Source organism: Lycium barbarum, chromosome 7 (assembly GCF_019175385.1).
Source record: "Lycium barbarum isolate Lr01 chromosome 7, ASM1917538v2, whole genome shotgun sequence".
Lineage (NCBI taxonomy): Eukaryota > Viridiplantae > Streptophyta > Magnoliopsida > Solanales > Solanaceae > Lycium > Lycium barbarum.
The window spans coordinates 102,522,853-102,594,941 of record NC_083343.1 but is presented as its reverse complement, the minus strand read 5'-3'; the positions used below and the strand labels follow the sequence as shown (position 1 = coordinate 102,594,941).

Below are 72,089 nucleotides of genomic sequence, written 5' to 3'. Positions count from 1 at the left end.
CTATTTCAGAGAACCAGTTTGGATTCATGCTAGGGCGCTCGACTAAAGAAGCCATTCATATTGTAAGGAGATTGGTGGAGCAGTATAGGGAGGGGAAGAGGGACTTGCACATAGTATTCATTGACCTAGAAAAGGCCTACGACAAAGTGCCAAGAGAGGTCCTATGGAGATGCTTTGAGGCTAAAGGTGTACCTGTGGTGTACATTAGAGCGATAAAGGATATGTATGATGGAGCTAAGACCAGGATAAGGACGGTAGGAGGAGACTCGGAGCACTTCCCTGTTATGATGGGGTTGCATCAGGGATCAGTTCTTAGCCCATTTCTATTCGCCCTGGTGATGGATGAATTGGCGCGAAAAATACAAGATGAGGGGCCTTGGTGTATGTTATTCACGGATGACATAGTCCTGATTGATGAGACTCGCAACGGAGTTAACGAAAAGCTAGACGGCTGGAGACAGATGTTGGAGTCTAAAGGATTTAAATTGAGTAGGACCAAGACAGAATACTTGGAGTGCAGGTTCAGTGGCCTACCGCGTGAGGCTGACGAGGAAGTGAGGCTTGGTACCCAGGCCATTCAGAAGAAAGGAAGTTTCAAGTATCTTGGGTCTATTATACAGGGAGATGGGGATATTGATGATGATGTTTCACATCGTATTGGTGCAGGTTGGATGAAATGGAGGCTCGCCTCCGGAGTGCTGTGTGATAGGAAAGTTCCACCAAAACTTAAAGGCAAGTTCGATAAAGTGGTGGTTAGACCGACTTTATTGTACGGGGCGAAGTGTTGGTCAGTCAAGAAATTTCACGTTCAGAAGATGAAAGTCACGGAAATGCGAATGCTGCGGTGGATATGTGGGCACACTAGGAGGGATAGAATTAGGAATGAAGATATCTGAGACAAGGTGGGAGTGGCATCGGTGGAGGACAAGATGCGGGAAGCGAGGCTGAGATGGTTTGGGCATGTGAAGAGGAGAGACACAGATGCTCCAGTGTGGAGGTGTGAGAGGTTGGCTATGGACGGTTTCAGGAGAGGTAAAGGGAGGCCGAAAAAGTATTGGAGAGAGGTGATTAGACAGGATATGGCACAGTTTCAGCTCACCGAGGACATGACCTTAGATAGGAGGTTGTGGAGGACTCAGATTAGGATAGAAGGCTAGGTGGCTTATCCTTTCACCATAGTAGTTGTAGTTCTGCTCATTTTTTTATTGTCATTTGATTTTTGCATTTGATTGCTGCTTATATTTGTTGGGCCTTTGTACTTTGGTTATCTTATTTATCTATAGTAGTTAATTCTCTTTTCTTTCCAGACTGTTCTACCATGACTTTCTCACTTTTGTTATTCCTTGTTTTCATATTATTTTCGATATGCTTGGTCCTATCTGACCTTTTGTCTTGTTTTTCCTCTCTTGTTCTCCTCTCTTGAGCCGAGGGTCTTTCGGAAACAGTCGCCCTACCTTTCAAGGTGGGGGTTAGGTCTACGTACACTCTACCCTCCCCAGACCCCGCATGGTGGGATTATACTGGCTTGTTGTTGTTATTGTAGCCTTGTAGTTTGATCTTTAAAAAAAAAAAAACACCTAGCTGATTGCTAGTGGTGTTTTATTCCAAAATCAAAGTATTTACACAGATAGGAAAAAAGAAGAACAAAGCAAACAAACTAAAAAGAAAAGAAACTACTCTAAGTTAAAGACACTGAAAATAGGATCAGAGTGCTGCAAACTGGAGGCATGCTGCAAGTTCTCTTGTTTTGGGATAATAACACTATCAGACACCTCAAAGCTCTCACCAGGTGCTATGTTATCAGACCCCACGAAAATTCAAACAAGAGTAAAGCTGCATAGGAAATTTGCTGCTGTCCATAATCCTGTGTAGACAAGTTGAATCCATTTCACTACCTATATTGATCATAACAGGGCTGAGGTATACTCCTAATCCAAACCTGCTAGAAGAATGAGCGGTAGAACTGCTAATACCACTATCTAGCTAGGCCAGTCTTAGTAGTTACTAGACATATTACAATCTGATGATGAGTAGTGATCTTGAACTAAAGTGCAAAAATCCTTCTTCAATCTGGTTCCCTTTCCTTGTATGTTTTGAATCTGAAATTAGGCATTATAGATTTATCCATATTTAGGAATCTCTTCCCCGTAGGTGTGTGTTCCTGAAGTTATTAACTTGTAATGTACCTGCACAATTGAACACACTGTTAGCTAAAAAATTTGCTACTGTATTTCCCTCCCTCAGAACATGGACAAACTGGACTTGTCCTCTCTTTCTCCACTATTTAATCTTTTGCACCTCCATACTCACTTTCCAAGAAGTTTCCCAGTCTCCTTGAATGATGTTTACCATAGCTAAAGAGTCAGTTTCCATGATCACAGGTAACACTTGATTATTAACACAATATTGTAGACCAATATGAATTGCAACTACTTCTGCACATATATTTGTTGTGTTAGCTATTCTTCTAGCAGCTGCATAAAACAAATCACCTCTTTCATATCTAATGCAAGAAGAAGTTAACCTTTGGCCTGGATTACCCCTTGATGCACCATCAGTATTACACTTATGCCACCCTGCACTTGGATATCTCTGTTGTACCATTTGACCTCCTACTCTAGGATTAAGTCCTTCTAATAACTGTACCATCTGAGGCCAATTATGTGGGACATTCTTCAACCATGGATATAGACTACTTATCAAGTTATGAATGTTCTGATTAATGCAGTGAATGACTTTACTCTTACTCATCTGTGCTCCATTCATGAGTGCATTTCTTGTCTTCCACAACTGTCAGCAGATAAATGATTGCATTGCTTCAAAAACTAGTTTCAACTTGACTGCACACTTTGTATTCCACCATTTTACTACTTCTTGATGTAACTATATTAGAGGGTCTATGATACCTGCTGTTGTTGTATAGTATTGCCATACTTCTGCTGCACAATTACCAGTCAAGAAAAGATGTTGGAATGTCTTCTCTGACTGTGAATTTAGACAGCATCTCCATCTTGATACAATGGAAATATCCATCCTTTTGAGTACATCATCCACTGGGAGTTTATCTTTCCACATCCTCCATAAAAAGAATGAAATTTTAAAAGGCACACCTTTATTCCATATTCTTTGATAGCTTAATGACTCTTGCTCCTGTTGTCTCGTTAAGTTCTATGCACTACTCACTGTCAATTTGCCAGACTTAGTTAAAATCCACCATGGTATATCTGCATCTGTTGATTGCCCCATTATGCTCAGTTTATATTTAACATGATCCACCACCAGTTCTGGTAACACTGCATTCTTTTTTTGGAATTCCCAACCCTCTGAGTTCATGAGTTCAGCCACCTCTTCTATACTGTGATCTGGAGTTGAGAATTCCCTGACATGACCCAATCTATTCCAGTTATCTTCCCAGACATCATATGAACACATTTCTAGGTTCCCACCAAATTAAGTGATCCATTTGATCCCTAGCTTCCAACATCTTTTTTCATACCTATGAACCTCTCTTCCATTGTACCCTTGTTGGTTTCAGCTTCTTACAATATTTGTTCCACAGAAAGGTAGACCATAAAGAATTTGAGGTCCTAAATCTCCATCATAGCTTAGCAAAAAAAGCTTTAGAAATATCAAACAAGGACCAAAATCCTAGTCCACCTTCAGCTTTAGGCATGCAGATCTTCTTCCATGACACCCACTGTTTGCTTTTATCCTCTTCATTATTACTCCAAAAACACCTTGTAAAGATCCTATGGAGCTCATTTAAAGCGCATTTAGTAGGTACTACAGCAGATAGCACATAGACTGGTACACTTTGTAGAACATTCCCTATCAACATAGCTTTACCACCAAATGACAGCAATTTGCCCTTCCAACTCTGCAATTTATCCTTCACTTTCTTTATGAGATCTTGGTAGTAGACTTTCTTCTTTCTGGCATGAAAAATGGGACATCCTAAATACTTGAAAGGGAATTGTCCCTTTGTGAAACCTGTCACCTGCTGCACATCCTACATCACTCTATCTGCCACCTTATGATACATGTAGAAGGAACTTTTTTCAGTATTGATCAGTTGACCAGATATTGCTTCATAATCTTTGAGAATGTCCATGATCATTTGTAAAGAATTTCTCTCAGTAGATGCAAATATTATGGTATCATCTACATATGCTAGATGATTAACGTTGGCACTCCATTTAGGCAAGCCATACCCCACATACAAACTGTTGTCATACAATGAGTTTAATGCCCTTGATATTACTTCTGATGTCAAAATAAACAAAGCTGGTGACAAAGGGTCACCTTTTTTGACATCCCTTGTAGAATGAAAGAAACTTGTAGCTTTGCTATTAAACAAAATTGAATACCAGTTGTTTGCTATCAGTCTCCACATTCTATCAATGGGTATTCCTGAAAATCCCATCTGATTTAGGACTTTTGTCAAAAAATCAAAAAACTCCAGGAAACTCTATCATATGCCTTTGCCACATCTAGCTTTAAGATCACATTAACAGGTTTACCCCTCTTCCTAATATCTGTGACAATATCTTGTGTGAGCAACACATTTTCAATTATACTCCTACCCTTCACAAAACCAGCCGGATGAGGAGAGATTAGAGTAGAAAGGACCTTCTCTAACCTGTCATGCATAACTCTAGATAAGACTTTATTGATAAAGTTACTCAGACTTATTGGTCTTAAATCTGAGTAACTTTGAACCATCTCTTTCTTAGAGATCAGCACTACATTAGTATGAGTGATTGACTTTGGAAGAGTATCACCTTGGAAAAATGCAACTACCATCCTAAGCACATCTGCTTCTACAATAGACCAACAAACTTGATAGAAAAAACTTGAGAAGCCATCTAGTCCACTGGCACTAGAACCACTGAGGTTGAACACAGCTGCTTTCACTTCCTTATTTGAAGGAACCTTACATAATATTTCATTACTCTTCTGATCCAGCATACATGGAATATGTTGTAGAACATCCTTATTTGTATGTCTCATATCCTCCTGAGTAAACTGCTTTTCACAGAACTTTACTGTTGTATTTGCCATTTCCTTTTCATTGTCTAACCAGTTACCATCAAGATCTTGACTCCTCTGAATTTGTAGCCTTTTCCTCCTACCTTTGACCAGATTATGAAACAATCTGGTGTTTCTATCACCCTCCATAAACCAGTCAATCCCAGACTTTTGTCTCCAATATTCCTCCTCAAAGTGTAAGTACTTTTTGTGTTCAGCTTGGGATTGTTGAAGCACACTTCTATTCACACTTTTATTCCCACTACTAGGACATTATTCAAACAAGTTTTCCTCAATTCTAACAATTTCCTCTCTAATGATCAGTTGCTTGAAGATATCCCCATAACTAGATCTACTCCATTGAGATAGCATTCCTTTCATATGCTTCAACTTCAACTTGAAACTGATAAAACGATCTTCGTGCATCTAGGTAGGCCAATTCTGCTCAACTGTGCCCAAGAAAGACTCATGTTCCACCTAATACTTGAGAAATTTGAAAGGTCTGCGTTGATTCTAAGTAGCTTGCCCATAAGAACGTAATAATGGAGCATGGTTAGAACCAATTCTAGCCAAATGCTCCATCTCCAAATGTGTAAACCAGTTTTGTAACTCTGCATTCACCAACATCCTATCTAATCTTTCAAAAATACAGTCATTAGAGGCTCTACCATTCCATCAAGTGAAAGGGCTGCCTTTGAACTGAATTTTCTCCAATTCACAAGAGTTGATACAAAAAACAAAATCTTCAATATCTTGAGCAAGAACAGGTATCCCTCCTATTTTTTCTTCATCATTCAACACCACATTGAAGTCTCCTCCTTTCATCCAAGTAAGTGACATACCATCTGCAAAACTATAAATGATATCCCATAGATGCAGTCTCTCCACCTCACTACATTTGGCCTAAACTAAAGTAGTAACCAAACTTTTACCAGTATCATTAAAGACCAACTTTAGAGAAATTTTTTGCTCACTATCTGAAAGAACCTTCACCTCTATATTATCTGTTACAAAAAACTAGATCTTTCATTACAATGAACTTCAGCCAAATTCATTCTCAGTCTTCTCCTGTAATACTGCAAGTGTCTAACATGCTGGAATGGTTCCATAAGTGCCACTAGGAAGAACCTACGATGTCGATGAAGCATTTGAACTCTTTGAAAAGCTTTTTGTATCCTCAGTGACCTGATATTCCAAATCAATGACTTTATCATCATTTACAATAGGCTTTAACTGTAGATCTCTTTGGCACCACCCTGGTAGGCTGTTGCTTTTCTGTTGGTACAGTCTTGCCACTCTTCTTCTGACGCTTATTAGTGACTAATTTTCCAGAAACACCAACTGATTTTTGATTTCCCTTTCCAGTGCTGCCTTGTTCCTCCTCATTGACTACTGTTTCCTTTTCCACTTCCTTCTTTGAAAAATCTGCAATCTCCGCATCAAGAACAGGCTCATGACCTGGATCTTCTCCATTTTTAATTTCATTATCATCAATGTTTTCCTTCAATAGATTACTGTGACCATTAACAAGTTTGTGTGAAACAAAGTCACGTAAATTCCTCATAGGAGAACTCTTTTTTATTGAAGACACCTTCCCACCACTTTGACTAGATTCAACCCCTTCTGTAGACTCCACCTACTGACTATCTATAGATTTTGAAGGATACCATTGTACGGATGAATCAACCTTCTCCTGTGACTGATCTGTATCTAGCTTCTGTTGAGTAGAAACCTCTATATCAGCATCTTGATCCACCAAATCACTCTCCTTCTAGATAACCTCCTCAGACAAGTCCCTTTCTTCAACTTCACCATCCTCTAGTTCATTTTCCACTCTATTACCCTATTTAGAAGGGGATAAAACTTTTCCACCTTCAGATGAATCTGTATTTCCCAGCATATCCATCATAACTTTATCTTTTTCATGAGAACTCACATGTCAGTATTACAAGCACTTACTATAACTTAATCACCACAGTCCTGAACATCAACTGTGTTGTCTTCAATAACCCTCTCCTCTACTTTCTCCATCAGATCATCAGCTTTTACACCATTTTCTGCGGTTTCTCTTTCAGTCATATCTTTTTCATTGAACAGAACAACAAATTTGTTTTGCATAGCAACTACAGATTCCAATCTTTCCTTATCAGTATCATTGGTCTTCATTGGAATTTTCTCCTATGTTACTACTCTATTATCTTTGAATGGATTAAATTTAATAGCATTCCCAAACACCTTTCCCCTTGTTAAATATTTATCATGCTTAACCTTATTCCATGCACTCCCATTAGTCTTCAGGATAACCTCTCCATTTAGCTGTTCTTTTACTTTGTCATTCTCACCAATGTGACTACTTCTTAATTCAGGATGCAATATTCTACAACCTTCCTCATTATGCCCTTGTAATTTACACCTTTTACAGTACTTAGGCAAAACATCATATTGAATCTTAACATCCACATCCCTAATCTTCTTATTCTCCTTGTCTACAATCTCCATAGTTACAGAATCAGAGAGTTCCTCCACTAAGTCTACTAGAACCTTAACCCTAGCACAACTAGGTCTTATTTTATTAATAGTAGCCATGTCCAATTGTAGAGGTTTACCTACATCAGATGCCAATGAGAACAAAGACTCCCTAACAAAGAAGGTAGGTAATAGATATGGGAATGAAATCCAAGCCATAGCTTTCGTAGTTTCTTCTTCAACTTTAAAAGATGGATCATAAATCAAAGGCCTCATTGGATAATAATATCCATCCTTGGAATGAATGTTATGAACACCTTTAGATGTCATAGTGATAAAATCTTCCAGTCTCTCCAATTGCATCTAAATATGACGATTCCTAAACAAATCAATCCTGCAATCTCCTTTAATTCCACTTTGTTTAGGAATTTGAACTCTCAATTCTTCAAGTTCAGGCCAGCCATGAGAGAACTTTCCCACCACTGCATAATCAAGTTCTTCAATGGAATTCATACGTAATACTTCATCCTCTATCCAAGTAACCACTTTCTTTCCATCTTTTGTCACTACAGGCTTGATCTCTATGGGTTGAACATCAACTTTGGACGTGTGCATGGACAAATCCAGCGGCTGCATGTTAACAAAATTGGTGTATGTTAGGGTTTTACTTGTGTTCTCTACTATAGAAGGATTTGTCGTGGATAAGGGATTTAATGGAGGAAATTGAGATAAAGAAGCAATATCATGACTAACCACCAATGGTGGCTGATCGCTGGCCACCATCATGACACTAGGGTTTACTCTATTTTAGGGTTTTGCATGGAGAGAGAAGAGAGAGATTTTTCTGTCATCATGCTTAAAGAGTGCTGAAATATTAAGTGAAAGTGCTACCTTGTATTTTGATCATCATTTTAGCTAATAATTTTATAATATAGGTGCACTTTTGTATGTATACAAAAAAAAAAAACACTTTCTTTCTTTCTATTTTTTCTAACTAATGAGTTTCAGCACTTCACTTGCAAAAGTTTTATCTTATTCAATTTATATCATGTTTTCCCAAAGCAAGTTCATCCAAGATCAAATATAGCTTTCTTCCTCCGTTGATTTCATGATTATAACATTGGTTTCTTCTGGATCCTAGCAAATCTGGGATTACTTTATGGTGAAGTAAGGTGACAGGAAGCTTTTATGAAGGCGACTTAAGTACAATTCCTCATCTATGACCAACTACAAGCTCATATGAGAAATTAAGGTTGAGTATATATTGAAAGAATGGACTCGTTGTAGTCATTCGAAGATCAAATGGAGGTATGTGAAGGTTCTTCCTTTTTCTTTCTTTTGGCATGATTCCCTTATCTAATTGTAGAGATCGCAATCGGGTTACCATGACCCTATTCTAGTAGCTCTCCCTTGTCGGGAATGAGTTGTAGTTAGTCATGTTTAACTATACAGTTGAGATGATAGCAAGTTTGATAGTTGAATGTAAGTAGTTATATCATCGCCTACGGGGCTATTCAGGTACAGATTGCCTTCGAGGATATAAATATACAGTTGCTTGCGAGATTATACATATACAGCTGTGCCTTTGGGGCTATGCATATACAGTTGCCTACGGGACTATTGGCCATACAGATGCCTTCGGGGCTATACAAACGAGCGCTTGCGTTCGGGGCTATGATGTTTGCCTTCCAGGCTATATAGGTGCGCGCTTGCCTTCAGGGCTATGATTATACATGCAGAATGGCTTCGGGGCTACATTGAGTGCCTACGGAGCTAATAATGCATGTCTAGAAGCCTTATACGAAGTTAAGTAGTTTGATGTCGTGTTATAGTCATTAGATGTCAGAGGCAGGAAAGCACAACCTGATTCTTTATTGACTCTTCAGTTCATGTTCAGTTATCTTATATTTTATTTCAGTATTAGTTTCAGTCGCCTTACATACTTGGTACATTATTTCGTACTGACGTCCCTTTGCCTGAGGACGCTGTGTTCATGCCTGCAGGTTTAGATAGGCAGCTGGAGAGACCTCCTCAGTAGATTGTCGAGTACCATGTAGTGTGGTAAGCTCCATGTCATTCGGAGTTACCCAATCCAGTGTTTGTGTATATACAACTTATGGGTAGGTCGGGGCCTTGTCCCGACGGCATGTCAGTTGTACAGTTTTAGTTATCCTAGAGGCTTCATAGACGTCTGTGGTCAGGTTCAGTTGTGTACAGGTTTTACTTTCAGTTATACACAGAGCATCATACATTTCATGTTTACAGATTGTTGGAATTTACTGTATAGTTCATGTAACAGATTATCGGACTTTACTATGTCTTGTGCACCCGTTATAGGATTATAGTAGTTGTATGTAGAATGTAGTCTGTCACAGTCGAGACTAGGGCGTGAGAATTTATTTCATTTCCATTATATTTGCATGCTGGAAGGTTTGGTTTTAGTAGTAACAGATTACATCAATAAAATTAAATCCTATTTCGGAATATACAACTAAAATTGAATAGAATATGATTTTATTTTTATGGTTATTAATACATATAAGATGAAGTCGAAGAAATTTTAGTTTTGCTTTACCTTTTTATTTTTAGTAGTACTCCTTAAAACCTTTTTTATTTTAAGCTCAAACCCACAAAAGCTAGTGGTACTTTATTAATAAAAAGGCAATCTGTACAATCAAACACAAAAGAAAGGGAAAAAGAAAAGACAGAAAGTGAAACTAATGCTAAGATTACAAAAAATCCTAATAACACTATAAGTGAAAAACTACTTTCCAAGGGCCTTGACTTGTATCCATTTTTCACACCTTCAAGTCTCACAAGTGACATGGATCAAAGTCTCTTGAAGAATGCTTCAGGCATTCTTGGTTATGATAATTTCCTTATGCAGTGTCTATTAGAATCTGCAATCACCTAGCATGTATATAAATAAACGAGATCATATGAACCACTGATAATAATGCATCATGTAGAATGTGAAGTAGTGCACTTGTAAGACAGAATCTGATCATGTGCATCCTCAATAAGCATTCCTCTAGCCTTGTATTTGCTGTTGTATTCAGTAACAAACAATGTGACCTTCCCACCAAACATAGCAGTGCCTTCAGTAGATTGAACAATCAAGTTAATACCATACACTGAATGCAAAGCTATGTTCAATTTTATCCTTTCCTAACACTGAAGGTATATTGTTTGCCTTGTGTCACACCCCGAGAGGGGCATGACGGGCACTGACCTATAGGCTGGATACCACTCGGCATAACAGTTACCATGATTATCATATAATATGACTCGAAGGACACCTGCACGCAGAAAAGGCCTAAATACATAAATATGTAATAATCCAACATATATATATATATATATATATATACACACACACACACACACACATAAGCGAGCCAACAAGGCCACTACATCATCATGAGTGACATAAAGCCGGCAAGGCTATCAAGAGAATATCAAAACCCAAAACAAGGCCGACAAGGGCAGACATAACATCTATATACCTCACTGTGTCTATGAGCCTCTAAGAGTGTATATATATATATATATATATATATATATACATGACATACTGGACAGGACATGCCCCTGTTGTATCCATAAGATACATATACATAATATATGAACATAGCATATACCAAAAGAGCAAGTGCGGGGGAGTGGTACTTGCTGACGCCGCTGAGCCGTCAATCCTATTGAAGAGGTCCTCCGCTCTGTCTGTCAGAACCTGCAGCACGCAACGTCCTGTAGGATGGGACGTTAGTAAGGATAAAAGTACTGAGTATGTAAGGCAGGAAACAATAACATAAGTGAGATAGAAATATAAAAAGATAAAAGTAACCTGAGCCATCTGAGAGCGTACAATATGCAATGCATGAGTTTAATCATATACAAGTATATACATATAGTAGTATCATCATCGTGTCATCATCATATCATCATCATCCCACGTCCGAGATATCATCATTACATGCCCACTGCAGTGGTGTGCACCCGGCCGACTATAAGGCGGCGCGGTGTAGTAATATATATATATATATATATATATATATATATGTAATGCATGAGGAGTCAATGAACTGACATTGGGCCCTTCAGAGTGATATAAGGTCAGTAACCTATGAATGAATTATGGAATTCATATTGAATCCAAAGAAATAACTTAATGATGATAAAAATGACAATATTTCAAGAATCAATCAAATAATTAAGGCATTAAGATTTGAAATACAAAGCATAGGAATGGAGTGAATTGTTATGGAACGCTCGTGTTCATGTTCTAGTTGAATTTGTGCCAAAGAAAGAGGGAAACAAACACCTTACATACCTTACTTGTCGAGCTGTTACCTTGAACGAATCCTTATTCCGATGCTCGCTCCTTCCCCTAGCCTATATTGAAAGATATTCTCTTGGTTATAACCTATCATGTTTGTATATCAAAGTATATGAGTTGCTTATCAAAGGGTAATTCCTATTACGGAAATTTTGGTAGCATTTCCTGTGTTTCTACTACGTTTCCAAGTTCATACAATATCCAACAACAACAACAAAACTAGTTCAACTTGATACAACTTCAATTCAACTCTAACATAACACCCACACTAGTATATATATATAATCCTTCTCTTCCAATTCTGCCTAATACGAGCTAATCCGCCATTCTAACATGAATTAATCTCAATGCACCATGAAAGAAAGAAGTGTATTTACAAGCTTCTCGAGTGTGATTTCGCCTCAATTCTAATGGATTTTCAAGCTAGATGGAGGAAGGGCTTAGAAGAGGTGTTTGGAGGTGAACTTAGGTCTGGAATAGTGTGGAAAATGATATAAAATGAAAGGGAACCGACTTAAATAAAAATAGAAAGATTCCACCGCCTTACTTCGACGGTTCCATCAATGTACAAAGACGGTTCCGCCGATGTGCATCGACGGCTCCGTCGATTTTCGACGGCTCATAACTTCCTCTAAACTTCTCCAACTTGCAATCTGTCTGTTGCATTGGAAAGAAGACTCGCTGAACTTCAATTTGCATAGGTTATGCATTCCATAACTCCTCGTATTCTAGGAGATATGCCTCTCTAAGTTTGACCCAAAAATTCTATCCGGAATTCTGCCAAGTTTTTCCAAAATTTCAACAAATTTAATTCCTTCGATTCGCTTGATCCCGGAACCTTTAGACACTTGCTTAGCACTTGTTAAAGGCCTTGCTTAATCTTATAAGAGTTCCATGACCGCTCGAAGCTCACGTTGATTTACTTACGACGCAAACGACACGAAAATTTTTCGCGGTGTAACACCTTGCCTTTGAACTGAACCTAAAGTTAGAAGTTAGATCTTTTTCCAGATTGATTAGCCTTCTTTCAAAAGTTACATTATATAAGCTATCTTTTATTTCAATATTTACAGTTTTTTACCTACATATACGAAAAGAAATGTTTCACCGCACGAACAAAGGGATAGCTAACCAGATTAATTGCGGGTAATTTTATTTAGATCAATACAATCTATAATAAATGATAACTAACCAGTTATACTAAATTAAACTGCACTAATATATTTGGCTTATATTGTGCACAAACTGGTCACTTAAAATGTAATCGCGTGTAAATTCTATTTAATAGTATTGATTAATATAATCTACATTAGATTATAACTACCCAATTATAATAAATTAAGTTACAATGATGATGTACTATATTTGACGTATCCCGTGCACAAACTTAACAGGTCACTTAAATTGTAATTGCATGTTTATTTAATATTATTGATTAATATAATCTATAATAAATGATAACAAACCGATTATAATAAATTAAATTAGATGTACGATATTTGATGTATCTTGTACACAAACAGGTCGCTTAAAATGTAATTGCCGGTAATTTTATTTAATAGTATTGACTAACTTCATCTAAAAAGGTGATATATAACTAGTTATAATAAACTACATTACACGAGTAATGTATTATATTTGACTAACTAATCCTTTCGTCTTATTTTATGTGATCGTATAATTTATTTTCTCTTCCCCACGAGTATATCATGGTGAGCCTAAGTTACGACAACGTCAGATGAAAGTGAGTAAGGATATTAAGAAAAGGAATTCCCCAAGGATCTAAAACTGCACTCCCATTTAGGGGCCAAATACCTTATGTACCTTAAGTGCCAAGAAAATGAGAAGAAATCCGAAAAAGATCGAAAAAGAACATAACCTCCAATATGATACACAAAAAAAAATCATGTCGAGGTCCTAATTGTACGGCTTGGGTATGATATCATTCTAGTGTGAATTCATGTAGAACAGCGCGCTACCATACAAATATGATATATAGGATAAATATAAGGCCCAATTGATTGTGCACAAGGAAGATAGACTTTTGAAAATTATGGTTTAAAATAAGTCACAGATATTTATGTGGCGATAAATCATCTTAATAAACGTAAAATGAAGTTTAAAGTTAATTTGTTCTTCAATATATAAAGGTATCATATTTATTGGAACGACTAAAAAGCAAATAATGTAACCTAAAATGGAGCAGAGTGAGCAATACCGCATGCTTTAACTTGTGAATGGATAACAGGGTCCAAAAATGTATTGTGTCTTCCTTTGTTTCACATAACCAAATTTCATAATGATACCTTCAATATAAAGATATTGCTTATAACATCACCACCATCATCTTCTTGGAATGGATCTTTCCTTTTCTTGAAATTATTACAGTAATGACCAACTTACCAAAAATGACTAGTAAGTTTGACATGAATCTCAGTAATTCCTATCTAACATAACTGGACAAAAGCACCATGAAAACCAAGAATAACAAACAACAGTACGCGTCAAGTAGAGGTTGTTATATAAATCCTCACCGTCCATATCGCTTCATTTAAGCCAATAACAAAGGTAAATAAATGGAGGGGGTATTTAGAGGTCAGCTTAACAAAACTGAAAAGATGACAGCATAATTTCATTTGCAGTGGAAGAATCAGGCTCGCTACTAGTAAATTCAGTTGGTATCACATCTATCAGAAATCCAGGCTGTTTTGGCTGTGGTAGTGTACTCTCTCTATTTAACATCAGAATCACAGCTGACATATTTGGTCTGTCTTCTGGACTATGCTGGACACATAACAAACCGACATGAATGCACCTCAATGTCTCCAATATAGAGCACGAGTCCTCAAACGAAGAATCAACTAAGGTGATGATGTGAATGATGGAAGCATCGATTCTTCTTTTGGCTTACTATCTCTAACAACAGTAAGCCGAATCTGAAGACTTCAGATTCTACTGAAAATAGACCATAGGGCACATATCCTGGAGCCATATAGCCACTGCAAATTTTCAGCTAATAAAATTATATGACGAGATGAATATGTACTGATATAATTTGTGGCCTGTTTAAACTTACACTGATCTTCTTGAAAGGTTCTTGCCAAACCAAAGTTTGAAATCTTTGGGTTCTGCCCAGCATCAAGCAACACATTACTTGCTTTGAGATCTCTGTGAATAATTCTCAATGTTGAATCCTGGTGATGGTAGAGAAGACCACATGCGGTGATCTGGAAGAACTTTGACCAGCCCAATTATGTCCACCTTGTTTGATCACAGTTAAGTTAGTCCAATTCTCTAACAGAAAATCTCATTCGGTCTAAAGGGATAGACAAAATTAAGGAACAAGAATAGGTTAAAGTCAGAAGAATATTTAAATTTCCAGCAATGATACAAACCAAAAACAAAAGATTCCAAGCTCCCATTAGCCATGTATTCATAGATCAACATCTTCTCTTCACTATCAATGCAACTTCCGACAAGCTTTACAAGATTTCAGTGCTGATTTTTGAGTTCATTCAATCCTTGTCTAGATCATTTGGAAAACGATTTCCTGTCCATCTACTCAGTCCCATTCCTGAGAATCTTGGTGGCTTAAAAATGATGACGAAAACACAAACTGAGGCAACCATCTTAGGTTATTTTTACTCCCTCAAGTTCACTGGTGCTCAGCTAGAAATAGTCACCAAAGGATAGACACATTGACGTCATTCAGTGTATTCCTACAACACCAGACTCGACGTCTCAATCAATGCTCTTACTAGTAAAATCCCTGCGAAAATTGGCCTTTTAAGTGGAATCCCATTGCTGAATCTCTCACATGACAATCTTACTGGGGTGATGCCAAAGCTATTGGCGAGATGATTTCACTCGAGCTGTTGGATCTCAACTTCAACCAATTAACTGGGAAAATTCCAGTGACATTGACACTGTTAGATTTTTTTATTTTATTTTTAGAGGAAGTATTCCAAGCAATCCACTTTTTGACATTCTGTATCAAGATGTTGCTAATATATTGGGAACAAACACTTATGTGGTGCTCCTGATGGCATGAACTGCAGCAACCATGGTCCCTCTATCACCGAAACAGCAGACAACAGACATGATCAAGAAAATGTCCTTTTTGTTGGAGTTATATTCTTGGGCTTTGTAGCAGGAAATTTCTGCTGTATTTCTGCTGTTATATTGGAGGAACAGGTACTGGAGGGGAGTAGACAGCGTAGCTGGGGGAATGGAAAAGCTTTTCTAGATGATTGTAGAATGTAGATTTGTAGTATCCTTATTTATTTGGGTAACTATTTTATTGCCCATATTTACTTATTTCCTACTCCCTTTTATTATTCTTGTACTCTTATAGTTTGGTACGCGGGATAAGGTGGATATTCCGGAATTAAATTTGGAATAAAATTTATACCTTATTTGGTAGAAAGCATAAATTTATCTCAACCAAACAATGTATAAGATTTATCCCAAACTTAATCTTAGATAACCCATCTTATTTATCCGATCAAGCTTCGTATTATTTTATCGCACATCCCAGTTGAGATAAATTAGTCCAGAGATTATAATTTTAGGACTATAATACTGGGATAACTTAGTTTGCGTACCAAACGACTTGAAAATTCTCAAGACTCCTACACAACTAAAAATATTTATGACGATCTCTCTTTTTTTTTTTTTAATAAAAAAAAATTAGGGCGTCTCTATGAAGTTTGGCCTGAGGCCTTCAATCTTGTTGAGATGGCCCTAAATAGAACTTGCAATGACAACAATCTTTGTGACCAATTTTACTAAATAGAGCAGCCATCATTTGATTTTTCTTTTTCTTTATTGGATTTAGTTAAAGCAAAAGTAGTTGAAATGAACCTATTTTCTGCTACATGAACATAATAACTGAGTACCAGAAAAGGAAAGAAAGACATATCTGTGGTACGGAATACTACTTCGATTTCCCAGAAGATTAGAAAAAAAAAAAGAGTATATACCTATTCACCCGTAGTTCCCAATCTCAATGCATATGCCAACGCACTGCTCATAACCGTGGCGTCTAGGAAAAGTGTCAGACTCGAACAGTGTCTTACCTTCATAGTGCGCCGAGATTTGAACCCCACGTCTTAGCATTATGGTGCATTGATAGTCGTACCCAATGTCTTACTCTTATGGAGCATCGGGCTAGAATTTAACATTTTATCCTCATGCACGGATCATCATCATCATCAAAGTATGCATTATGAACTGCAACTACATGCTCATGCTCAGTGTAGGAAAAACACTTATAACCATGCATCATCATAAACTTAATATCATAGTCATGCTATCAATAATAGTAGCAAAGTATATCTGTTCATTGCTGCAGTAATATAGAGGGTCCATATTTACTGCAATTGATCTCATCAGGAGCACCATATAAGTATGTTCCCACTAGGGATCAAGTAGCTCAGTTGGTTGGCTACCTGAACTTTCACCTTGTTGGTGAGGGTTCGAATTCTCACATTGTAATTCCCTCCCCATTTCTCCTTCCCCTACTCCCTATGTAATAAAAATATTTTTTTTTAAAAAAAAAAAAAAAATATATATATATATATATATATATATAAGTATGTTCCCAGTATATTTTATTACATCTTGATACAAAGTGTCAAAATGTGGATTTCTTGGAATATTTCCACTCAAATTGTTACTGTATAAGACAAGTTGAGATGCTGCAGAAAATCCAACAATGTCTATGTCACTGGAATTTCACCTGTGAAATGGTTGTAGCTGAGATCCAACGACGAGAGTGAAATCGTCTCGCCGATAGTCTTTGGGATCACTCCAAAAGGATTGTTATGTGAGAGAATCAGCAAGGGGGTCCACTTAAAAGGCCAATTGTCTCAGGAATTTTACCATTGCTCGAGATGTCGAATCCAGTGTTGTAGGAATACACTAACTCAAGCCTATGTGTTTGTCCTTTGGTGACTATTTCTAGCTGAGCACCAATGTACTTGAGAAGTAAACATAACCTAAGATGGTTGCCTCATTTTGTCTTTTCGACATCATTTTCAACCCCTCAAGATTCTCAGGAATGGGACCGGACAGATTTGTTCCTGGACAAACCGATTTATTGTAGATTTTCCAACTTCATTAGCCCTTCCGGCCCGGATATTTTCCGGGATACGTTCATTGGAAGTGTTCACTGCAAGCACGAGGATACGGAGGCTGTGTAGCTCACCGATGAATTTTGGTATCCTTCAGATCTATTGCCGGCCAATTTCAAAATCTCCAAATCTTGAAAGTTTTTTATCACTCTTGGAAAAGATCCTTCGAACTCATTCCCGTTCAGGTCCAGATTACGAAGGCTTGTAACACGTTCAAGTATTTTTGGAACACTTCCAGTGAGCTTGTTTCGTCCAAGATTAAGTAAATGAGAGACTTACAGTTCCCCAATTTATGTCGAATGGTGCTTGACATGCTGTTATTAAAATTTGAAAACTGATGCAAATCCATCACAAGATTTCATCAATTAAGCATTACTCTTGCAAACTTTCATTTTTACGTTGTTTCAAACGACTGTTACTTTTTATATTTAGGAACTTATTAACATCAACAACCCATATACCATTTTTAATACTACAAGATTCAAAATTCTTCTTTACTTTCATCAAAACTTCAAACTAAGACACATAAAACAAAAGACGGAGAGTAACATGACATTCTACATAAGATTATTGCTTAATAGCACTATTCTTTTAAATATAAGTATAACAATCTTTTAATCTCTTAACAGATATCATCACAAGATTTCTTCAAACTTCACACTTTTTAATTAACTTGAAGTTAAAATTTGAAGACCTAGGATCCCAACACAGCCCAATCTCATCATCCACGCCCAATCCACGATCCTTGAACAAATCGAAACACACGAGTACATAGTCCTCATTAGGCAGCATCTGAATACAACAATGGTAATCCTTAGTGTTGTTCTCTTCAGTAACATCCCATAAATTCACATTCTTCCTTTGCCCTGACGTTACAAATTTGGTCGTGTCCAACGTCCAGTACCGAAAAACATGCTCGAAAATATCTGCAAACGGCAGTACGAACTTCCGGACGAATGATTCGTAAAGTGTGATGGCCTTCTTGATCTGCCACAGATTTTGTAGGTCTATGACCGGGGCGGAGTCCATGTCCCATATTTCTACTAGCTGACGAGTCACTAGCCATGGGGTGTTACTGTCTTTGCATGCTTCTTCTTCTGCTTTTGATGGAACGAAATTGTAGAAGAAAGTCTTCTTCATAGTATCTAGTGAATGATGAATTTTTACAATGTTGAGCAAAAATGTTTAGGATTTTATAGGAATGATTTGGTATTAAATTTGGAAAGTTACTTGATACTATAGATTATTTTCCTAGTAAAGATTGTTTTCTCATTTTGACTGTGAATAGGATTACATAACTAAGGTCCGTAATGATTCTTTTTATGTGTACAATTGTACACCAAAATGAACATTATTAGGAATTTATTTAATGTCTTCTCAAATTGTGATTGAACTATTTTAAGATTTCCGCATCACTTTCCTACTATAACTAGACTTGATGTATCGGCAGCAGAGGCAAGTTATAAAATGTTTGATGTATCGGCTGCAGAAGTAAGTTATAAAATGTAAATTAGTGGTAATTTTATTAAATAACATTGATTAACATAATTTGTAATAAATGGTAATTAATCGGTTATAATTGATTAAATTACACTGATAATTAATTATATTTGACGTACCTATACACAAGCTAGTTAATTACTTAAAAAGTAATTGCAGGTAATTTTATTTAAAATTATTAAGTAATATAATCTATAATAAATGATAACTAACTGGTTATAATAAATTATACTACACGATAATGTACTATTCGTACCTTAGCGAGTCACTTAAAATGTTATTGCAGGTAACTTTATTTAATAGTTGATTACATTAAATCTATAATTAAATGATAACTAGCCGGTTATAATAAATTAAACTACACTAATATATTTGACTTATATCAAGCACAAACAGGTCATTTAAAATGTAATTGCAGGTAGTTTTATTTAATAATATTGATTAATATAATTTACAACGAAATGGTACTAACTGGTTATAATAAATTAAATTACATTGATGATGTAAAAAATTATTACACAGCCAATGCATATAACATAAATCTATTCTATAATAATTGATAAATTTATAATGGAGATCTACAGTACTTGACACGACCAAAAATCGCTTAGTCGTGCGGGTACCTACCATTTCCCACATTGGTAGGCAAACTCTTCCCTTACCCAACATACAAACTATAAATGCGAAAGAAAAACAAAATTAATAATAAATCTCAATACCAGTTAAAAGAGAATAAGTGCGGAATACATCTTCTACCTAAGGCATCTGGTCTAAGTCAGTACAAGAGCTACTAATAAGCACGTAGATTTGAATATGTAATAAGAACTATCTGAATGTTGTCATGCAAGGCTCATAACATCAAAAGGAATACTGTCTGGAAGTGGATGACAAGTATATGAAAAATGGAAACTCAGGTTGCAAATCTGGCAGTAGCTCACCCTAAGTCTCCAACAACACCGTCTCAGAAAACACTCTCGAGGATCAGAAATTGAACCTGTCACACACTCTATACCCCGAAAAGGAGTGTAGCAAGGTAGCATCAGTACAAACAACATGTACTGAGTAGGCATCATAGGCCGACAACAGTTAGCTAACATATATAAAGGAAGAGACTGGAGGATAAACATGCTCACAATTAAGTATCAATCAACACAGTCCAAGAATAGTATCGTAAGTATAGAATATCAACAGCCGAAACATAGCCTATGGTGAAGCACCTAAACACAAGTCTGTCAAGTTTCCCATAATTCCTCAGAATAATCACAAACACAAGTACAACCCACGAATCCGATCAATAGATGTGAAATGATATTATAATGATGAATGCATATGCAATGCAATGCAATGATACATACACGCTCCAGGCAGAATACAAACACGCTTCGATAGTCACGATCCATGGGGGACTCGCAAAGTCCATGTACCTGTTGCGGTGTACAGCTAGATCCAATATATATATATATATATATATATATAGCGGCGTGCAACCCGATCCAAATATATGAGTATGAATGCATGAATGATACTAATGCCAATGAGAATCTATCAATACCAATCGTGCCACACATGGACACATATCACAGTATCACGAATAAATCACATCCTTCCTCTTTATAATACCACACCCAATAAATGAGAGATATAGGTTCACAATCATGATAAGGCAGCTAAGCATCAAGTCTAGTGTCACGTTCGAGGCGACAAGCCAATAGATCACAATAAGGCAACAAGCCACAATGAAACAACAGTACCAAGCTCAGCTCATATCATAGTATCATGAAAGATGAGAATGAATACAATGCATAATATCAATGAATAATGATAACATATCAAATCAATCGTGCCACACATAGACACATCCCTCAATATCAGTAATAAGGCAAGTTCTTTCCTCTATCCAAGATAATACCCAATAAGTGAAGAATAGTCGTTTCATAATCATGATAAGACGACTAAGTATCAAGTCTAATATCACATACGTGGCAAGAAGCCAATAGATCACAACAAGGAAACAAGCCCATAATCAAACAACAGTACCAACCTAGGTAACCCATCCCAAATTCAAACCCAAAAGTGTAACATGCTTTCTCCGACAATCACTAACTCTACATATGCTTTGCTAACTGAAGTATAACTATAAGGTAAGCCGTAACCTACCTGGAAACCGAGCAAGAGACACGACCAATCAAAACTTCGCCTTTCCTTTCTAGAGAGCCTCTAAGTACTCAAAGTCTATCCATCATCGAATTCGAAGTTAGACATAAGAAACAACGATACCCATAATTCTCTACTTTGCTCAAATCCAAATCAATTGTTACACCCCGAATTTTCAGAGCATGAGCATGATACGTACATCACCGTAGTAATGGAGTATCAGAGACGTCTCATGATGTTTTGGAAGGCACAAGCCATGGGAAGTACGTAACAATGAAGTAAAGGATGATTATGATCTCGTAAGTCGTAATCGGGAAAGACTATTTTGAAACACAAGAGCATGGCCATTATCATGTATAATAAATGATAAATATCATGTATGGAGAGTTTCGGAAGATTTCGAGATCAAGAAAATTGAAGAAAATAAGTTTGACGAAAATTTGAGAAATGTTAAGCAGATTTTTAGTCGACTTTGGAGGGGCATATCTCCTAATATATTAGGCGTTTAAAGTTGTTTCAAAAGCCTAAAATGAAGTTCGTCGAGTCTAGTTTCTAATTCAACAAGCCTCTCGTTAATAGGACATCGGAGTAGAGAATTATGAACGTTACAAACTGAGCTATCAAGCAGAAACAGGGCTGCTACACTGCTGCCGACCTTAGCCACTATAAAAAGGGGTTAAAACCCTATTTTCTTCATCAAAAATCTTCCAAAATGATCCAGAAAATTCAGCAAGGCAAGAGGGTCTGTATATCACACAAAAATGAGAATTTTGAATAAAATTCAAGCTACGAAATACTAATCGAAGTCCGGACAACGTGTAGACGCGATTATGATTTCATTTTTGTGTTGGAGTAGCTTGGGAACAAGTAAATATTGAAGATCTTGTTACTTTAGTAAATACAAGGTATGAATCATTGAATCTTTTCTTTATCAACTTTGATTAAGGAATATTTGCAAGAAATAAAAGTTGTAGTTGTTGTGTTGTTGTTGTTGGCTTATGGATTGAGGTTTGAGAAGAATTTTGGATGAAAATATATATAATTATCTTGTAGAATGTTGAGGGTATTGTTGTTGTTGTTATTATTGGTATTAATTTCGGCTTCTTTACGGAAATAAAGTTATTAAATAGTCGTATCATAAGTTGGTTAGTTGAGATGCTGCCCGAATTTCGACAGAATCTAAAAGGATTTTAATTAAGGGCTTAAGACGATCGTATGATGATGATTCTAACAATAGTATGAATGGTTGTATATGTAGATTACGAGGCTACGAATAATCTTAGGTGAATTGCAAGACAGGAAGTAAGTTGGGAGTCGAGAAATTATCTTCCAGGTATGTTAAGGCTCTTCCCTTTCTTTCAAAGGCATGGTCCCTATGTTACGATTTCATAAATGCTTCCATAACTTCTTTGTTTTCAAAAGTTAGAAGTCTATGATTCCAAGGCATGATTCCTCTCCCGATAACCCATAAATGTTTCCAAAATGCCGTATTTTCCAAATCAGAGATTTATGATTCTGTGAGCTCTTATGATAACAGCGATGAACATGTTTTTACGATGATAGTGATGATGTCAAAGATGAGCATATTTTCTATGATGATGATGATTTTATGGCTAAAAGTCTCAAGTTATGAGATCAATGCTTTTATGAGATGATTTTATTCATAAAGGCTTCCATGTACATGAGCTTATTATTATTATGAGGTGATTAACCTTATTTTGAAATTTCTTAATTTCCTTCATTGTTGGTACTCTCACCTTATGACCTTGTTCCTTCAAAGTGGGATAAACGATGATGATTGATCCATAATACAATCGGAGGCTACCGACCTTGCGTCACTCCGATATAGTTGTGGCTTTTGATTGGGCTCTTATGCATGTTTTATATATATGTATGTATTTTATCACACCGCGCCGCGCTATAGTCGGCCGGGCATGGCACGTAGATGTGCACACCACTGCAGTGGGCATGTTATGATATTGCCCCGGACGCGAGCTAATGATGATAACACCGAGCCTTAATGGCCGGGCATGATACTATTTATATATATATATATATATATATATGACACCGAGCCTTAATGGTCGGGCATGGTACTATGTATATGTATAGAAATATTTTTTTAAAAAGGCTAAGCATGCATGACATCCGCCTATGAGGCATTCAGATGTACAGGTTATCTCTCTTACTCCATGTTACCTTTCATATCTATATTATGTTGTTATTCATGCCTTACATACTCATACATTATTCGTACTGACATCCCTTCTTGTGGACGCTGCGTTTCATGCCATGCAGGTGTATACAGATGAGTAGAGGATATGGCTAGAAGATGTTCCAGCTGGATTGGCGAGCTTCATTTCCTTCCGGAGTGTTGCCGAGTCAGAGTATCTATGCTATGGTATATTGATTTATGTTAGAGACTTTGCAGACAGAGTCACGTACATAGCATGTCAGCCTTGCACGCGGCTCTGCAAGCGATGTGTCATTATGTATTATGTTACAAATTTCATATGATTACAGCTTTTACTTGATTTGAGAAAGACGAAAAGAATGTTTTTTTAAAAAAAGCTCTCATTATGCATTCCATTCTGTGATTTAAGAGTCCAGTGAGATTATGAATATAACGAGAACCAGCGGGTTTTCTCGGCTCTAAGTAAAGGGTCGGGTGCCCATCATGCCCTATCAGGACTGGGGTGTGACAAATTGGTATCAGAGCAGTTCGTCCTAGGGGTTGTCTGCAAAGTCGTGTCCAGTAGAGTCTTGTTTATGGGTGTGAAGCGCGTCACACTTATAAACAAGAGGCTGCAGGGCATTTAGGAACCATTGACCTTTCTTTCTTATCTTAGATCGTGCCATAGTGCTAAATTATAGGATATGATGTCCCTGATCCTAGCCCAAATGTTTTTAACATGGATAAGCAGTTGATTATGTCGCTACAAAGAAATTGCTTCGAATTGAAGTTGTCCATTTGAAAGGTATGTTTCCTGTTTTATTAATGTGGATAGATGTTGATATAAGAACTTGAGCAAGATATTATGGTATTTGTGATTGCTCGGTGGGGCATTGGATGTGTTTTCTGGGCTGTGTGCAGGAATGAGGTAGTAAGAATTATAGAGGAAACTCTGCCAAAATTTTTACAAATTGAATTGCTTGCATTTCTACAGAGAAAGAGTAAAGGGAAAATGTGACCATTAGCCGTTTGGTAAGTCACGATTGAAGGAACAATTATGGGACGCTTTCGAAGAGAAGTTTTAGAATGATCTTAATTTGATTTAAGGGAGGAATCCTGGAGGGAAAAATGATTAGTAGTTAAGAAACTGGGATGAGTTGCATCCGAGATTTCGAAGGTTTGGTACCTATTGGAAACATAAAGAAAGTTGACATCAGGAACTCAAATACAGTATTACGATTTATAGATTAGATTGGTTAGTAAGTGATAACAAAGAGATATTGATATGGAAAGGAAGTTATGTGATTGACGACTATGAAAGGAAGTTTAATAAATTAATAAGGTTGGTCAAGGGTAGACAGTGATGGCATACAACAGCGGACTTGGGATAGAGATACGATTATATAGGAAACAAGACGAATAGACGAGAAATAAACATACATACGAGCAAGCTATGCTATCGTAAAGGGAAGTAAGAAATGAACGAAGGAAGAAAGAAAAGGGTGTATTTTGCAAAATTTGCATGATGAGAACAAGAATCAGCGGGACATTAGAAGGATTATGACGCATGATTATGATACAAACAATTAGTTAAGAGAAACCATGGGACACGATGAGCTAAATTAAGAAAAAGGACGAATCGTGAGAATATGAGAGAAAGTATCGACTTTTACTGGTATGATATGAACCCAACTAGAACATGAACATGAGCGTTCCGTAATAAATCCACTCCATCTCCATGCTTTGTATATCAAGTCTTAATGCCTTGTTATTTGATTGATTCTTGGAAATATTATTTTACTCATCATCGATTACTCCTTTGGACTCGATACGAATTCCATAAGCTATTCGGAGACTATCGACCTCATGTCACTCCGAAAGTCCAAGGCTAGATCATTGACTTTTCATTCAAAAATAAGCCTCAGAGCATTACGCTTTCCTTCCGCATCGCGGAAGGAAAGCGGAGTCCTGCACAGAAGGCCTCAGAACTTTTCGCTTTTCGTCCGCATCGCGGAAGGAAAGCGGAAGGTCTCAGGACATTGTGCTTTCCTTCCGCATCGCGGAAGGAAAGCGGAATCCTGCACAGTTTTTTTTTCGGTCCAGACCAATAATGGTATATACGTATGAGTAAATGTAATGCACTATTTTACGGTTGAAGGAGCATGGTATGGTCGGGCATTATATAAGGAGCCTAACGAATTCTAATGTCGCCATTGATTCATTAACCTAGGGGACTATTAGGCATGAAGGAAGGAAGTGGTTTGAGTTGTGTCCAATATATGTGGACATTTGACTTGATACAAGAATTCAATTAGCAAAAGAGAAATAAGTCAAACCATGCGATGATAGAAACTCTGGCATTATATGGACTAGAGGAGTTGAAGGAGTCGAAATTTGAGAGGAACTAATATAGCAAGGATGCGCTAAAGAAAAGTGGAAATGGACTAAATGCAAGTATATTATGAGACAGACAGGGGAAAGGAGGCATGACAAGATAACGAAGGTTTAGCAAATCAATGGAAATAAGTTTTGTCAATGCAATACGTTGTGTCCCGGACTATGATTCGAATCGCTCGTACCAGAGAAATTTTTGTTACAAGTAAATATGCAGCAAACGTACCCAAAAAAAAAAGTAACGGAGGAAGTGAGAAGGCCTACAAGTGATCAAGGATAAGTATCAGAGACAGACGGGATTACTAAAGAAAAACATCGCGGCATTGGAAGAGATGAGAGTTTTAAAAGAGGGATATTTATAGGAATCTCAATGATCGTCAAAAGAAAGAAAGACAGTATGCCTATGGATAGCACGACAGCAGCACTACCTGAGATTTGAAAATATATCCTGCACCGTGAAATTATAAGCCACCGTTTATATCAAATCGTGAGAGTATATGTCCTAGGACCATATAAATAATCGTCCTGATAAAATGGCTAGTAAAATAGTGTGGAGACGACAATAAATATTTGAAGAGGAAAGGAGGCTAGTTAAGTCTCAATTAGCTGCTGCTATAGGAGAGCCAAGGACTTAAAGAGGGAAGAACACTCGTATTGAAAAGGAAGTTGTGATTAAGTAAGATTTTATTTTAGTCTCATGCTAATGAGTTATTTTGTAATGATGTTAAGATTAGAGGAGAGGAAATTGGAGGAAGGATTGAACCATGGATTTGAAGATATTTTGAATAGTAGATTGGCTGGAGATATGATCATTAGTATGTTGTAAGTATAATCTTGTGATAGGGGACAACAACGATGATAAGAAAATATTGTATACAAGTGTATAAGGAATGGTGCTGAGGATTGTTGTATGGGTCGAATGGAGTCCCATTTGAGTATAGATCTCTTGGCTATGTATTTTTGACGCATTGGATGAGTAATCTGAGGTAAAGTAGTTAATGAGAATAATAAGCCATTGGCAAGGAAATGCTATTGCAAGCCATCAGGGCGCTACCATAGGTGGAACTATGATGATGTTGTAAGGAATTAAGGAGTTTGACAAAAGCATTAAAAAAAGGAGATGGAAGGATATGTATATAAAATCGATTAATACTAAGAGCATAATCCAAAGTAATACTAGAGAAGCAAGCAAAGAAAGGTGCCACAGCTAAATAAGGAAGTTGCCCACTAGTAGAGAAATAGAGGACTGCGAAATAGGAGGGACTAAGTCAACGGAAGGTGAAGTCGTGAAGACAAGATCGCAGGAAAAAGATTCAAGGATATAACTAAAGGAGATGGACATTTAAGGAATTAAGAGATCCGCTTGATTGGTAAATCGAAGTGACAGATAATTGCGTCAAACTATGGGAAAGACTTATTAAGTGATAATCGGGCAAAGGTTAAAAGTAGAAAGAGAAACCCAAAGGAAGTGATCAAAGGATATTGCGTTTGATTAGATCAATCGGGTGACAATGAAACCTCGTGGAACAAGCAACATGATGGCTCTTAATGGAAAAGGAACAAATGAAGGTTACAGACAAAGGAAAGAATGAAAAGATCTGAATTCGCTGCATGACTAAGAATCTTGGTTATTTTTCGACAAACTTCTGAATTCACCCCTAATTTATTAGCCGAACTAAGGATCAGAAACTTTAAGAGTAAATTGAAGGAAAGGAATCATTAAAGAAGAAATTTGAGATGTTTTTGATATAAGTACAAGAATTACCGTTAGTTAGCCAAATGCCAGAAGTCCAATTGAAGGAAAGAGAAATTAAGCGAGACATTTCGGTGTTAAACTAGTTGAAAGATAAAGTACCGCAAAGATTAGTTCGACTGCTATAGAAAGAAAAGGATGCTAAATGTGATCAGCCTTGAGGTTATCTTTAAGGAAGTAAGAATAAGAATAAGTCAACTCCAAGAAGATAAAGGCTTGGGACATCTGTGAAACGTAAGAAAGATACGTGGAGATCGAAGAGAACAAGAATTTCTGAATAAAAAGAAGATGAGATCAAAATTGGATAAAAGTATGTGGTAAGCACGGGATGAAAGGGCATACAAGAATGTAAACAACGAAGGCTGAAGAGACAATGAAAGCGATAAAGCATGGAGAGTTAGGAGACAGACAAATAATAAGAAAAGGAATGACCTTGAGTACAGGCATAAATTTTGGTTACAAAAGAAGAAGGATAAAGTGCGTAATTTGGATAAATTCAGTTTTAAATGAGCAAGTAAGTAAAGTAAATACCGACAAATACAGGTGAGAACATTGACATCTACCTCAGAACGAACTCTACCTCAACATTCGAGGACGAATATTTTTGAAGGAGGGGGGGGGGGGGAGAATGTTACACCCCGCATTTTCAGAGCATGAGCATGACACGTACATCACCATAGTAATGGAGTATCGGAGACGTCCCATGATGTTTTGGAAGGCACAAGCCATGGGAAGTACGTAACAATGAAGTAAAGGATGATTATGATCTCGTAAGTCGTAATCGGGAAAGACTATTTTGAAACACAAGAACATGGCCATTATCATGTACAATAAATGATAAATATCATGTATGGAGAGTTTCGGAAGATTTCGAGATCAAGCAAATTGAAGAAAATAAGTTTGACGAAAATTTGAGAAATGTTGGGCAGATTTTTAGTCGACTTTGGAGGGGCATATCTCCTAGTATATTAGGAGTTTAAAGGTGTTTCAAAAGCCTAAAATGAAGTTCGTCGAGTGTAGTTTCTAATGCAACAATCCTCTCGTTAATAGGACATCGAAGTAGAGAATTATGAACGTTACAAACTGAGCTATCAAACAAAAACAGGGCTGCTACAGTGCTGCCGACCTTAGCCACTATAAAAAGGGGTTAAAACCCCCATTTTCTTCATCAAAAATCTTCCAAAATGATCCAGAAAATTCAGCAAGGCAAGAGGGTCTGTATATCACACAAAAATGAGAATTTTGAATAAAATTCAAGCTACGGAATACTAATCGAAGTCCGGACAACGTGTAGACGCGATTATGATTTCATTTTTGTGTTGGAGTAGCTTGGGAACAAGTAAATATTGAAGATTTTGTTACTTTAGTAAATACAAGGTATGAATCATTGAATCTTTTCTTTATCAACTTTGATTAAGGAATATTTGCAAGAAATAAAAGTTGTAGTTGTTGTGTTATTGTTGTTGGCTTATGGATTGAGTTTTGAGGAGAATTTTGGATGAAAATATATATAATTATCTTGTAGAATGTTTAGGGTATTTTTTTTGTTGTTGTTATTATTGGTATTAATTTCGGCTTCTTTACGGAAATAAAGTTATTAAATAGTCGTATCACAAGTTGGTTAGTTGAGAAATTTAGAAAACATCGTGTGGGATGTTTTAGGAGATGTATTGGCATGGATAATGGTATTGATGATTCTGGTATTATTGTTGTTGATTGGTTGTTGATATTATGATTTCGGGCTAGGCATATAAACAAGGGAGATGCTGCCCGAATTTCGACAGAATCTAAAAGGATTTTAATTAAGGGCTTAAGACGATCGTATGATGATGATTCTAACAATAGTATGAATGGTTGTATATGTAGATTACGAGGCTACGAATAATATTAGGTGACTTGCAAGACATGAAGTAAGTTGGGAGTCGAGAAATTATCTTCCAGGTATGTTAAGGCTCTTCCCTTTCTTTCAAAGGCATGGTCCCTATGTTACGATTTCATAAATGCTTCCATAACTTCTTTGTTTTCAAAAGTTAGAAGTCTATGATTCCAAGGCATGATTCCTCTCCCGATAACCCATAAATGTTTCCAAAATGCCGTATTTTCCAAATCAGAGATTTATGATTCTGTGAGCTCTTATGATAACAGCGATGAACATGTTTTTACGATGATAGTGATGATGTCAAAGATGAGCATATTTTCTATGATGATGATGATTTTATGGCTAAAAGTCTCAAGTTATGAGATCAATGCTTTTATGAGATGATTTTATTCATAAAGGCTTCCATGTACATGAGCTTATTATTATTATGAGGTGATTGACCTTATTTTGAAATTTCTTAATTTCCTTCATTGTTGGTACTCTCACCTTATGACCTTGTTCCTTCAAGGTGGGATAAACGATGATGATTGATCCATAATACAATCGGAGGCTACCGACCTTGCGTCACTCCGATATAGTTGTGGCTTTTGATTGGGCTCTTATGCATGTTTTATATATATGTATGTATTTTCTCACACCGCGCCGCGCTATAGTCGGCCGGGCATGGCACGTAGATGTGCACACCACTGCAGTAGACATGTTATGATATTACCCCGAACGCGAGCTAATGATGATAACACCGAGCCTTAATGGCCGGGCATGATATATATATATATATATATATATATATATGACACCGAGCCTTAATGGCCGGGCATGGTACTATGTATATGTATAGAAATGTTTTTTTAAAAAGGCTAAGCATGCATGACATCCGCCTATGAGGCATTTAGATGTACAGGTTATCTCTCTTACTCCATGTTACCTTTCATATCTATATTATGTTGTTATTCATGCCTTACATACTCATACATTATTCGTACTGACATCCCTTCTTGTGGACGCTGCGTTTCATGCCACGTAGGTGTATACAGATGAGTAGAGGATATGGCTAGAAGATGTTCCAGCTGGATTGGCGAGCTCCATTTCCTTCCGAAGTGTTGCTGAGTCAGAGTATCTATGCTATGGTATATTGATTTATGTTAGAGACTTTGCAGACAGAGTCATGTACATAGCATGTCAGCCTTGCACGCGGCTCTGCAAGCGATGTGTCATTATGTATTATGTTACAAATTTCATATGATTACAGCTTTTACTTGATTTGAGAAAGACGAAAAGAATGTTTTTTAAAAAAAGCTCTCATTATGCATTCCATTCTGTGATTTAAGAGTCCAGTGAGATTATGAATATAACGAGAACCAGCGGGTTTGCTCGGCTCTAAGTAAAGGGTCGGGTGCCCATCATGCCCTATCAGGACTGGGGTGTGACATCAATTATGGAAAAAAGGGTAAAACGGGCCCAAAAAGGTAAGACAATTATTTCAAGCGTGAAATTGGTAACCCAACGATTTGGAAGTTCAATTCTACTCTTCAATTGCTAAATTAACTCAATAATAGATCAATTTCACCATTCAAGTCAAAACCCCCTAATTTGGGTATAAACTCAAACTTTTAGTCTTTTAACCCATCAACATAAATGGAACATTCAAGCCTATTAGTCACAAATTCGTCCAATTACATGCTTAGATTAGTCAAATCTACCAACAAATCTCATTTAGAAAGACTAAAATTCAAATTATGAAAGGAACATCAAAACCTATCTTCCTTCTTAAGTGTTATATATATATATATATATATATATATATATATATATATATATATATATAGGATTCATGCTTAAGGAAAGTAAATTAATGAAATCTAGGTTAGAAAACTTAACCTCAAGAGAAATCTAGTTAAAACCTCCTCAAATGGCCTCAAAGGTGCTTAGGAACAATAAATGAAGAGATAGGAAATGAAGGGTTTTAACTAGGCAATAAATAGAATTCTGGTCCACGTCATCCACTACAGCGATCACGAGTCCGCTATAGTGGGCCCGCGCTAGCGGTTAGAAATTCTCTATCACGAGTCTGCCATAGCGGACTACCATCCGCTGTGGCAACTCACCACAATTCGCTCCCACTCGCCATAGCGGACCAGGCCCTCACTGTGGCGAGTCTGCTATGGAGCATCTGGTGCCGCTACGGCAGATACCAGACACCAGTATTCCCCTGATTTTTCACTAACTCAATCCCAAAATTTGACAATCACTCGAGACCTCATAGATACAAACTAGACATACATTCACACATAAAAACACACTACAGACTCACTCGCGGTCTACGAATTTCCAACGGAGGTCTATTTGACTGGGTCAACACCCTGTTACGGTTTGCATTTCGCGGGCGGGGTTAGCGCTCGGAAAGCTACTTTAAACTTGTTGGTGCTCTTGCGGACTTTGTTTTAAAAGATTCGCCACCTAATTTTTAGGAAATTAGGAAAACCTAGTCATGAAGGGTTTATTCAAATACAGTGAAAAATTCTTCGTAATCTAGAGTTCCAGGTAAGGGTTCTGATGATCCCCTGGGGAAGGTGTTTAGCACTCCAGTATTAAGGATCCGTACTATATGGTTGACCTTCGAATTCCAATATATGAGTATTTGCATGAATTGTTTATTTAGTGTTTATTCCCGCATTTAAAAATCTGTCATTCTTTGGCATATCATTTTGAGAAAAAAAAAGAGTTTGAATATATCTCCTTTATATACAGGGTATTATAGTTCGGATTTATAATATCCGAATGTAAATAGTTTCCTTTTATATACAAGGATCGTATATGTTGTTTGTAAAGAGAGTATAAAAATTTTGTCATTCTTTTATACATGTTATTTCTAAGGACAAGATGGAAAATTGTTATGTTTAAGTATACATAATTTTGTCCATGCTTAACTCATACTTGGTTTGGGTCGATCCGTTTAATACGGTTGGAACGCCTTATCTAAGAACTTGTATATACGAATGTTTTGTTTGAAGCGTATTTGTTTTTTTCAGAAGGTGTGCATTTTATTATTATAAACTTGAAGACTTGGTCTTGAATTTAACCTCAAAATTATAACATTTGCCTTATGACAACAAGAAAGTCTGTCCAGCCTTGGCCCAAAGAGAATTCTAAGTTTTTCTGAGAATTTCACTTTTCAAACCAGTTTTTATTTAAGTGGGCCTCAGCCCAATATCTCCTTTTATCTCTTTAAACCTGTTTTGAATACCAAATCTTTAGTCCAATTTAAAATTCAATTTTTAAACCTTTGTAAGTTTTGTTTAAAAGGGATGAATAGAGATAAAAGTGTCATAATACTTGTGAATATTGAAATCCCTTTTTATAAATCCTTTTCATCCCTTTATTAGTATTTATAAAACTGTGCCTAAATTATGTTATTAATCGTCTGTTCGGGTTTAGAAAAATGTTATACCACTCGCGATTTAAAAATCGTTTGTGGACCTAAAGTCATATAAACGGCATGTGCACCGTTGTTCGAAGACGGCTAGTTCATAAACATAAAGATTCCACCAATATAATATGAGTTTTTTACAAGTTTTTTACAAATACCAACAAGCCTCAGATAAAAGAAAATGAATCAAAATAAAAAGATAAGCGAAGGCTAGGGGCATAACAAACCCCTAGTTGGCCATTTTCACCTATGGCTGGGCCTTCTGCACACACGCTATTTAATTCCGTCTTCGTGGACTCAATGTTCTTTGAAAAAAGAATTTTTTCTATTGGGCCAAAGGCTATGTCTTGACCTAAGTGGCCATGCAGCGAGAAGGGTGAAAAGGGAAAAAAGAACCCGGTTTGTTTAGGGATACTGAACTTATCGCATTTATAGCTATACAAATACGTATACCAAATATATATACATGTATCAAACACATTCATCAGTCATGGAGTAAGGTATCTATGTGTGTGTGTGTGTGTGTGTTACGAGGCCCCACTGGCAGGGAATTGGATAATAAGGGAGGGAAGAGTCATCGCCTCCCGTATTCTTGATGCCGCACAAGTTCCAAGGGGTTTCGTGAACCCCAGGCATGGCTAGACATCGGGGAAAGGCTAAGACTAGACCCCTCCCCAGAATTACCTTATCCCTATCATTGTAACCACATAAGAGAAGATAATAAATAGCAGCCTATAATTACAGTATGGCAGAGAGACACACGTAAATATAATCTAATCCAACTATTATTATTAGCTTTCTTGCATATTAATCAAGCACGTTATTTTAGTTTTATTTAATTATAAAATTTTACTAGACAAAAATTTCCCATTTTTAGTTTGTTTATTTATCCTTTTTCTTTAAAATTATTCTCAATTTACTTATTTCGGTAAGATGTTGTTTGTGTATGATTTTTTAAGAAGTCATTTAATTATAATGAGAAATTCTTATTTGATACAATATTATTTAATTAAATAACTTATTAAGAAATCCTACACAAATGACATTTTATTAGAATAAGTAAATTGAAAATAGTTTAAAGCAGAAGAATAAATAAGCAAATTAAAAATGAGAAAATTTTGTATAATAAAATCTTATAATTAAATAAAACTAAAATAACGTGCTTGCTATATGTGCAAGAAAACTAATAATAATAGTTGGCATATTGTATTAAGTAATTTGCGATATTTATAATTTTTTTATAATTATTTAACTATTAACTTATAATGTTTAGATTCACCTTTTTACTGTCATAAATATTATAAAAAAAACTTGCATTTATAGTCTCTATTGGGGATATCCGTAAATAAGAAAACTATAAATAACACAAATTACTTAATAAAATATGCCAACTATTATTATTAGCTTTATTGTACATTAAGCAAGCACAATATTTTAGTTTTATTTAATTATACAAAAATTTCTAATTTTTAATTTGCTTGTTTATTCTTCTGCTTTAAAATTATTTCAATTTACTTATTCTAATAAAATGTCATTTGTGTAGGATTTCTTAATAAGTCATTTAATTAAATAATATTGTATCAAATAAGAATTTCTCGTTATAATATTTAATAAGGTTTTCTTAAGAAGTCATTTAATTATAAGAGTTTCTCATTATAATTAAATGACTTCTTAAAACATCCTACACAAATAACATCTTATCGAAATAAGTAAATTGAAAATAATTTTAAATAAGAAGAATAAATAAACAAACTAAAAATGAGAAATTTTTGTATAGTAAAATTTTATAATTAAATAAAACTAAAATAACGTGCTTGCTTAATATGCAAGAAAGCAAACAATAATTGTTGGCATATTTTATTAAGTAATTTGCGTTATTTATAATTTTAATTTATTTTTTAATAATTATATTTAATATGTTTAGTTGCGGATATCTTCTAAAGGGTATAAGCGCGAGATTTTATAATATTTATGACAGTAAAACAGTGAATTTAAATATTATAAGTTAATAGTTAAATAACATCTTGAGAACTACTTTATATTTAATTAAATCACATAATTACTACAAGAAAATCATCAAATGACCCCTCAACGTTTAGTCGGATTAATTATGACGCACCCAACCTTTGCAGGTGACCTATTACCCCCTGACTATTTTTTAAACGGAATTATTACCCTCCTAGATGGTGAGGTGGCACAGAGAGTGTAGTTCACTCTCTTTGAGAGGGTGAGAAGCAAATAAAAATGTTAAAAAATATATATATAAGCATTATAATTTAGTTTTTTTTTCCATGCTCTCTCTCTCTTCTTTTTTTCCTCTTATTCCCTTATTCTTCACCGCCCGCCATCGTCCACCGCTGTCCACCACTCTCCACCGCCGCCAGTTAATTTTCTAATAATTAACTCATTACTTCCCCCACCTTCTTTAACCCAAACCCAACTCCAAAACTTGCCCACCCACCATCCGATTTTTATTGTTATTTTTCCTTCTGATCTCTCTCTTCTTTTTTCTTCTTATTCCCTTACTCTTCACCGCCCGCCACCGTCCACTGCCGTCTACCACCCTCCAACACAGCCAGTTAATTTTCTAAAAATTAACCCATTACATTCCCCACCTTCTTTTACCCAAACCCAACTCCAAAGCTTGCCCATCCACCGTCCTAATCCTAACACTATCCTCAACTTCCTCTCGTTCCCCACTATCATCTTCCTCATTATCCTCCATTAGAGAGTACCCCATCATCACCGGTAAAGCTCAATCATTTCATTATTGGGGGAATTCTCTATTACATCCAATTCAATATCCCCAAACCTTCCTTATACTTCAACATCCACAAATACATATACATCTAAAAACTGAGCAAAAACATAAAAGATGAAAAAAAAAAACAATCAAAGAAAAATTAAAATTTCAGTACCCATTTGACAGGAATAGAAAATAAAAATGTCCATTTAGCCTTGTTTATTGGTATTGTTTAGTATAGCATTCTTGATTTGGTGAAAAATGGCTTCATTTGGTGATGGATTGGCTTTATTTGGTGTAGAAATTTCGAAATTAGAAGTAAAAGGTGAAAAAATACACGTCAGGCCCGTGCATTTCACCACTCAAATACAGATCTGGTGATAGCGTTCCGAGGGGATAATAGTTCCGTTGAAAAAATGGTCAGGGGGTAATAGGTCACCCGTAAAGGTTGGTGCATCATAATTAATCCGACTAAACGTTGAGGGGGCATTTGACTATTTTATCTAAAACCTATTTTATATATGTAATTAAAAAGCGGATACAAACTAAAATGAAAAAAAAGATAATTAAATAAAATATTAAATAACCCTTGAAAATAAATAAAATATTATATATTAATGGCTTCCCTTGGACTTGCATATATGGTGGGTGAAGTTGCAAAGTTGCATAACGCAGAAAAATTAAATATTAAATAACCCTTGGAAATAAATAACATATTATATTTTAAGGACTTCCCTTGGAGTTGCATATATGGTGGGTGAAGTTGCATAACGCAGAAAAATGCTGCGTTATGGAAAAATATTTTTTTTAAATGTTTATATATATATAACGCACAAAAAAGTGCGTCAAGGATAGTTTGATAGCAATTTTTTTTTTTTTTGATGTATTTTGGTTTATTTGAGTTTTTATTGGGTCATTTAGATTCCGGACTCAATATTTACCCGAAATGGCTCATATTTCTAATCTTACCCGAAATGGCCCAATTTGTACACCAATTATTTTTCTCATCTCTCCTGTAAAAGACAACAGATTTGATCTTAGTCGTCGACACCATGGTTAATGAGCTTCTATAAAAATGCCAAAGTTAATGCTCAATCAACAGATCTGCAAAATCTACGAAAAAAACACTAGAAAAATTTAGATATGTGATTTGTGAGTATGGATGTCTTGAGAATTGGGGTTCAGCTGTATTTGCGGGAGAGTGTGTATACTTCCCGTAGGCGTTTCCAGCAAGAGGTCACCGATAGTACAGGCAATGTGTGTTGCAATTTTTTTTTGTGATAATTTCAATAATATACAATCCAGCAAGGCATTTGATTTTACTTTTGAAATGTTTTTAGTTTAGCTAGGGTTTAATGTTGGTGTTATTTAGGTGAAGTGTGTATAAACACCTCATATATATTATTATACACTTTTATACAGTGTAGAAGTGTGTATAAACATTTCTTATACATTATGTATAAACACCTCTTTTTAAAGTTGTATAACAGTGTAGCAGTGTGTATAAACACCTCTTCTACATTATTATACACTTTTATACAAGGTTGATACATTATCTAAAGTATATAATGTTGTATATCATGTGTATAAACTCCATTGCCAAAAAAAAAAATTGTCTATGCAGATGTAAATTAAAAATATGATTACGTGAATGTAATTTTTATGCTGGATTGTATATTATTAAAATTATCAGGCATTTGATTATATATGTAAAGAAATAGAAGTAGTGAACGAGGAAGAAAGTCAGAAAAACAAATGTAAGATGTTACACCCTTGTTTAGAAAAACCGCCTGATAAGCACAAGTTGGAGTGGTAGCACTTAAATTGCAGTTGGACAAAATAAAAAAATAAAAAGCAAAAAACTAATATTCTGGTCGAGCGATTCAAAATTGATTTAAATGTTGTTCCTAAGCCAGATGAAGAGGAGAGTTTTGAAACTCACTAATGTGGCAATGCTATTTGGAGTTCTTGAATTAGAACTAGTGTTTGGAGGAGAATTTACCATGCAACTATCGAGTGATTTAATTTGTGTGATTGTCTTTGTTAGTAAGCACTCAATTGTGATAAGTCTTCAGTCGTCATAAAAAAAAAATTATGGAGTTCTTGTGGTTTTTAGTCCTTCATGCAAATCTAATAAAATAAACTCTTCCGTGATAACAAAATGCCATAGAATTTACTTTGTTTATATTTAATCATCAAATGATGCTTGACACATACGTCACTTTTAGGAGAGGTTTAGCGTGGGTGTGTGTGTGTGTGGGGGGGGGGGGGGGGGTACAGCAGCTTAGAATTCCATTTATACCAATTACCAAGAAGTGCCCATTGATACCACTCAGCGCTTAGAATTCCAGAAAACAAAGCTTTATTCTAGACTATATTGTATAAATAGTACAGCAGCTATTTATTTCCCCCTCAAAAGAATAGCTCCAATGGCAGCATCTATTGTCTAGATTCTATTGTATAACACTGAAAATTCAGATCATTGGGCAATAATATCATTATTCATTGTGCCCCTGCGCACTAGTACACAAAAAGAAATGCTCATGATCAGTTCACGTAGTGAGATTTGAATGAAATCAGTTGACAACGTCGAGGACCAATTTGCGAGATTTCAGGACAGACCATCTCAGGCGACGGTAGTAAGCTGCTTGGAGAAGTGCAAGTGATAAAACAAATATCCATTTGAAACCCATCTGTAAGAATTACAATACCCAACAGGTCAGAAAATTCAATATGGCACATTCAGCTGTCATTGAGGATCAAATATCAGTTCAACATGCAAAAAGCAGAGGTTGAGTATATAGTGACTTTATTGAGTAAATTGAGGTGGTTGATGGCCTAATGATGAGGGTGGAAACAGCCTCTTGACGAAATACAGGGTAAGGCTGCGTAAAATAGACCCTTGTGGCCCAGCCCTTCCTCGGACCAGTTCATAGCGGGTAGGGGCTGGCACAGTTTGGGCCAACCCGAAATCTGAACTTTTTAAATATTTGGTTTGGATATTTGGATTATGGATTGGACTTCGGATTTTATTTTTAAAATTTATGGATTTCGGATTGGATATGAATTTAGTACTATGAATTTTTGGATATCCGAAAATCCGAAATTTTTATACCTTTTGTCTAGACCTACCTATATCATATCATATGTACTAATAAGTCTAGTTTCTAAAGGTCCAATAGGTTAGTACCTAAGGCCCTACCCATTAAAATATTAAATCCAATATACAATTTTCTACTAAATCAAATATAATATAGGGTTTTCTTACTTCTCAAGTCTCAAAAGTCTCACGTCAGTGTCACCCAAGGCAATGTTCTTTGTTATTTTTCCAGATGACTACTTAGATTTTATTTTGTTCATTTCCACTTTTCCATAATGCTTTTATTTAGTATGGATTTATTATGTTGGACATGACTTGGATTTGTTAATCCTAACTTGAACTGGAAGGCTTTTTTATTGAACAATTAAGATTTAGATTTACCTCTGTGGAACTAACACATGAATTTCGTTCCTAATAAGTTTGCCTTAAGCCTCATTCACCAGTATGGAAATAACATACTGCAGGGGAAGGAACAGATGGAAGATTTTAACTTACCAGCTTTCTCTCTTCCATTTCTGGCTCAGCAGCCCATGACAAGAACGAGACGACATCTTTTCCCATCTGCACAGTGAGAAAAATTACTTCCATCTCTTTATAAGGGATCAATAAATAAAGCAAAAAGAGAGCAGGACATATTACTTGCGCCTCAGTTGCAGGTGTACCATCTTCATACTCAACAGCACCATCATTAACCATTTCAGGCATCGCTATAGCTCCACCAGGGAAGTAAGGGTTATAGTGAAGACCTTCCCTAATCTACAATTAGAGTTGAGAAGTTATTATGGTTCTCACACTTCCAATAGAAAATTGTGATAACAGTAAGTTAGTACCGAGATAGTAGTCACTATAATAACCATTTAAACTGGAGCATATCTCTTCGCAACTACATCTTCAGATGTACACTCACTATTTTTCTGTTTGCTGCTTCCCCTATTCTAAACAAAAAAAAAGATAGTCACAAACCAAAAGGAGTCTAAGGGGTAGAAATTACCGAAACACCAGCAGGAGGGTCCCGGTAGCCAGTTAGAAGAGTGAAAACATAGTTTTGACCATTATGCCGGGCCTGAAAGAAGAAAGAAAATCAGGCAATGCAGGTAAAATATAGCTAAATGAAGAGGACCAAGACAGTACCTTAGTGATAAGACTTAGATCAGGAGGATAAGCTCCACCATTAGCAAACCTTGCAGCTGCTTCATTTGCATAAGACTGTGGAAATCGATCACTCAGCTTACCAGGGCGAGTGAACATCTCGCCCTCATCATTAGGGCCGTCAACCACCTCAATTTCTGCTGCCATGGCCTTAGTTTCCTCTTCAGTGTACGCAACACCAACAAGATCACGGTATGAAACTAGTGACATTGAGTGGCAGGATGCACACACTTGCTGGTAAACCTGATGACCACGACGTATCCTGTCAGGTAAATGAAGGCATTAAAATAAATGGGGCATCCATTTCATTGAAGACTCAAGATAAAATTAAGTTTTGGATAAACAAAAGATTGAAATGTTATTCCGTAGCCTCCAATGAACTTCAATTATCATGTGGCAGCATAGTATATACTCACGAAGCATGGTCATAAGAACTGAGAATGCCTTCGTGAGGCCAAGCATAGCTGGGACACTCTAAGCCATGTTCTGCCTCATCAGAATAAGCAACACTTGCGAAGCTAAGTAGTCCAGAGACTCCAGCACCAATGACTGCTAATGCTCTGAAAGACTTTAACCCAGCAGATCCAAAACCATCTGAGTCATGCTTTGAAACAAATAACAAATTAATTTAGTACTGTAAATTATTCCATGATCATATAATTTATAAACCATACAACTCTAATGTACGTGATCCAACAGAACACACTAACAGCTTTAACAAGGAACAGAAGTAAAGAAACAAGCAGTATATGCTACAGTTAATGCATGGAACCTGCATCCTTAACAGATGAAAAAAGCTAATCTCACCTGTTAAATTTTTTAGTGATTAAAACTTTACTGGCTCAGAGTCATAAGCATCTGTGTGAATATAACACTATAAAAGAGGCAATTAAGGGGTAATTACAAACTTTTCTAACTCTTAACAAATAGGACACATAACTATTTTTACTCGTAATAGAGGTTCACCTATATGATGGTTTTCCCAAGAAGCAATTTTGCTCCTCATGTGATGGAAACCCTAACATTTGCATCGTCTACATCCTCATAGATACATGAGTGAGTAGTTATATGAATGATACTCTAAATTATATACCCCAAAGAAATATGGGATCTAAAGAACCAAATCATGTTTACCATACTGGGAAACAATAAGTCTGCCAAAGGATTCACAAAACTGATAATGAAAATTTTGAGATGTCAGCTGGCACGCTTGTTGTTATCTACCACTCTGCATTTTCTTCGTCCTTTTTTTTGTTGAAATGGTAAGCATCGTATTCTAAACAACACTAAGAGTTTGCTGGGAACTCTGTACAATATGGCAAAGTATAGAAAAACAAAACTACATCCCATCGTAGACATGTAGGGATTCTAGTAGCTCTAAAACAGAGTCAGCTTCATTTACAAGTTCCATTTTGCACCAAAAATAAAACAAAAAGATGTTGGCCTTTATTATTATAGACGGCATATAATTTCCCCCGCGTGACGGCATATGATTTCCCCCGCGTAACATATATAGTTAGCTTAGTTAGCATTTCGAAGATTATCATTCATTAGCTTATGAAAGTGTTCACATGACTCGATGAGGTGGTACCTGTGGAACGATTCACTCAATATACATATGACACATAGATTTCTCATGTATAGAACGTGAAATTCTCAACTAGACAAGGAGTCCTATAAGACCATATGAAGTATTTGCGTTCGAAACATCTCACATTCCTCCTACCACTGTCATATTTAATCTTTACTTGTGAAACGAAGGATGTCCAAATTGTAAGACAAGTAGGTACTAGTCTCTGCCAGGGGGTAAATGCAGCGCTGACTTCACGTTTATTCTTATGGCAGAACCACCAACAAGGACACAGAAATAAGTTCTTTAGTTTCAGTTGGAGATATTGAAACATGGTCAAGTATCTCTTCTACCGTGCACAGAGATTCATCATTGCTTTTCTCTAGCTAGCTATAGGAATACATGAAATGTCTGGTAGTGTCAGTAGCATGTGTCATTTGGCCAATATAGCTAAATATCAGATTTGTTAGGAAACCTGGCATGATTATCTTGGTGACTAGTTCAACCTGGAAGCAATGTAATGTGTCCAACCTTCGTGAAGCAAAAACAAACGCAACGCGGAAACTATGACACCAGAGTGAAGCATATGTCATCTCTAATTTATTCCAGATAGATAGTAATGGGTCTTTTGACATTGTAGCTCATTAGTGATATTGGGTCAAAGAGCCCCAAGTTTACCAGTTTATAAGGATAGTCAAAGCTAAGAGAGTTTCACGGAGGGTGGTGGCTGCTGCCAAACTGCCACCATTACTAAGACCAATAGCAGAACTACGTTGATAGCATCTAATGAAAAGTTGTGCCTATGTACACCCAACTAGGGAAAAGGGATAGATTACCTGGTGAAGAGATAAATAGCAGTATAAGATAATCTCTTTAGAGTTTGCATGAAGTGATAGGAACTTTATCTTGTAAAATTTGAATGTCTAAGGTCTCTGCTTATCACATATGGCCTTTTTTTCATCAATCTTGCATCTATATCAGTACCAGGCAAAGATGATTATTGATATTTGAATCTCACATCCATAACTATGCAAACAAATACCAAAACTTGTGTAAAGCCCATAGATTTTTGAATCTTCACTACACTAACTAAAGGCCTAAGTATGTGATTAAAATATCACTAAAGTATTAACGATGCCACATGATGTAAGTGACGTGCTTGGAGTATGAATACAATTGATTGAAATGCATTGGAATGATGAAATAGCCAAAGTAAGTAAAGGGTTGAAGTTGGATTTCAAGACAGCCTACAGGGGATCCTCGCGATTAGCTCGTGTCGCGAGGTTATCGCGAGGAAACCTAGTCTGGCTGCCCAAGGGAGGCAGCAAACTGAGGGAAGTCGCCAGCCCCATTGTGAGGAAGGAGCTTGGTGGGCCATCTCTTCTAGCAACTGCCTCGCACCACGAGAGGTCTACCCAGACACATGATCAGGATCCTTGATGTTTGGCACAAATATCTAAAGTTTCGTGTCGCTTTCCCTCTAAAAATGAGTACTTTACTTGCTTTCCTGAAGATAATATCGTTGTATCCGGGCTTATGTTGTTATGTTTTGTGAATAGGTGCAATACAACCATTTGGAGGAGAAGTGAGTAGTCTAGTGGACTTTTGGAAGCGTTGGCATCTGATCGTGGCGATGTGAGAAGCAGAAACAGTAGAGGAGAAGTGACGAACTGAAGGTCCCGCTATCCATCCGCAGCACGGAACAAAGCGAAGGAATTCTATCTCTGACTAAATTACACAATCATGCTATTCATCCGCATCGCGTGAAGAAAGCGGACAAAACAAGCTCCTGACCAATATTTACCATTAGGCTTTTCTTCAGCATAGCGGAAGAAAAGTGGAACCAGGCTTGCGCGATCCATCCGCATCGCGGAAGGAAAGCGTGTTTACGCACAGCTTTCCCGTTTCGATTTTTGTTTTAACCCTAGACTATATATAGACGTTTTATTAGCTGTAAAGGGTGTGCTGGGATTATTCCAAGACTTGTAAGCCGCTGTTCAACTTTCTCTCTCTAGAATTATTTTATTTTCTTCACGAATTCTTGTTCTTCGTCTAGAATCATGAGTAGTTAAACTTCTTAATTATGGGGTTGTGGCGAAAGACATGATAGTTGGTTTGACGACAATTATTATCTATTGATTTTCCATATTGTGGGCTGCTTATTTATTCTTGATCTTAATTGTTTGATTATCTGGCCAATAGTTGAACACTAGTTGTGGCGTGTGAATTGAACTAGGGTTAGGGAATTTGCATTCGTAATAAGAATAAATAGGGCTTGTTCGATATAATCGTTAGGGAATTTGCATGCGTAATAAGAATAAACAGGGCTTGTTGGATATAATCGTTTCGTTAATGAGATAGGAATATACCCTTTAGCCTTGCTTAGTTGAATACGGAAAATTAAATGCGTTCTTGTTACATCTAACGACCATAGGGATATGGGCGTTATAGTAGCACCTACAAACTTGTGAGCAACTCGGAAGATACTCATAAAGTTATAATTAACCCGTCAACTAGTAACCCACGAAATAAGATAGGTAGAATTGTCGAAAGATCAACTGGATTGTCGAAAACCATGACCCTGGAACTCTCCATCATCTGATAAACCTTACAATCATTGTCGAAATATTCTCAGTCACAAAAACACCCATCATAAATTGTTTACTTTTCAGTTTTAGTCTAGTCACAACAAACACTTTGATTTTCACTTTCTTGAATAGTTTTATTCGAATTTGAATTAGTTTAACAGTAGAATCTAAGTCTCTGTGGAATCGATATCTAGACTTAAAAGTTCTATATTACTTGTACGACCACGTATACTTGCATGTGCATTTGGGAGCAACAAGTTTTTGAACCGAACAAACTACTCACTCTCCTCCAAATGGTTGCGTTGCACCTATTCACAAAACATAACATAAGCCCGGACACAACGATTTTATCTTCAAGAAAGCAAGTAAAGTATTAAGTTTTGGAAGGAAAGTGACACGAAACTTTAGATATTTGTGCCAAATATCACCACCCCCCACTTAGACCTTGCTCGCCCTCGAGCAACCACTTACCAATATGCCACAATTTCACTACCTTGTCATTCAAACAGGTCTGCTCAAGCTTCGGCTAATAAGGCTATTTCAAAAATCCAAACCTCAAGCAAATTCTTACGAAAGCCATGCCAAAGATCAAGATTCTCAGTTGTAGAACATCAACAAGCAACCTTTTCAAAAACATATTATTTTCAAAACTTATGACTCAAGGACACCACTTAAAACAAGGCAATCATGCTACTTAACCAAGAATACAACACTTCACCAATCCGTTTTCAATTACGTGCCCTCACAAGAAGAGAGTTGTCCATATATCTCACAAGAATAAAAAAAAAATCATTTCAATGGTCATGAATTTAAGCAAAGTCGCTCACCCTCACAAAGAATATCACATGCTAAATACGACATACCCTAGGCTTGCCCGTAGTGTAACCGCTTTACTAATATAAACACATCGAACGTAGGATCAAGTAGGACTTAAAAGGGTTGTAATGTAGGCTACGGGACGGGTAGGAATTATTTGGATAATATTGACTATCATCCCTAAGCACTTTAATACATACAACATCTTCGTTTTACACACTTTCCTTGTCAACCCATTTCAAAACCAACCACCCAATCCTCCCTAGTTATTCATCACAATTAAGCACCATTTTTTTACCAATTGCAAGTTAGCGGGGAACTTTTAATCTAAAAACTAACCAATGATTTTTTTTGGATCCCCAACTAACAAGCGAACTTTTACTTCGTTTTAGGTGCACTAATAGACTTGCCTTGATTTTTTTTAACCAACAAACACCACCCTTTTTATCAACTCCCAACTCCAATTACATGATTTTATCATTAAAGTGCTCAAGGAGTAGATTGGATCAAAAATAAGCAAACTAGAACGAAGGGGTACGCCTTATCGGTTGTTATCAAAGAAAAAGGCTAAAGGCTCAACGGGGCTAACTAGGGTCACATTTACATGCACGGGTTGGAAGGAACAAGTTAAAATTTAGGCTCACAAAGAAATGCCTCTATCACTTCCTAAGTTACAACACACTTCATTTCGCTTCACGAACGCACGAGGCAAGTTCTAGATATCAATACAAAGCATGGATCGCATACAAACACCTCACACACACATGACACATAATTAACGCAAGAAAGGGTCCATATCGTCCCTCGGACTAAGCAACAGCATATCAACAATGCCAAGTGGGTCATATATGAGTCAAACAAACTTCAAGTTGAGTGTTTCGAGAAAGGTTATGTATCTACACGGCATGGTTTCAAAAGAAACCATAAGAACCGCTCATATGCCAATATTTCACCTAACCCGAGCACCTAGCATTTGAATGGTCTTTCCTATGGACGAAATTTCCCTCAAGCTGGTTGTCATCGGGAAACGCCCCTTCTACGACTAAGCAATAAAGACAAAAAGAAAAAAAAATCCTAATGGATGACTTATGCCACTACTGAGGGCCAAATCTAAAAAAAAAAAAAAAAAAACTTTTTGGTGTATCTCTTTTCATTTTTTTTTTTACAAGTAATCCTAATTAAAAAGGAAGAATAAACTAAAGTTAGATCCTCAAAAAAAAAAAAACACCTAAGGCATAAGCATCCTCTACCTCGAGACGTACTCCCACCCCACACTTACTTTCATGCACTGCCCTCAATGCATATAAAAAGATAAAATCAAAAGTACAGCGAGAGATACTCCCTGGGGCCCACTAGGGCCTAGTCGTCCTCCTCAATGTAATTCTCATCATCAGCCTCGCCGTCGTCTTCTCCTTCATTATCGCCGCCTTGCATTTGCGGGTGAGCATTTAAACATTGATCTTTTGAGGGTATTTATTCAGACCCCATACTCTCGGGCACTTGTGGGTGAGGAATCTCAGTTACCTGATATGAAGATGAAAATTCGGCTGATCGTATAATAGCCGCACTAGAAGAGGGGGAGGAGGCAAAGTCGCAAATGCAAGGCGGCGATAATGAAGGAGAAGACGACAGCGAGGCTGATGATGAGAATTACATTGAGGAGGACAACTAGGCCCTAGTGGGCCCCAGGGAGTATCTCTCGCTGTACTTTTGATTTTATCTTTTCATATGCATTGAGGGCAGTGCATGAAAGTAAGTGTGGGGTGGGAGTACGTCTCGAGGTAGAGGATGCTTATGCCTTAGGTGTTTTTTTTTTTTTTTTGAGGATCTAACTTTAGTTTATTCTTCCTTTTTAATTAGGATTACTTGTAAAAAAAATGAAAAGAGATACACCAAAAAGATTTTTTTTTAATTTTTTTTTTAGATTTGGCCCTCAGTAGTGGCATAAGTCATCCATTAGGATTTTTTTTCTTTTTTTCTTTATTGCTTAGTCGTAGAAGGGGCGTTTCCCGATGACAACCAGCTTGAGGGAAATTTCGTCCATAGGAAAGACCATTCAAATGCTAGGTGCTCGGGTTAGGTGAAATATTGGCATATGAGCGGTTCTTGTGGTTTCTTTTGAAACCATGCCGTGTAGATGCATAACCTTTCTCGAAACACTCAACTTGAAGTTTGTTTGACTCATATATGACCCACTTGGCATTGTTGATATGTTGTTGCTTAGTCCGAGGGACGATATGGACCCTTTCTTGCATTAATTATGTGTCATGTGTGTGTGAGGTGTTTGTATGCGATCCATGCTTTGTATTGATATCTAGAACTTGCCTCGTGCGTTCGTGAAGCGAAATGAAGTGTGTTGTAACTTAGGAAGTGATAGAGGCATTTCTTTGTGAGCCTAAATTTTAACTTGTTCCTTCCAACCCGTGCATGTAAATGTGACCCTAGTTAGCCCCGTTGAGCCTTTAGCCTTTTTCTTTGATAACAACCGATAAGGCGTACCCCTTCGTTCTAGTTTGCTTATTTTTGATCCAATCTACTCCTTGAGCACTTTAATGATAAAATCATGTAATTGGAGTCGGGAGTTGATAAAAAGGGTGGTCTTTGTTGGTTAAAAAAAATCGAGGTAAGTCTATTGGTGCACCTAAAACGAAGTAAAAGTTCGCTTGTTAGTTGGGGATCCAAAAAAAATCATTGGTTAGTTTTTAGATTAAAAGTTCCCCGCTAACTTGCAATTGGTGAAAAAATGGTGCTTAATTGTGATGAATAACTAGGGAGGATTGGGTGGTTGGTTTTGAAATGGGTTGACAAGGAAAGTGTGTAAAACGAAGATGTTGTATGTATTAAAGTGCTTAGGGATGATAGTCAATATTATCCAAATAATTCCTACCCGTCCCGTAGCCTACATTACAACCCTTTTAAGTCCTACTTGATCCTACGTTCGATGTATTTATATTAGTAAAGCGGTTACACTACGGGCAAGCCTAGGGTATGTCGTATTTAGCATGTGATATTCTTTGTGAGGGTGAGCGACTTTGCTTAAATTCATGACCATTGAAATGATTTTTTTTTATTCTTGTGAGATATATGGACAACTATCTTCTTGTGAGGGCACGTAATTGAAAACGGATTGGTGAAGTGTTGTATTCTTGGTTAAGTAGCATGATTGCCTTGTTTTAAGTGGTGTCCTTGAGTCATAAGTTTTGAAAATAATATGTTTTTGAAAAGGTTGCTTGTTGATGTTCTACAACTGAGAATCTTGATCTTTGGCATGGCTTTCCTAAGAATTTGCTTGAGGTTTGGATTTTTGAAATAGCCTTATTAGCCGAAGCTTGAGCAGACCTGTTTGAATGACAAGGTAGTAAAATTGTGGCATATTAGTAAGTGGTTGCTCGAGGGCGAGCAAGGTCAAAGTGGGGGGTGGTGATACTTGGCACAAATATCTAAAGTTTTGTGCCGCTTTCCCTCTAAAACTTAGTACTTTACTTGCTTTCTTGAAGATAATATCGTTGTATCCGGGCATATGTTGTTATGTTTTGTGAATAGGTGCAACGCAACCATTTGGAGGAGAAGTGAGTAGTTTGGTGGACTTTTGGAAGCGTTGGCATCTGATCGTGGCGATGTGAGAAGCAGAAAGCCGGAAACAGTAGAGGAGAAGTGACGAACTGAAGGTCCCGCTATCCATCCGCATCGCGGAACAAAAGCGAAGGAATTCTATCTCTGACTAAATTGCACAATCAGGCTTTTCATCCGCATCGCGTGAAGAAAGCGGATAAAACAAGCTCCTGACCAATAGTTGAACACTATATGTGGCGTGTGAATTGAACTAGGGATAGGGAATTTGCATGCGTAATAAGAATAAATAGGGCTTGTTCGATATAATTGTTTCGCTAAGGAGGATAAGAATATACCCTTTAGCCTTGCTTAGTTGAATACGGAGAATTAAATGTGTTCTTGTTACCTCTGACGACCATAGGGTTATAGGCGTTATAGTAGCATCTACAGGCTTGTGAGCAACTCAGAAGATAATCATAAAGTTATAATTAACTAGTCAACTAGTAACCCAGGAAATAAGATAGGTAGAATTGTCAGAAGATCAACTCGATTGTCGAAAGCCATGACCCTGAAACTCTCCATCATCTGATAAACCTTACAATCATTGTCGAAATATTCTCAGTCACAAAAACACCCATCATAAATTGTTTACTTTTCAGTTTTAGTCTAGTCATAACAAACACTTCGATTTTCACTTTCTTGAATAGTTTTATTCGAATTTGAATTAGTTTAACAGTAGAATCTAAGTCTCTCTGGGATCGATATCTGGACTTAAAAGTTCTATATTACTTGTACGACCACGTATACTTGCGTGTGCGTTTGGGAGCAACAATCCTCGTGATGGTGGCACATCGCGAACCTATCGCAAGGAACCCCTGACTACAGAGGCAGCCTGGGAAAGAGAAAGCAAATGGGATGGGTGATTTGAACAAGGATCAAGGTCTAACATCTAGGATGAGTTGTTAGTGGTGTTTTGAGTTAATTATACTCAATAAATGCTACCCTTTGCTCTCCTTATTAATGAGCGATATTTCACTCCTAAGAGTTTTCAGTTTGGCAGTTCAATGTGGAAACTGAATGTTGTTCACTGAATTATGAAATTTGTTATACTAAAGTGAAACTTTATGTCCTAAAAAAGTCGAGCAATTTGATTAAAATTCTAGCGGCACTTTGATAAAGCATACAACTCTTTTTGTGTCTCGTGCTTAGGCCCCAAGAAGTCTTTCAATGATTGTGCACTTTGTGCAAGTGACTAGTCATTTTGTTAAAGGAGAGACCAAGAACAGCTGAAGAAGTTAAGCAAGGCTCCTCTAATACAAGCTTGTTTATAACTGCATTTTTGTTTTGGTGGGAGTCTAGAACTGCAGCTGGCCTTGAACAATGTTTTCAATATGGAAATCCAATGGACAGCACTATTAACCACATGTCAAAAAGGACTAACTATGACTGATTCCTCAACACATATTCGACTGAAATCTTTACCGGATCGTCCTCTTAAAATGGAAATCTAACTTTATACTATTGAATAATAAAAAAGAAGGAAAAGAAAATTAAACTAAAACACACTGCGGTCCTCAAAATTTCAAATGTGAAACTTCTCTCGCCCTAATTGCAAACATGTTTTTGGTTCTCTCAAGGTATAAGCATTAACATTTGAATCTCAATGAAGAAAATTTCCCAAGTCTTGCATTGGTACAGTTGGTTCATTCTGAAGGCCAACATGTTGACAAATACAAATTATGAATCATTGTTAATGTTCCTATCACCCTGAAGCTATTTCTATATTGAACTTGTTGAAAGTGCTTTAGCAGAACTACTTAATTCAAGAAAAATATAAAACACCAAAATTCTGGGAAAAAGGAGTTTAGGGTTCTCCACAGTCAATCAACTACATCTCAATCACAAACTACTTGGGTTGGATATATGAATCCTCTATATACATTGCAATCAATTCCCAATACTGACAAATAGTTTGACATCTACAGCAAATTTTTTAAATCTCCCCCCTTTTCCTATACTAGTATACAAACTTGTAACTAGACTTAAAAGAACACTTCACCCAAACAATACAGTAGTATAATATGATACATTATAAAACCAACCATATATAACAATCATCCAAACAAGCTGTCAGCTATCAACTGTAGTACATACATAAAAGTACCTTAAAAGTGGATGCCTTAAGCACATCACTGGCATTCGAAACCTTGGTTTCATCTCTGTAAGCTGTTCTCGCAATAAAACGTTTAATTCTTCCAAATCCTTAATTTACAAACAAAAAATAAATGAACAAACATTACAGTTTCAGGTGCAAAATGTTAAGCAAAAATAGATAAACTGATAGTAAAATGTAACGAAATGTAATGAATACAAATGAGTCAATACCATCAAGCCCTATCCTGATCTTCTTTCCCAAACCTGTTAAAAACAAAATCATAAGATTTAGCTCATTTCTACTCAAATCAATAAATCAAACAAAACTTCGATTAGTTGAGATCTCTATTTATTAGAGATGAATAAAAAAAGTTAAATGGAGATAGGATCAAGGACATGTTGGGTTTTTTGATATTGGTGAATGGGAAATGATGGGATAAAAAGTGAAGGGAATATAAAAAGTCCTTTTTTGCTTTGGGAAATGTAAAAGGTTCTTTGTGCTTTGGTTAAAGCATCTGTCCCACATAGGAAAAAGAGAGAAAAAGAGAGGTGTACATATTACATTACACCTTCTCTAGTTGCTAAAAGGGTTGAGGGGGAAAGGACCCCACGCGCCGTCGTCGTCGCTCGCTCGGCTCGGCTCGGCTTCGGCTTCGGCTTTTCTTTTAAATTTTAATTTAATTATTTATTCTGACCCGTTAGTGACCCGGATCCGCGTGTCTGACCCGCGACCCGTTTCTCCCCGGCTTTGGTTAAGATTATTTGCTTTTCAGGATCTGCATGTACATAATATTTCTATTTAATATAATAAATATATAATTCAAATAAAGACATAACAAAATAATAGAAAATAAATACATTTAATAATAAAAAATATTGAAAAAAAAATAAAACATTCATGTTTGCTAGTAATGATGGAGGTAGGGTAGGTGGGTCACGGGGGTTAGGGTTGTGTTGGTGGTGAATGGGGGTAGTGTGGCTGTGTGGGGGGTTAGTATAGTGGGGTAGCGTCAGGTTGGGGTGGGTGGTGGGAGGTAGGGTTGGGATGGAGCTGGTGGTAAAAAGTAACTCTGTAATTACATGGTGTAATTACACCCTGTCAATTACACTCAATTCTCACCTAACTGTGTAATTACTTGATCAAACAAATAAGTCAAACTGTGTAATTACACTCAATTCCAATTAACTGGGTGGCTTTCCAAACAGGCCCTAGAACTAAATCTGCAAGACGGATAGTGGATCCAAATTAATCCACCTCATCAGAAAGCCTCAAGTGTTGGAACTACCAACAAAATGACGTGGCGTCTCCACAACCATGCTCCTTCATGAAAAATGAACCAAAACCCATTTATGGCGGGAAACCTGTTAACTGTTTAATTAAAATTCCTTTTCGTTCTTCTATCATCATCTGAAACGAAATTTAGCCTCAAATTAATGTTACAATACATGTAACATAACTATAATTTCGAATTCCTAAGAGTAGACGCGTGCACACTAATTATTTATATGCTGAATTTGTCTCATTGTTTTTGCCATCTGTCTCTAAAATCAACTAGCACCTGCTGTGTATACAAATCAATGGCTTCCAGGTCGAATTCTTTGATGTGGTTTAGAAAGGGTTTAAGAATCCATGATAATCCAGCTTTAGAGTATGCAGCTAATGGGTCTAGGTTTTTATACCCGGTTTTCGTGATTGATCCACACTACATGGAGCCTGACCCGACTGCATCCTCACCTGGTTCGGCTAAAGCCGGGTTGAACCGGATACAGTTCTTGCTTGAAAGCCTTGTTGATCTGGACTTGAGTTTAAAGAAAGTTGGTTCACGTTTGTTGGTGCTTAAGGGTGACCCTGGTGAAGTCTTGATTCACTGCTTGAAGGAGGTATGTACTACTCGTCCCATTTTAAATGTCTTACTTTCCTTTTTTGGTTTCAAAATGAGTGTCCTCTTTCTATATTTAGTAAGTTGACAATTCAAACATACTTCATGACAAGTTTATAACCACAAGATGTAAAGTACATTTTACTACATTATACACATTTTTAATTTAGGACCACAAGATACAAAAGTTTCTCTTTATTTCTTAAACTTCGTGTCTAGTCAAACTAAGACACTTAAATTGAGATGGAGGCAGTATTACTAATTCATGTGCTTGTTATTCCATCTTCAACCCTACATGTTTTAGTTATACGGGATTTTAAGCTGGTAACCAAACACGGTACTTGGTGTGCTGAGTTTTGTACAGTGACTAAAATGCTAACAAAGATGGTACTAGTTATATTGGTTTTAATAAATGAATAATTCACTTCCTAACAAGCAACAAAACGACCCCAGCTTGAAAGAGTTGGAGCTAGAATACAGATTCAGTATTTAAAGTGTAGGTACACCTTCTAGTAGCATTTTATTTTATTGGTATTTTAAATACATGTATAGAGTATTAGAGCTGAGTATCGGACACTAAGCGTATAAGAATGCTAAGTTTCAAAACTACACTTAGTAAGGAATCCGTCATGAAATAATTAATGTTACTAAGTGTCCAGCAATTTGTTTTCGGTGTTGGCTCCTTGGCTATGGACATGATTGTGCATATGAAGCGCCTTCGTGGTAGTTACAGTTCAAATTAATTATCATTAAATGGAATATAACTTGATAAACATAAGTACAAGAAAAGTGATTTTTTCGAGTTTGTAAGCAATCAAATGTGTTATTGCCATGAGAGATTCAGGCAATACCCGATTCAGTTGCTGAAAGTGTTGTGTGTGGTTTCCGTGCCGATTGCTAACCATTATGCCGGAAATAGATCGATTTTATATCACCCTTCAATTCGAAATAGAAAAAGCAATGTCTCCTTGCGTAATATGGATTTCAAACACTCATGATCTGGATGTGAATGAGTCGAATAACTTATCCATTTAAGATTTAGATTTAAAATATGTTTGTCGATTGAATTTTTATATCATGAGTTGGACATGACAGTTTAGATGATGTTCTTGATAAATAAATAAAATGATAATTTAGATCATGTTATAATTTGTAGATCATCTTTTACCTTTCGGTGATGCAGTTAGTCCTTTTAAGCATTCATATCCATTGGGCTACGGCTAAGCTAATAGATCTACTTATCCTCTATTGTCTAGTTATGGAATTGATCAATATTAATTAAGAAGTTTAGTGATGGGTATGCTTTGATGTCTTGGAGAACCATGAAGCGTTGAGACTAAAAAGTCAAGCTGTTGATTGAAACCGAGCTATATGCAATGAAAAACACTGGTTCCTTTCAGGGTTTTTGTTTCCTCGTTCAAATTGCATTGCACCAATGCATCTTTGCAAGCATTTTTTCTTCTTTCGAGCACCAACTCATTTACTGGCCATTGATTTGCGTAACCCTTGGCACAACTTTCAGTGGAGCATAGGGAAGCTTTGCTTTGAGTACGACACAGAGCCCTACTATCAAGCTTTAGATGAAAAAGTCAAGGTAAAACTTCTTTTCCATTTGAGGAAAGGTTTGATTTCCTAAAGGCGAGCTTAAGGCTGATCTTGGATGGTATTTCTTGGTTGGTTAGATAAGTTCAACATTAAGAAGTCTTTTTATTTCACATTCTGAATGATTTGTGGCTTTGCTAAAGTACAATTATATTTTCTCCACAGAGCTATGCTTCTGCAGCTGGTATAGAGATTTTCTCTCCTGTGAGTCATACCCTCTACAATCCTGCCGATATAATACAAAAGGTAAGTACATTAACATATGAGTTGAAAACTAGGTTAGGGAATCTCAGAGGACCATTTTGTTTCTTTTCCAATGAGGAATATATTGTTTAAGGAGAATAAGGTGGTCTTCTGAATTCTCGTTGAAGAAAGCAATCAGTGAATTTTCATGAAATTAGATCTAGATCCTATATTGATCAATTTGTATTTGAATGTCTGCAAAGAATGGGGGATCCCCACCTCTGAGTTATCAGTCTTTTCTTAAACTGGCTGGGCAACCATCTTGGGCATCCACCCCTCTTTCAACAACAATATCTTCACTTCCTCCTATTGGAAATACTGGAAGTTTTGCAGTCTCAGTAGTTCCAACTGTCAGAGAACTTGGTTATGAAGATTTAAGAGAGGTATGGTATTACTAGATTTCCGGTGAAGTCCTTTAGGTAATGTCTTACAAGAAATTTTGCATGCAGGACGAAAGGACTCCTTTTAAAGGTGGAGAATCAGAAGCACTGAAGAGACTGAGAGAATCAATTGCTAATAAGGTGCCTCTAATGTTTAGCATACAAACTTTAGCCTTGTGCTATAGATAGCACTAATCTTTCCTTTGTCTGGTACATTCCTTGGCTATTTTACCAATTTGCTAAAAGAATGAAACTGCTCATTTTCCTGCAGGAATGGGTGGCGAATTTTGAGAAACCCAAGGGTGATCCATCTGCATTTCTGAAACCAGCAACAACTGTTTTATCACCCTACCTAAAGGTGAGCTGGGCATAGGCTGGATGAATTGGTAGTGATTGTTCTGAAATATTCTAATCACTTGCCCCTCCAATTCTTTTGGAAGTTTGGTTGTCTCTCTTCCAGGTATTTCTACCAGTGCATTCAGGACATTCAGAAAAGCATTAAAAAGCATACATCTCCACCTGTTTCTCTTCTTGGACAGGTCAGTTTGTTTGTTGTTTAATGTTCAGAACTCAATAGTCAGCAACCAAGTGACTTATTTCAAATACTGCAGTTGTTATGGCGTGATTTTTTCTACACAGTTGCCTTTGGGACTCCTAATTTTGATCAGATGAAGGGTAACAGAATATGCAAACAGGTGATGAAAGCAGTCTTCTTCATTTGATTTGGAGTGTGTTCCTTAGTTCCATTTCTTCGTGCTTTTGCTTTTTCCTCTATACCTAAATTCCTTCTTCCCGTTGTCTTTGTGAGTTCTTGTTAAGTATCATCTTGTATGAAGTGTCATAAAATTTGCACACAGAACTAAAACTCATATTCTTTTCTTTTTTAGACATTTTTTGTCCAAATGCGGTAGAGAAGAACTTCTGAATGTATCAATACCTAAAGATCGTTCAGAGGACTTGATAGTAACTTCTATGTTCTTGTTTGTCTGATTTGATGATTTATTTTACTGAAAATTATGAGTGAACTGAGGATATTTACGCCAGCACTTGAGTCACAACTTCCCAGAACTATGTGTAGAATGTTGCCTTCTCCTATTTTTGCTTCCACTCTTAGTTTGGTTCCTTTCATGTTCTTGACCCTCCCTCTCCAAAAAGATGGTTTAAGTAAACTATCATTATGACAGCATTTTACAAAATGTTTTATTGTACTATGATGAGTAAGCTTATTATCCTCGATAACATATGTGTTGTACCTCTCTTATGGAAAATGGAAGCTTGACAGTTTTGTTGATGTAGGTTTGTTCATTTTTTTCTTTAGGTCTATATAGTGGTCTATTCGCCTGGTATTTAGTTATTGTTTATATTTATTAAACAACTTCTTATGTTGTAACAATTGACGTTTTACTATATTTGACTTTTCTCATTCAGACCTGTGTTTGTCCTTGTTCAATTATTAACTGTCTACCTTCCAACAGATTCCTTGGAAGAACGATGATGAATTGCTTGCTGCTTGGAGAGATTCCAGAACAGGCTTTCCTTGGATTGATGCCATAATGGCCCAGGTTGGGTTGCTGGACCTTGCTATCACTGTATATATACTTGAGACTTTGGTGGTTCTTTGTCAGATTTGAGTGGTGTATCTGATTTTTGTTCTTAATGTTTCAGCTTCGAAAGTGGGGTTGGATGCACCATCTTGCCCGACACAGTGTTGCATGCTTTTTAACTCGTGGGGATCTGGTAAGTCACTTCGAGTCTTGGGTAAAATTTATTTCTTGAATAATTTCCCTTTTTAATAGTTACAGTTGTGTGGATAGTTTGTGCATTGGGAGAAAGGCCGTGATGTTTTTGAAAGACTGCTTATTGACTCTGATTGGTCAATCAATAATGGAAACTGGATGTGGCTATCATGCTCATCATTTTTCTACCAGGTGAATGTTAATCAAAATTATGTTGTTTATGAGGAGTGATATTCCACATGTGAGCTGGTATGCTGATATTTTTCACCATCGGTCACAAACCTGCATTAATTAGATTCATTACATTGAAAATATTTTTATTCCAAAGATCACATTTTATGAAATTAAGCTGTCGAATGAAATGCTGGTCTTTTATTTGCTCCAATATAAAACGTCAAAATTCACCAGGTGTTTCCTAACGTTAAAAAAACTTAATCAGGTGATACTACTCCCTCCGTCCCAATTCAAGCGTCTTACTTTTCTTTTTTTGCCTGTCCCAAAAAGAGTGCCTCTTTTTATATCTAGTAAGTTTTCTAATTCCAACATTATACATGGCGAGTTTAAGACCACAAGATTTAAAGTACTATACACATCTTTAATTTAAGACTGCAAGATTCAAAAATCTCTCTTTATTTCTTAAATTTTGTGCCCAGTCAAACTAAAACACCTAAATTGGGACGGAGGGAGTAAATGTTTATCCACAGAATTGCTTTTAGTTTTACATTTTTCCATGCCTCAATCAGTTGTCCTGGATCACCTAAAAAATTCCGACTTTTTGGTTTCTTTCAGTATAATCGGATCTATTCACCAATCTCATTTGGAAAGAAGTATGATCCTGCGGGAAACTATATCAGGCATTTTCTCCCTGTTTTAAAAGGTACTTGAACTGTTTCTCTTGTTGATGCAATGCTTTTCCTTTGTTCTCTTTTATTATCTAATCTAAATTCAATGACAGATATGCCAAAGGAGTACATATATGAGCCTTGGACCGCTCCCATAAGTGTCCAACGTAAAGCAAAATGCATCATTGGCTTAGATTATCCCAAACCAGGTCAGTCGTTTCAGCTTCCTGCAGACAGGTTCTCTACCTGGGGTTCACACTTGTTATGTTCTACACCCATTATATTCATATTATATGCATGCATATGTCTTTCATATGGTACACATTTTTTATTTTCACAAACATGCATTTTAATTCAGCAACATAGATTGAACTCGTCTCTTCCATTTTTAATTCAAAAATGACAAACAATAGTACATCCCAAAAGTTCCACAGTATAGTAACTAATTCGTTATTGGTTGATTCAGCCTCATCGTGCATTCAATGAAATTGAATTCTCGTAGTCTTTTGGCATCGAGATCTTGAAAAAGTTTAATCATAGGTAGTTCTTGTGATGGATTTTGCACATTATGCTACTTATTCTTGATTTCCTGTCTCCATGCTATGTGATATTCTCTACTGCTTTAAGCGACTATATTTACATATTCTAATAAATGGATCTATTGCTTTGTGCTCTTTGTATGAATGATATGTTGATTTAGTGTTTCTTTGTGCCAGTTGTTTCCCATGATTCTGCAAGCAAAGAATGTCGCATGAGACTTGGTGAAGCATATGCATTGAACAAAACGCTGAATGGCTTGGTCAGTGAGGAAGACTTGAACGCGTCAAGAAGAAAAAGCGACAATGAATCTACAATTCTGGATTCCATTTCGAAGAAGAAAAAGCAGAAGTTGATTGGCTAAGATTGCCCTATTGAAGACACAGTCGGGTTTCTACAAGACTTGCGACTAGGTGTACCAGCATTTATAGGAGCTAGAAAAGAGAATTCTCCTACAGTGTGTAGCCCAATTGTACCTAAGGCACCACCAGTGGCACTACCTTTAAAATGATGCCACTGGTGGTGCCTTAGGTACCTTAATTCCAAGAGTGTTCAAATGCAGGATTCTTTTGTATCATGTCAGTGTGTCAGGATTTAGGAGATGAGTTAACTATTGAGAAAGAGTTTGTGTTTTTAGCAAAATAGAGGCACATATCTGGTACATTTGATATTTAGAGAACAAAAGATGGTGTCCCTTATCAATTTGCTGAATGAATGTCTCTCAGATTTGAGAGTTTTACCATTAAATAGAAAGAATGTTGATATTACACCCCTAAAGATCTGCTATTCCTATCCCTGAATATCATCTATTCCCCAGCTGTAACATCCTTGGAGATACGATATAATCATTGTTAGGTCCAAGGTTTCACCTATTAATTTTGATGATAACAAACCAACATAAATTTTAATAAAAGAACATTTACTTGTGGTAAATTTATTTTTGGTATAGGCTTGTTTGATGAAGACGGATCCGGTGGAGATACAAGACAATATGGAAAAGAAGATATTACGAGATGGAATTATGGAAGAAACACTTACTCAAATCAAGGTGCAGGAATTATGGGAAGAATATTTACTGCGATCCTATGGAAGGAAAATATTCTACAAAAGGAAAAGATCAAGATTGATTTGGTACTCGAGGAAGATCCAAAATGTATGTAGTATCAAGATATACAAGAAGTCTCAAGAGTCCATATTCATAGTGATTACAGTCCAAATTCAAGAAGCCGAATGTGATTACATTCTAATCAAGATCCATGTTGAATGAAAAGGATCTTGAAATTCTCTTGGGTTGCCTAAATAAAAGCTCATATTTGTAAAAATCAGAAGAAGAGTGCAGAGAAACTAATGGGAAGAATATTAGTTATTTTGGGAAGAAGATATTCAAATTTGAATATATCCACCGCAAGCTTGGAAAGAGGGTGGATGGATTTTACTACAATATTAAGGAAAGACTATTCAGATTTGGTAAATTGCTACAAGTTTCTTTATGGAAATAAATTATACTTCCAAGATCTATGCATGAAAGGAAAGCACTTATGGAATAAATTATTATGCAGAAGATTGGCACAAGATTTAGAAACGGAAAGGAATATTATTGCATCAGCCATGGATGGTAAATATTCATTTCGTGATATGAGAGATCTTCATATATTGACTATGGTTGAAATCAAAGGAGAGATCTTCATATATTGACTATGGTTGAAATTAAAGGAAGCTGTGATGATTGAGTTATATTTTTGGAAGGAAGACTTTTGATTGAATTAATACTTAAATGGAATAGAAGTTTCAAGCAAAGAGGCCATCAAGGAAGTAAATATAAAGGATATGCTTTGATTGGACATCACGTGGAGAAGAATTGAAACTGAAAGCACTTACTATATTGATGGAGCATTAATATTTTACTACAAAAGGAAAAGTCTTTTTGGAATGAGGATTTCTTTCCTTACCAATAATGAATCTGGAAGCATGAATCAAGACCGCAGTCAAAGGAATGTTGGAGGAAAAGTTAGCAGCAAAGGAAATTCTTTTCCAAAATTAGAAGACCAGTTCAACGGCTAGACTATTCAAAACCAAGTATAAGAGACAAGACAAGTGCAACAATTTAATTTACGCAGTCACTTATACTTTCGTCTCAACCTTCTCAAGTTCTTTGCTCTACTTTTCATAAGCATTGTAATCCTGAGTGACTTACTGTGTAAACAAAAAAAAAAGAGGAGAGATAGTGTAGTTGGTGAGGCTTTGTATTGAGAGGTTGTGTCATTGTTCGTTTATTTGGTGAGCGAGTGAAAACCAAAGAGTCGTTGTTGGTGAGCGAGTGAAAACCAACCTTGTAAACGTTGGTGGTGAATGAGGAAAAGCACAAAGGCTGTACTCAACTCAAACTACAAAGAGCTTAAAGAGATAACCTCCTTGCAATCCAAGGGGACTGGATTAGGATACCACATTGGTTCCGAACCAGTATAAAAATTTCTGGTGTCATTTATTTTATTGCTCTCATATTATATTCTGCACCCTTACTATTTATTGTGGTTTATACTTGTGCAAATCGAAGGACTGATAATTTTGTGCAGGCTGTCTCGCTATCAGTCGACTGGCACCAAACAGTAGTGGACTAGATTTTTTAACAGGCTTACCATTTATCCCCCCCCCCCCCCCCCCCTCTCTTGTACTTTCAATCATTCCTCAATATCTCCTATCTCTAAGTATGGAAAGCTACACCTTTACAGGTATTACACATTTATATAATGTTATTCTTAATATCAGTAGACACAAATCTGAACAGATATTCACGATCTGGTCATTATGCTTACGTTCCCCGTCAAATTGATGCCAGTAAATCAAGAAGCTTCAATTTGCTTACTAGAAACTGATGATGTTGCCGTGTCATGGATTTTCTGAACACATCAGCTATTTGACGATCACTAGACATATGTGGAAGAGTAATGTCCTTCATCTACAGTTTCCTAGATATAATGACAGTCCACCTCGATATGTTTGGTCCTTCCATGATAAACCGGGTTAATGACAATCTGAATTGCACTTGTGGTGCCAGCGTGGAGAGGAGTAGGATTAGATTGTGGAGATCCAATATTTACAAGTACCACGAAGCCAAACAATCTCAAAGCAAGCAGCAAACATGGCTTGATATTCAAACTCTATTGTAGATTTCGAAACGCGAGCTTGCTTCTTGCTCTTCCAAGATATCAAGGAATCTCTGAGAAACATGCATCAACTTGTGATGAAGCGACGAGTATCAAGACATCTAGTCTAATCAGAATCACTAAATGCATCAATCTGAATTGGAGAACCACTAGGAAAGAATAATCCACGAGTAGATGTTCCCAAGAGATATCGAATGTTGCGACGAACTGCCACCAAATGTAGATGACGGGAAGCCTGCATAAATTGAATCGCTTGTTGAATTGCAGAAGAGATATCATGCCGAGTAACAGTAAGCTAATTTAGGCTCGCAACAAAGTTGGATCAGGAAGAAGATCTCCTTCTCACAATGATTGGAAGTATCTACAAAGGAAGATTCTTGAAGACCAACCAAAGCAATCGAATCCTGAGTATATTTGTGCTGGTTTAAGAATACACCTAAAGAATCATAATGAACTTCCAACCCCAAAAACAATGTAAGAGTACCGAGATCTTTCATATGAAAAGAGTCCCTAAGTTGCTGCTGGAGGCTAGTGATTAATGAAGTATCAGTTCCTGTGATAATAATTTCATCTACGTATACAAAAAAAAGAACACAACCTGTAGATGTTTTTCGGAGAAACAAAGATAAGTCATTGCTCTGCTCAAAAGAGAATTGAAGCAAAGTAGACCGAAACTTGTCAAACCAAGCTCTGAGGGCTTGTTTTAATCCATACAAAGACTGCTTCAACTTGTATACATCTGAAGTAGGTGATGAGAACAAACCATGTGGAGGTTTCATATAATTATCTTATTTGAGATCATCATAGAGAATAACATTTTTATATCCATTTGATGAAGAGGCCGGTTTTCTGAAGCAACAATGGCAATAATAGTTCGCATTGTTGTCATTTTTGCTACTAGTGCAAAAGTCTCCTCATAGTCCATACCAGACTCATGTCTGTTACCAAAGACAACCAATCGAGCTTTGTACCGATCAAGAGCTCCATCAGAATGAAGTTTAATTGAATAAACCTATTTATATCTGTCACACCCCAACCGGAGGGGCACAACTAGCACGCGAACCTATCATACCGTGTACCAACATAACATACATCCGTAACCATATCATCATGCATAAATGGGCCGGAAGGGCCGTCACTAGGCAATCTGACTAAAACATAAGGAGTACTTGACAAAGGATGATCTCAAAATGAGATATACGGACCTACAAGACTGACATGAACATCCGTATCTCAAACCATAGGCCGACAAGTCCATACAAACATCTATAGACATGACATTTGTCTACAAGCCTCTAAGAAGTGCATAAACGTCATACGGTTGGGATAGCCTCCCCCCCCCCCCCCCCCCCCAAAATACCCATAACATATGTACATAAGCATGCTGACCCAGAAATGCAACTCCAGATCAAATAGAGTGCAACAACACCTTCCGCGGAGTTGACAACCTACTGAGAGGACCGTCAACCTGTCTATCGGGAACTGTGGGCATGAAACACAGCGTTCCCAGGCAAAGGGACGTCCGTACGGTTAAAGTACCAAGTATGTAAGGCAGATAACAACATAAGAAAAGACATGAATGTAATAGAGGAATAAGAAACTCAACCTTCGCTCTGTATTGCCACTGTGGGCCATGGTATGCATGAACATAGTATATACGTGCATATAGGGCCATCATCATATAATATATATACGTGCATATAGGGCCATCATCATATAATATATATACGCGCATACAGCGTCGTCAAGCCTCTGTAGGCATCATCATCATAATATGCACCTGATTAGAGGTGCGTCTATAGCGCCATCCTACCATGTGTGTGTGTGTGTGTGTGTGTGTGTGTGTGTATTCACAAGCTTCCTATAAGAAGTTTTTCCCACGAAAGAGACATGTTACCAGATGTTAGGAATTTCTCCTCTTCGGTTGCCTGCCTACTATTTTGTCTGTTTTCACACAGGGTTTGCAGCTGATGTTGGCTTCTTTTTTCCCTGCATTTTTGCAGCTTTTGGTCGACTCTTGTCCTTGCTGAAATGGGAATATGAAGCGTATCGTTGGTAATTGCAAGAGTGATGGAACAATTGGGCTGCACTACTACAAATGTTGTGTGAGTACTATTACCATTATTTTCTCTACTTGTATTCGATAATTGTCTATCCTGGTTGTATTAATAACATTGGTTTTACTGTATCATTCTGTTTAAGAGTTGTGCACATTGTCAATGGGCTTACGCCAAGTGTAGCCACGCCAATTTGAATGAGGTTTGTTGTTTTATGCCAATTCAAATTATTGTGTTTGGAATAATATGCACATTTTTATAATCAACTCGTAATTGATTGATCCAAGTCTGGTAATGGAGTTCCATTATATTTGACATATTAACTTTCAGATTTGTTGGAATCTCTTCTAACTAGGCTAGAGATGCAAGTGGTGCCTCCTCTTTATCAGTTGATGCATTGGGAGATTTAATATTTGCTCTTAGGATTATTAGAGATACAGTGGATAGTGCACTTAGAAATGAAGATTTGAATCGCAAATTGGAAAAAGCCATTGTTGAGGATGAGTTTGAAGATAAACAAATGATGTAACTTGATCTTGTAACTTTGATTAGTTTTGTAGATTACAGTGGTGTTCAGTTTACTCGTGCATGTTGCAATATTGCATCATGTAATTGAATGAGACACACTCTTTAGACCTTCTATGTATATAATTAAAAAAATTCCTATATTTACTCTATTTAGAATGTTGTTTGTGTTGTTAAGGTGGTGCTAGCAAAAGGCTAGGACAACAGAAGATGAGGAGTCTATTCACAACCAAAACAACAGTTTGGATCAAAATATGGCACGGCTAGAGGGGATTTCACCTCGTATGGAATAAACTCAAACTCACGATGAGATAGATGATGAAGGTCATATAATGGAAGGGGATGAAAATGAGTATAAACCGGAGAAAAAGAAAGTGCACCAGCTTGGATACATCCAAAGAAGAAGAAGAAGAAAAGTTCCTGAGGGACAATTTCGAAAAGGATTTGATCACAATGGAATTCTATGCTACTAATAAGCTTCAACATTGTACTGGGCCTATGTAAGTAGAAAGTTATGGTATGAACTTTACAAACAGGCTATCACAAAACTAAAGTATAACCTGTTTCTTTCCTTCACTATCAGATTTTGATTGAACGCTTTCAAATTTTCTTGCTTATCTTTTAAACTTTTAATAAGTGTGTCCAATTTTTCTGAAACTTCTTGATCGCCTTCATCTTAAAAGTGTTTCATCACGTTCAATGACCCTTTCAATTGATCAATTTCCAGCTCTACCGCTTGTCTCACATCAAGTTGTTTTTCCAGTTGAATAATTCTTTTATCAAGATCTTCTCTTTTCCTCTGCAATCAGAAGATGACACCTAAGTGATCAGTTATTTGTTATATGAACTTGACATAAGAAACGAGAAGCGTTACAAGTCTAAGATCAATTCGAGAAATATATGCACCTTCTTCTCTTCATCCAATTTCAATAATATTTTGTTGATCTACTTTTGCGCTTCAGTTGCCGCACTTAACGAAATATCCTTCTTGTCAAACGAAAAAACCCAATTTTTTGTATAATTGTCACGCCCCGAATCTGGAGAGGCGTGGCCGGCACCCAGTGCCACACTCGGCCCGAGCGAACCACTTTGAATCTACAACTCTGGAGGGGTAGTCCTCAACTTAGGTCGATACCTGCACACAGACAATACTAACAAGCTGGCAAGGCCTCAAATTGGATATATATAAACACTGGCTATGTTGTCTGAACTGGGCACACACACCCAAAATATATACATACAACTGAGCAAGCCGATGAGGCTCCTACGATTGTACAGAGCCAACAGTACCAAAATAGACATATACAGGCTGGCAAGGCTATCACACTGACACACTATATACAGGACTCATCTACAAGTCTCTAAAGAAAGCATAACTGTATCATGGTCGGGACAGGGCCCCCACTTACCCATCCAATCTATAGTCACAAAAGAAAGACTCCAAAAGAGCTGGCAACTCCGAACAAAGTGACCTTACTAATCAGCTGATATCAGGTGCTGCCTACTGGGGGGTCTATAAGTCTGTCTATCTGTACCAATAGGCATGAATGCAGCGCCCCCTGGCAAAAGGCACAGTAGTACGAAATGATGTACCGAGTATATAAGGCAATAGATAATTAAAACTGAAACTGAACTGAAAACGTGATAATCTGGAGGCCAAAGAATGCCATGAATATCTCACATGACCTGTCTCATATGAAATGCAATATAACACTATCATATATCTCACTTACCAAGTGGCCAGGCAACTGTAAAATCTCACTGACCCGTCGGCCAGGCAATACTGTCTCACTGACCAAGAGGCCAGGCTAAATAAAAATGTCTCACTGACTAAGTGGCTAAGCTAAAGAAAATATATGTATATCGTTATGTATATCATGTATATGTTGCAAGTGTAAAACTATGACATGTCTCTCTCATTATCTTTCTAAGATCAAGAACACAAGAAGATAACGAGAGTCTCTCAGAAGTACAATACAATACTAAGGAAGTTTTATATATTGCTAAGACAAGCTCTAATTGATAAGTTTCTCTTTATACGATTCATTAAGCTCTTGTCAGATATCGAATCATGCCAAGGAAAAAGGAAGGATAGCCATTACATACCTAGATGATCCCATCTTCAGTGCATATCTAGACTCAACATAATCTCCTCGCGTCTACAACAAGAGGAATGATGTCGTCATCAATAAAAAGTGACGCAACTATCGTATTTCGCTAATCATATAACCTACGGAAAAACGGGCAGCATCTCCTCTGTTTATGCCATATCCCAAAGACCTCTAAGGGTCATCAAACAACCCAACAACAATAACAACCACCAACACGAGCAACAACAACAGTATAACCCAATGCGATCCTTTCCAATCATTCTAACAAGCCTATTAAGCGACAAGTTCATTTGATAATTAACCAAACATGCTTTGAATCCAATTCTCCTTGAATTAGTTTACATTAGTCACAAGATCCTCCTCATGTTCTTGTTGACGCCTAATTTTCACCTCTTTAGATGCGTATATTAATTTCAATTTTCCCGAGTCAAAGACGGAGTAAGGATATTTACTTTCAATTTTAAAATTTTTAAAATCCCGAGAAAATTGCAAAAATAATGTTCAATTATTATTTCCTGAAAAATTGACAAATATAAGAAATGCGAATTATTTACTTTCATCCCGCTCCGTCTAGTTCGAGAAAATTGTTAAATTAAACAATGTGTTAATTACGGCTCATTTTAATTGCTTTTTCACATTTTTAATAATGCTCAGAACTATGTCAATATTAGGGTTGTTTTAAAGCTAATATTTTTAATTTTTGATTTTTAAACTTTAATTAGCCTAGATAATTATTTTACTTAGTAATACGTGTATTTATAATACAAAGTTTCTAATTGATTTAAATTAGGGAGGGGGTGTGCGGGGGGGGGGGGGGGGGGGGTGTCTTATTTATTATCTTTAAAAACTAAGGGGGGGGGGGGGGTTTAATGTTAAAAAAAGGGGGGTGTGAAGTTTGATAAAATAAACTTCACACCCCACTTTATCATTTTCCACCCACCCGACTCCCTCGTCTTTTTGGCTTGGCGATTTTCCATTTTCTTTAGTGTTCCTAAACCATGGCGGTTTGTGGCCAAATTCTTGAGGGCTTTTATGCCCAATCATGAATACTCATGATTTTCAGGTTTATTTTCATTTTTTTTATGCCTAAATTGAGTTACTAGGTTGTTACTCGGGTTCCTTATGTGCATATGGTTGCCATGGGCAGGGCCTTAAGCCCTTGGCCATCTTGTGCACCATGTGCATTTAAAATAAGGAATCTAGGGGGAATTTCCTAGATGCTTCATGGTTAAGGTGTAAATTTGGGGATTTTATCTTCATTGGACCATTTGGTACAATTGTACCGTTAAAATGGTACAAAATTTGTTGTATTCGTACTATCCTAGTATTTCTGATTTTGATTGGATTTTTTGTGGATTATAGGGTACAATTAGTTGTCATTTTTGTGGTGTTATCTGTTGGAAATTCGAATTTTAGGAGAGATACAAAAATCTGGGGGTTTGGGGGGGGGGGGGGGGGGGGAATCTAGGGCTAGGTGTCCATTTCCATTCCTAGGATTCCCTAAAATGTGAAGTCTATAAATAGAAAAAGGAGAGATGAAGCCTAAAAACCTAAGAGTTTTACCAAATTATATATATACACTACATATATATACTATATATGCAAAAAATAGTCCAGAAAAAAATACTATAAATATTCAATCAATATACAGAGATATATATTAGAAAGAGGATTTTTGAAGATAAAAAGGGAATTATTTGCTTGGAGTTGGAGTTTGAATCCCTCTTTGGTCTTTAGGTTGCCCCTATAAGAGGTAAACCCTTTTCTTCAAACTTATTTTTACTTTCACTTTTAAGCATTTACTACTTTTAGCTTGCTTATTGTTTAGAATGTGATAAACAGTCAGTTTTTACTTTATGATGATGATTTTGCCTCTGGTTTGATCATTTAAAGTTGCAAAATGGATTAAATGTTAGTTTATGTCACACTAAGTAAATATTATAACTTGTCAGGTTCAGAAATGAGAATAAAATAACTAAATGGGAGGGGTTTAAGTTCTTAAGTTTTCTGTTTGAGGTAGCTGTTTTAGATAGTTGTGATAAGAAATTTCTTGTTGAAAATGATCTACATTTAGGCTCTAATCTTTTACCCTTCTTAAGTTCTGTGTTTTGTGTGAAAAAATATGGTTTTGCGACTGTTTTGATGAAATGACCTATGGTGACTTTGAAATCATTTTTTTAAGGATTAAAAGTGATCCACCTTGGTTTATTCAGTCATTGGACCACTTCTAGTTGCTAAACTAGCTAAAGGTGATTACTAGTAGTTGTTAAAATTCATTTAAGAGTATTATACTTGCTTGATATATGGAAATTGTCTTAAGTTAGTAAGTTTCTCTTTTTAAATGAAGTTGTGGAATCATTTGATGGTCTTGAATGTCTTTATTTGAAGACTGGATACGTTGAGTTTACTTTGGGTTTGATGATCATGTTTCGTTATCCCTCTACTGTCTAGATTGTTAAAATATGACCTGAAACTTGCTAAGTGTCTTCTATAACTTGGTTTATGACTGGTGTATTTACATTTTGTGTGAAGATGGTCTTAAGTCATTAGAAATGGATTTGTAGTTTAAAGCTCTAGAAGTTGCTTAAGTATCATCACTGTTTTGAAAAGTAGAAACTAAATGAGTTTTATAACTTGTCAACTTGACTAAGTGGTTCAGTAAATGCTCTAATATATAGTTTGAAGATGTTGAAATCAAAAGTTATCAATATGAAAGTTAATGAGTACATTGAGACCTTTTTTTTTTAAAATAAAAAATGGAGTCTACTTAGCTTAATATGCTTATGTGTGCTATTTAAAATTTTTGGGTTTGAAGTAGTAAAACAGAGTAAGAATGTTCTTTCATTTTTGACACTTACTCCAATTTTTGAACCACTTAAGTCATGTAAGGGTTAAAATGAACCAGTTTATAGAAAATAAGCAACACTGGCTAGGTTGAGTATTATAGTTGCTATACATTCTCAGAATTTCCAAAAGATGACTTTCTTTCCTATGTGTGATTTGAGTGAGCAATCTGTTTTAGTTCCATGATTTAGTCTTTCCTTAAAGCTGCTTAGTTGACCACTTGTTTCAAAAAATGACTTGTTTCCTTTTCTCTGAATCTGTCTAGTTGAACTTTTAAAAATAAGAAAATGGTTTCAAAAGGTGTGAAGTTTTATTGAGAGCCAGTTCTGTGTCCTTTATACCTAAAATGATACAAAAAATATAAACTTGTCAAATCTATTTTGGTACAGTCTCCTATGTGTGTTTACCTCCTAGTGTGTTTCTATGACTTAGAATAGAGATCATGCACCCTCGAATTTCTTTCCTTTGAGATTTGCTGAAAACTGGCATTAGTTTCTTGTAAGAACTGTGTGACTATGTGATTTAAAGTGGAACAATTTACCTTGAAATTCATTAGTTGAACCAAATTCCTTGTTTAAGTGTTATATGGAGTCATGATGATCCATTTTAATGTACGTAGAACTTGCTCTTGGATGTTGCTATTCATTCCAGTTTGCAGTTTGGCATTTTAATGAACTTGTCCTTAAAAGTTGAACCTATTATTTGCCAAACATGAGCTTTAGGAAAAAGAAAAAGGAATTCTGTGCATATGAGTTACTTAAACTATCTATGTGTTGGTTGTCGTTACTTCTACTTTGATGCCTTTGCCTTATTTGAGTTTGAATACCTGCATTATGATCAAAACAACTAAGAATGAAGACTTGGTATTTGAATTATAAATTTTGAAAAGGTAAACTGTAAATTTTGAAGATAAGAAAATTTTTCTTTGTCTTGTTAATTAGCTTGGCACTGCCTCATTCTACCTAGTGTGATCAACTAGTTTTGAGCCTCTTTGTGATCTTATGCATTTCTTAGACTCTATTTGAACTTGACCTAATCATGTTGAAGGAAAACCTGCAAGAACACAAATATATCTCTGTTTCTTTCTTTGTTGTATACTGGTAGGGCATTCATCATAACTGAGTGTCACGACCCAGCTAGGACCGCGACGGGTACCCGGAGCTAGTTACCGAGCACCGCTCACTCTACTACTTATCTTGCCCATCTAATATTCTTTTATCCATTTACATGCCAGTTGTAGGAAAATCGTAATTAAACAAACATATATACTTTATATACAATTGCCTTTCGGCTATCAAAATAATATACATGCATATGAAAACGTCTTGTGAGACCATCTAACCCACACTGCGTATCTACGAGCCTCTACTAACATACTGTATATACATGGACGGAACAAGACTCCGTCGTGCCCAAAATATGCATATATATATATATATACCAAAAGGATAATCCTAAGCACCTCCGGACAATGGAGTGCTTTCAACCAGCTGACTGCTACTGAGGATCTGGGCCAAGCTCTCCTCTCTGTCTACCTGTGGGCATGAACACAGCGTCCGAAGAAAGGACGTCAGTACGAATGTTGTACTGAGTATGAGAAGCATAAACAATGAAAGAAAACATCAACAATATAGTAAGCACATCAACATGAAATATCTGCATCTGTCTGATAATCATAAAGGAAATCATGCGTGCCATCTTACTCATACTCATCCTCGTAACATATATGCATCATATGCAAGCTGCCCGTCCATGTCGGAACGGTGTGATAATCAATAATATTAGCCCGCGTCCAGGCCTCCCGCGTCCGGGGTACCATCTCATGCCGCCCACTAGTGGTGTCTGCCCATGCCCGAAGGTCATGGTGTATCCGTATAGCTGCCGCCTTGGCGGTGACAGCCCGGCCAACTAGGCACGGTGTGAAATGCTCATGTCATGCTTATCATAAAATGCTCATAATAATAATATACTCATCATAAAATACTTATCTCATTGTAATACATGCATAAAGCTCAAGATCAACTTTACTCTATCGGGGTGACGTAAGGTCGTGATCCCCCGATTCCATTATGGAACAACTATTTATACTCTCCCTCACCTTGAAGGAACTAGTACATAAGGTGAGTGTAAGCGATAATTAACATCATCATTATACTAGCATCATCATATCGTATAACTTATCTCATATGGACATTCATAAGTGTAGGCTTTTAACTTCTTAGAAAGTGAGAGCTCATGAAGGGAATAGGAAGTCACATCAAAGATTCATGCCATTAGAAAGAAAGACTAGCCTCACATACCTTGGTCGCTTAGCTAAGATGTCGCTCACTTATGCTTCGTCGATATCACGTCGTTGCCTTCATAAGAGAATTCGTATCACCATTAATAAACTAACTACAAGAACGTATCGCAAATTCTTGGAAAAGTCGTACAACGCTTCCATCGTTCGTACCATTTTTCTCATGTTTCATATCACTCCCAACATTTATAATTCTACCGTCAACATCGTACTCAACATTCGTCATTTACATACAATTGGCAAAATTCACCATTTTCCTCAAATTTTCCCCTTATTTCTACTTCTAGCTTATCCTTGCGTTTTCATACATTAATTGCTTGTTTCATGATATAAAATCATTTATAACGTATTTGTATTCATGACACTTCAATGTTCATAGTTCAATTCTACTATCATTCATTTATGTCACTATTCACTCAACAATGACCCATTTCTATGTCCTTCTACATTTCAAGTGTTTATGCTTTCCAATACCTCAAACAACACGGAATAATCATGAAACTTACCTTGGATAGTGGTTGAACAACCCTTGAGTTGAAATTCTTCACTTAGCCAAAACCCTAGTTCCACCTTCTTAGGAATTTCTTGACTTAGATGATGCCTTGATGTGTTCTTGCACTTGGTTTCATAGATTTTGTGTTGTTGGACTTGATATCCCCTTTGATTCTCTTGGGTTCTTGTGGATGGAGTGTTTGGAAAGTTCTAGAGGTTTCCTGAGTTGTATGAATGAAGAATGAAATGAAATAAGGCCAAACGTTTCTTTTAATAACTCAAAAGATATGTTTAATGAATTTCTGTCGGGATGAACAGTGACCGTAAAGTGCAGTTTACGGACCGTATTTTGATTTACGGTCCGTCCCAGTGAACGTATTTAAGCATTCTCTCAAAAGCAGAGAGTTTGGCTGGTGGACAGGGCAGTTTACGACCTGGTTTACGGTCCGTAAACCAGTTTA

The 72,089-nt window shown here is 36.6% G+C and overlaps 2 protein-coding genes across 3 annotated transcripts; one reads left to right on the top strand and one right to left on the bottom strand.

Moving 5' to 3' along the window:
• Positions 1 to 38,317: 38,317 nt before the first annotated feature.
• Positions 38,318 to 51,302, bottom strand: LOC132603665 (cytochrome c1-2, heme protein, mitochondrial-like). Its single transcript, XM_060316808.1, has 8 exons — positions 51,148 to 51,302; positions 50,927 to 51,024; positions 40,653 to 40,840; positions 40,219 to 40,498; positions 40,079 to 40,150; positions 39,727 to 39,843; positions 39,583 to 39,648; positions 38,318 to 38,680 (listed from the first exon to the last, which is right to left on the bottom strand). Exons 1-8 carry the CDS (start codon positions 51,197 to 51,199, stop codon positions 38,564 to 38,566), a joined length of 990 nt encoding a protein of 329 aa, XP_060172791.1. The 5' UTR covers positions 51,200 to 51,302; the 3' UTR covers positions 38,318 to 38,563.
• A 902-nt stretch (positions 51,303 to 52,204) lies between these two features.
• On the top strand, positions 52,205 to 58,892 carry LOC132603664 ((6-4)DNA photolyase). Of its 2 annotated transcripts, XM_060316806.1 has the most exons (14): positions 52,211 to 52,797; positions 54,319 to 54,390; positions 54,564 to 54,644; positions 54,845 to 55,024; positions 55,091 to 55,162; positions 55,293 to 55,379; positions 55,462 to 55,560; positions 55,633 to 55,716; positions 56,497 to 56,583; positions 56,687 to 56,758; positions 56,836 to 56,949; positions 57,547 to 57,634; positions 57,713 to 57,808; positions 58,316 to 58,892. In XM_060316806.1, exons 1-14 carry the CDS (start codon positions 52,423 to 52,425, stop codon positions 58,498 to 58,500), a joined length of 1,692 nt encoding a protein of 563 aa, XP_060172789.1. In that variant the 5' UTR covers positions 52,211 to 52,422; the 3' UTR covers positions 58,501 to 58,892. The 2 variants fall into 2 exon arrangements, with proteins under 2 accessions (XP_060172790.1, XP_060172789.1); XM_060316807.1 differs by lacking the exon at positions 56,836 to 56,949 and having other exon boundaries at positions 52,205 to 52,797.
• The last annotated feature ends 13,197 nt before the right edge of the window (positions 58,893 to 72,089 follow it).

Bases quoted from the DNA above. Each gene is read 5' to 3' on its own strand.
- LOC132603665 (XM_060316808.1), bottom strand. From the start codon at position 51,199: ATGATTTTGTTTTTAACAGGTTTGGGAAAGAAGATCAGGATAGGGCTT. The intron at 40,841-50,926 runs GTACTTTTATGT...TTTGTTTCAAAG, and splicing joins TTAAGGCATCCACTTTTAAG to CATGACTCAGATGGTTTTGG. The intron at 39,649-39,726 runs GTAATATGTCCT...CTCACTGTGCAG, and splicing joins CACCTGCAACTGAGGCGCAA to ATGGGAAAAGATGTCGTCTC.
- LOC132603664 (XM_060316806.1), top strand. From the start codon at position 52,423: ATGCTGAATTTGTCTCATTGTTTTTGCCATCTGTCTCTAAAATCAACT. The intron at 54,645-54,844 runs GTAAGTACATTA...ATGTCTGCAAAG, and splicing joins CTGCCGATATAATACAAAAG to AATGGGGGATCCCCACCTCT. The intron at 56,759-56,835 runs GTAAGTCACTTC...TTGTGTGGATAG, and splicing joins TTTTAACTCGTGGGGATCTG to TTTGTGCATTGGGAGAAAGG.